This window comes from Tachysurus fulvidraco, chromosome 23, assembly GCF_022655615.1.
Source record: "Tachysurus fulvidraco isolate hzauxx_2018 chromosome 23, HZAU_PFXX_2.0, whole genome shotgun sequence".
Lineage (NCBI taxonomy): Eukaryota > Metazoa > Chordata > Actinopteri > Siluriformes > Bagridae > Tachysurus > Tachysurus fulvidraco.
This window is the reverse complement of record NC_062540.1, coordinates 8,987,505-9,048,452: the sequence shown is the minus strand read 5'-3', so window position 1 is coordinate 9,048,452 and position 60,948 is coordinate 8,987,505. Positions and strand designations below refer to the sequence as shown.

At 35.9% G+C, this 60,948-nt stretch overlaps 1 protein-coding gene across 7 annotated transcripts; it reads right to left on the bottom strand.

The window, feature by feature from the left end:
- Positions 1 to 1,408: 1,408 nt before the first annotated feature.
- chl1a (cell adhesion molecule L1-like a) lies at positions 1,409 to 41,820 on the bottom strand. Of its 7 annotated transcripts, XM_027145159.2 has the most exons (27): positions 41,658 to 41,807; positions 35,357 to 35,516; positions 30,308 to 30,416; positions 29,916 to 30,106; positions 29,694 to 29,816; positions 26,807 to 26,977; positions 26,511 to 26,540; positions 26,311 to 26,413; positions 26,003 to 26,184; positions 25,368 to 25,502; positions 22,239 to 22,379; positions 20,941 to 21,052; positions 20,635 to 20,801; positions 20,185 to 20,350; positions 19,749 to 19,873; positions 19,382 to 19,483; positions 19,044 to 19,241; positions 18,819 to 18,889; positions 18,429 to 18,651; positions 16,968 to 17,083; positions 16,363 to 16,567; positions 15,685 to 15,807; positions 15,115 to 15,294; positions 11,687 to 11,818; positions 5,948 to 6,020; positions 2,755 to 2,891; positions 1,409 to 1,509 (listed from the first exon to the last, which is right to left on the bottom strand). In XM_027145159.2, exons 2-27 carry the CDS (start codon positions 35,436 to 35,438, stop codon positions 1,493 to 1,495), a joined length of 3,414 nt encoding a protein of 1,137 aa, XP_027000960.1. In that variant the 5' UTR covers positions 35,439 to 35,516; positions 41,658 to 41,807; the 3' UTR covers positions 1,409 to 1,492. The 7 variants fall into 7 exon arrangements, with proteins under 7 accessions (XP_027000960.1, XP_047663368.1, XP_047663365.1 ...); XM_047807412.1 differs by having other exon boundaries at positions 1,409 to 2,891; positions 41,701 to 41,820; XM_047807409.1 differs by having other exon boundaries at positions 1,409 to 2,891; positions 41,658 to 41,813.
- Between the last annotated feature and the right edge of the window lie 19,128 nt (positions 41,821 to 60,948).

The window sequence follows — 60,948 nt, the reverse complement described above, 5'->3', positions numbered from 1 at the left end:
GGCCATAGATATAAAGCAGGAATTTTCAGAAAGTTTATGGCCAAAGTTTATATAGAACATTGTGCTCTGCCACACATACTGTAGTAATGGTTTAAACATATTGCTAGAACTTGAATTTTATATGGTGAACACAGACATTGAAACAGTGAAATCTGCCAGTGTTATACTACATATCTACATTTTTGGAACTTTGCCTGTCTGATGAAATCAGTGGACCAGAACTGTAAGTAATTAGAGAAAAGTCACTAATCTGATTTGAAGAGTGATGTTTAAAGTGTGCTTATATTTAGTACAACTGCACTGAGAAGTTTCACTGCTTATATTTCTCCATGTCCATGCACACCACATAACTTTTAAATAATAGAATCATTTTTCTGAAACCTTGACAATTGTAGACTTAGAAAAATCATCAGCAGATGTGTCAAAAATATGTTTTTATTCACATAACTTTTGGCTTAAAATATGAAAGCTCATGAGTTGTAGATGAAATGGAAGAAGGGAAGCCAATTTCACTGGCCTGCATCTTTAAAATGAATGAGTAATCAATATCTGTCCAACCAGCAGCAAACCAGCCAGCTAGCTGACAGACTACCATTTTTTTTTAGCCAACATTTACTTTTTATAAAAGGAAATAAAACTTTTGGCTTCATTGTGCCTGATAGTGTATAACTTTTGTATAAATGTAATATTGTACTCACACTGGTGCAGTCATTCTGAATATTGGCACTGCTGATTATCTGCAGCCATTTTTAACCATCTGATATTGCTTAACTATACCACAGCTAAGCCGTGTTAGCATAACAACACGCATAGTTGTAACATGAATAACATGAATGAATCTATTAATGTGTTCATTCTAATACATCATTGTTTCTATAGTAACAGCTCATATACATGTACTTGTATGGTGGACAATTTTCATTTGCTCAGTAAAATGACAAGGCTTTTGTGTGTGTGTGTGTGTGTGTGTGTGTGTGTGTGTGTGTGTGTGTGTGTGTGTGTGTGTGTGTGTGTGTGTGTGTGTGTGTGTGTGTGTGTGCGTGAGAGAGAGAGAGAGAGAGAGAGAGAGAGAGAGAGAGAGAGAGAGAGAGAGAGAGAGAGCCTGTCATGTGTTATTCTTTACATAATAAGTAAATATACATGGGTTATGGTTATTACTGTTAGATTGCACATCATGTAATAAAAGACAGCAGAGACTCAGTGAGAGTTAGTCAGAGAGACAGTAATTACTATAAAAGTAAGATGCATTATGTCATAGTTATACATATAAAACATAAGTGCTGTTTTTTGCAAGTTAGGAGCTACTTACCACAATAGATTTTGGTTGGCACACTGTTCACCATTTAGATGAAAGAATACGTAGAACCTCAAAAACATGAACAAGGAATAACTTTCCACGATAGAGATGTCAGTGACCATGTGTGTTTATATTTTATTAGGGTCTTTTTAAAAGGGTTTGGGCAGGCTGTCCAACTGTATAGTTACATTGCTGTTATATCAATGTTATATCTGTAAAAACAAAAAAGGAGCAAATTGTATGACAATACAGTACTGTACATACACACATAAAGCAAAATACATGATCAGGTTAGACCCACATCTCTCAAAAAAATTGCACAGGCTGACTAGTGATTCTTGCAGTGCTAATATGGCAGGAAATCACTGTATGAAGCTGGTTGCAAACAATAATGCAAATAATGCAATAATAATAATGCAGCATCTAAGCTTCCCTTTGTCTATGCATGTATACACTGTCTAATATTCTGAACAACATTCTGAGACTTCGGTATGGACGACAGTATTTACTGTACAAGTTAAAAAAAAACATACAATCTGCAAACAAACAATGTGCAAACATACAAAAATATATTTTCACTGAAAAGAAAAGAAAACTACATTATAACTCTTAAAGATCTTTTAAGAAATGAAATAGAGGTAGGCATAAACTGCGATACAAGATAAGTGCCAAGCATGTTTTAAATGTTTTTAATGAAAATCTTATGTATTGGAAAGGAATGGATTTTTCTGGAATGACAAAAATCTCTAGAAATTCTATACGCTTTAAGTATGTTCATTAATGGTGTAAAAAAAAGTGTTCGTTATGCTCTTTAAGTAATGATTGGCAAACTGCACCACTGTGTATCTGCATGCATAATTTATGTAAATAAGAAAATACTGCCATGCAAAAACAAAAGTATGGGTCATAACTTTTTTTAAACACTTTCAGATGGCAGTGTAAATGATTATTTTAATTGAGTACCTTACTAAAAAGACGTGGCACGTTTTCAGATTTACATTTCAAAACAATCAGAAATAATTATGTCAATCTTCTGCAACAACATAAAAAATTATACCTATAATACCTTATGACTTTCTGAAAGGACATTTATGTGCTCATGTGTACCATGTCAGTAACATCTAACAAAAAGTGTGGTGTCCTGACATGATGAATGATTTAACAGAACAGTTTTCTGAAAAAATAACGTCTAATCCTCCAAGGTGTTGAACACTGAAGCATAGCTAGTTTTTATGTAAAGAAGAAACATAGTTTGTCAAGATAATTACACTTGTATGTTCCAGTGTTTTTTACACTTTACAGAAAATCACCATTTAGAGACACACAGATCCTTAATATACATCCATTTGCATCTTTAAATTTCACACAGCCTCACTCATTTAATAGTCTCAAAGTAGAAACAACATGTCAAACTGTCAACTCCATGGATAACCTTTGTTTGTAGTCAACATATTCACCAATGAAAGATCCGTCCTCACTGAACTCACAGTCCTCGTTCCCGTAGTCATTGGAGCCGTCTATGCTGCTGCTGTCTTCTTTGATGTCTCCCACTAGTGTAGGCCGGCTGTTCTTTAGAGGCTTTTCATCACTGTCACTGTAATAAAAAACAAAACAAAATGACTAACTTTACCTGGGGAAACTGATGGAAAAGGTTAATAAGAAGGAGAAGGCCGAGGTCAGAATGGAGTCACTGTTTTTTCTCTAATTGTAAACATCAAATAGCAATGCTTCAAAGGACAATAGTTTATAGTCTGTCCTCGGAGACAGACTGCTAACCAATGAGAGAAACAGTGTGTGTAAACAAACAGCCTGTTCGGCTACTTTACCTCATTTAGGAACACACAGAGAAAATAAGTGGACAAGGAATCTGACTGATTGCTAGATTCAAATACTTGGTTGAACAGACAGTGTGTTTAAAACAGACACACAAAAAGAAGGCACACCATTTTAAACATTGCAGGAAAGTCTGGGACTAGAGAGGTGCATCGGCAGGGATCCAAAGGAATGCAACAAAATAAGTCTATTTTACTTCTATATTTTATACATTATTTGTAAGAGTTTAGGTGTGAGTATAAAGACCAAACAAAGAGAACATTCATTCGGAGATGTTAAGTTTATAGGTAAGAGGGCCTTTATTGTGATTGTAGACAATACAAGAAAGTTTAGTATAACAACTCTTAGACTGCAACCAGAACATTTAAACATACTACACTCTGAATTTAAAGTAGGTTGTCCTAAACAGAAAGCTCCAAAAGTGGTGGACAGAGTATTGAGATAGTTTACTTAAGTATGTAATAATAACACAATATGAAAATACTCCATTACAAGTAAAATTCCTGCATTCAAAACCTTACTTAACTTAAAGTATCATACTGTAGTATTATCAGCAAACCGTGAACCAGTGTTAATGTATTCATTATTAGAGACTGCAAAGCACTTTTGTACATCACTCTAGATAAAGGCTTCTGCCAAGTACTGTAAATGTCAATGTAAATGTACTTAAAGTCTCAAAAGCATATACATTATATACTCAATGTCCATTGAAATGATGAAACCCCTGTCAGTGTTTTACTATTACATATGATGCTTTTGGATTAATATTACTGCTGCAATAATATGTATGTGCCAAATTACTGGTAGAGTTTGAGCTGAATTGAACTTTTTTATACACTGTTGAGTAGTTTAATGTACAGCAATACATCATATTCTATAAGATCAAAATATGACATCATCACTGCTGTCCTGTGAAAACGAAATATCTGTCTGTGAGCTTTGTAAAAATTCATTTTCCAGCTAGTCTTGGTGGGGGGTGTGGGTGTTGGTGGTGTTTGTGTGTGTGTTGTTAAATAGATTATTTAGATTATTAAGAAATATGACAATTTTCTAAATCTGTGAAGAAATGCTAATTATATTTGTTTATACACAACATATAAAACCACCACATTATATACAGATATACATTATATACATATATACAGGAGATATACAGATTTCACTAGACATAAAAGATATGAAAAATTTTCAAATAAAATACAAGTATCTCTAATAATAGAGTACATATAATTGGTTACGTTCTATACAGTTATTCTCTGCAAAATGCTAATTGTTACTGTATTTTTGAATGAAAAATATTTTTCTTGGTGTTTCCTGGGACATACAGTAGTGGTACGGTCCACATTAAAAACACTTACAATATAGACCTTGCCCATTTAAATCTGAATACAGATACATGTATTTTGAACAGGAATGAAATATACAGTAGATAAAGATAGTGGCATTGTGTTAGACCCTAAATAAAACCATCATATAACAGCACTGTTGGTGCTGTAAGTAGAGGTCAAAATTCACCTTGAAACCTCACACCTGAAGCTAATTCAATTGCTAATACAGATTATTCCAAAGCTGAGGTAAAACTGTTGAGATGAAAACTGGTAGTGTTGCACAGCCATTTTCAAACAAAAAAACAATATAAACAAAATTGTTTAATTCATATTTTGTATATAACATGTTATCTATTATTATTGGTGTATTACACACAGAAAAACATATTTAATACTGACTAGTTTAATAGCTAACTTGACTGCTGCAGCCAGTTGAACCAGTTACTGTAGATTGGAATATGTTTAAACTAAATCAAACTGCTAAATTTCAGAAGAACTATTTTTAATAAACATGTACCTAAGAGTGGACATAAGAGAATGTCTCAATTTCAGATGTATGGTCTCAATAATCTTAATTTGTGTCATTGGCAACTTTAGCTGATGATTTTAGTTGCTTATAGATCAAATGCTGTCTGTAGCACAGACGGCAGTATGGGTCAGTATGAGTTCTGCCCCACTGGTCTTGATTAGCATTTGCGAGTATATTGAAATGTTAACTCTGTGGTGCTGAGTGGGGCAGTGAACATTGTGATTATACAACATCTAGAAAGGCTACCAAAAAAAGATTTTATTAAGATTAACATTGGTGGGGCTCTGCCTCACCCACTGCCACAAATGAGTCTGCCCTGATGGTCTGCACAATGAGCTGTGATTTAATAAGCAGATTTACAGATTTCCACCATGTTGAGAGTAACTGTCTGTGGCCACCACCTGTGGCTGGTGCCTCTACAGTACCTATCACTTTTATTTGCACCAAAACAGGTGAAACTGATTCACAATCACATATACTTCGTAACTGGATGATTCATACCCCACAAGTTTTACTGAAGTTAATGTTATACCAGGATGGCTATGATGGAGTGTTCCTTAGAGTAAAGTGAATGAAGTGCTGCATTTAAGCAACTAGAATTATCTCTGAGCTCAGTAGCTCACACAAATTTGTGAATACCCAACACAAAGAAAATTCATATTGCTGTATGCTTACTGTATTATTCTCTTAATTTCATTCAGCATATAATATTTTCCAAAAAGGCATAGAATCTTTCTAGATCTACAGTACAAACATGCGGGCGCGCACGCACACACACACACACAAGTTCACTGTTTTACACAACATACTGCTTCACTTGCAATGCTTTCTGTGTGGATCCAAATAAATTCCATGATTGTAAGATTTGCTTGCAGAAGAGAAAGACACGGCATTATGAACATCAATTTATATAAAAAGCCTCACATTAGCTTCCAACCATATCAGATTAGTTTAATTTACCTGTATTCACAAGAAGTCTCATCATTCATTCCTCTAGGCTCTAGATGTGGTCGCATGTCTTCCTTTTCTTTCACTGCAGAGTGGAAAAGTACAGTAAAAAAAGAATGAGTGAACCACTTTCATCAAAAAAGTCACCTTTAACACTGATGCTAATCTTTGAATTATATTTATATGTAACAGTTACAGCTACTGTTTTAAACTGTGAGATGAAATGTGAGAGATGGGTTTTCTGATTATTTTTTTCTGAGTATGATCCAAGGACATTGATTACCTTGAACATTGAATATGTAAGTGTAATGTAATGTTGCCGGTGTGCGGCCACCTACACACTCTTTTTTAGAGCCTCAGTGGCTGGCCAAGCCACAGCACTGGCAAATCATGGCCCTGGCAACCTTGTTTACTGAAGTCTGAGGAGTCTGGGCTAGGACAGTCTGGTAGCACAATCTGCCACAACCACCTCACAGCTGTTTCTTTCTCAAATGAACACCCCTGTGGTCTTCCAGTCTTTTATTAATGAGGCCCTCAATGAGACACTGAACCATTATGCATTTATCTACCTTCAAGACATTTACAGCATTTAGTAGACACCCTTATCCAGAGCGACTTACATGTTTATCTCTTTTTTTGACTGACTGTATATTACAATCACACACCCAGTGTCACCCATATGAGGATGGGTCCCTCTTGAGTCCGGTTCCTCTCAAGGTTTCTTCCTTTACCAATTTAAGGGAGTTTATTCTTGCCGCGGCTGCCTGAGTCACCTCAGACTTGCTCATAGGGGGATAAATACATACAGATTGTGAACTATATATATCTAATAATAATCTTTAATTTTTTATTCTGTTAATTCTTTTTCTTTTATTATTCGTTATTTCTTTTATCATTCCTTGTTTACCTACTGCTCTATGTTTATGTTCTCTAAAGCTGCTTTGAGACAATGTCTATTGTAAAAAGCGCTATACATATAAACTTGAATTGAATTGATTTTTTTTAATACAACTGTGCAATTGAGGGTTAAGGGCCTTGCTCAGGGGCCCAGCAGTAGCAGCTTGGTGGACGTAGGAATCAAACTCACAGCCTTCCGATTGGTAGCCCAACACCTTAACCAATTCAATTCAATTCAAGTTTATTTCTATAATGCTTTTTACAATGGGCTCAAAGCAGCTTTACAGAACATAAACATAGAACAGAAGGTAAACATAAGGAGAAATATAGAGAATTAATATAGTAAAAAATTCAAGATATATTGTATATAGTTCACAGTGTGTATGTATGTATGTATATGTATTTATCCCCAGTGAGCAAGTCTGAGGTGACTCAGGAAGCAGTGGCAAGGAAAAACCTCCCTTGAATCCGTAAGGAAGAAACCTTGAGAGGAACCAGACTCAAAGGGGAACCCATCATCATATGGGTGACATTAGAGGGTGTGATTACAAATATAGAGTCAAACAAATGTTGAATTGGTGTAAAGATCACATGGAGTTCAGATCTCCTCTTGATATCATAGAGTCCAACTGGAGCTGGTAGATCTGTAGATGTCTCAGGATTCTCATAGAGTCAGCCTCATCTCAGTGGAGGTCCAAAATCTTCATAGCACGGAAGACGATCAGAGCTTGTACAATGTCTGGATGCCTCGGGATGGGTGTGAAAGAGAAAGGCAGTGTAAACCACTAGGCTACCATATCCCATCCCAAGACATTTTAATCTTCAGTAGATCCCTAACAGAGAATGTGATACAAGTTTGTCAGATCATTCAGCTCCTCCTTCTGAATGGCCTATATGTCAAGCCAGAGAAGTTGCAGTTTTAAGGTGCTTTGTTAAGAATTTTAAATACCCTGGAGATCCCACTTTGTGCTCTGTCCAAGAAAACATGGCAAATTTATATGTACAGATGAGGAAGATGAGGTACCCAAAGCCCTAATTTGGAGGCTGAATTCTTCCCCTGGACATCACATACCTGACCCCAAATGCCAGTTCATTGTGGACTATCCCAACAGTCAGGGCCTAAAAAGAATCCTGTAGGCAAAGCAGCTAAATCTACGGCAGGCCAGGTCGTCCTTCTTCTTTGCCCAGCAGAGGACCACAACCCCCAACCAGCAGAGGACACCAACCCCAGCCTATTATTCCGCCTCCTAAAATAGTAGCGCCTCTGCACCGAGGTTTTGAAGATGTGGTCCTTTTGAAGATGCGGCACTCCAACACAAGCCAGATCAGGGTTGTGGCCCTTCTAGGTAAGCTGTATGTCCTAATGTCTGACTGACCACTGGTTTGCTCCTGGGGACTTACCTCACTATTTGCTCGGCACCCTGGTATGGTCAGAACTTTGACCATTGACTTGACTTGGCTTGACTTGAACTTTGGAGTTCTTGTGGCATCAATTCTGTTGGCCCACCATGGATCAAGACATCCGGACCTATGACTTTATACATGACTGCTAGACCTATGCCCATAAGATTGAACCTGCCTTGTCCATGGTAACACCTCTCCCTGGACTTTGTCACTGTCCTACCTCAGGCAAATCTGCAGCCAACTGCATGCTCTATAGACCTCAGTCCTGTGCAGGTAATCAGGGGTTGAGCGGTATCAGAGGAGTAATTTCTCTAAGAGGTAATTTTCCACTAGGGGTAATCTCCCCGATCTCTGAATACCCTACTGCACACCCCACCCCAATCTCTTCTCTTCCGGTTTCTCCCTTTGTAGGATTTTTGGATACTACACAGCAGTTAAGCTCTGAAAACGTGCATAAACAGGGAACTTGATGCAAAGCTAGTAAGTTTGCAAATGCTACACTCGGATCGCCGTGTGTTGTAACACAACAACATCTCTATACACAAAAAAACATTCACTTTCTACAGTATTTTATTACGTAACTGAACAACCTACCCAAATAGGAAGCATCTAACATTTAACACCCCTCAACACTTTTCAATATCTTTTTTCTAATTGAAAAATAAATCAAATCTTTACCTAATAACTAGCTTACAGCTAGAGGGATAGCATTAGCATTAATCTTGCACAGGGATTTTCTAGTTATAGCAATTCTAATTATGATTTTTTTTATTTTATTTGAATCTTCTTCTTATGGATTTATATTTTTTCACTTACTTTTTTCATCTTCCATTTCAAACCCAAAAGTGTTTTGTTTTTGCTCATGATCTCAAGCCTGCCACTACTGTAAATTCACATTTAAATGTCAAAGTCAATTTTCTTGGTGGCTTAGCTTTAATACTTGCTACAATGCTCACTGGATTTCATCCATTAAAATCTAGCTCCTTTCTGCAAAAATCACCATGTTTAGCTTTTTGCTTAATAACAAAGTATTAGAATGGGCCTCAGAAAGCGGTTGATCATTTACCAGAATGAAATGTGGACGGAGAAAGAGTCCTCATTGATAGCTGAATATGCTATTTGTTTCTACACCTTTGCTGCAGCCAATAGTTGGAATGACATAGCTCTGAATATGCATATATAATGCAGCTTTAATGTAGAGGTGAAATAGGAAGGTGCTATGATGACATGGCAGACATGAGCCTTGACTCTCGTGCCACAAATTGGATAGTATAATCCAAGACCATCCAAGACCATTTCCACACAAATCTTCAAGATAACTGTGGAGAGCATTCAATATCTAAGGAAGAATCTTGAGATGCCATTTAAAAGAAAAGCAAATTTAGACCAGGGTAATCTCTCATCCTTCTTCCATTGTCAAAAAGCAGATACTAGTGCTCATCACATTATATCAAATGAACCAGTTGCTCGCTCCATTCTATGCTCTCTTGATTGCAGCAGCTATCTTTATGGCAGAAGACCTCATCAGCTCATCAACTGCAGATTCTGACAGATTCACTTTAATGACTGTTTTGTCCATTCATGCATTCAATTTTAATGAAACAGGACACCAATCTTTGATCAAAATGTAGGACTGATCTCACCATCAATTCATTAGAAGTTAATACACCACCAAAATTTACCCTTTGTCATGGACGGAAAGTCAGTTGGGATTGGCCTCAATATCTACATTTATTTCATATACTTTAAATAACTATCATTTCTTTGCTGACTTCCCCTAAGTCTTCATACATGTGAGTGATTAATGGGAGACTGATTGATTTCCTTGTGTTCCTTCGTTTCAAGCATTCAATAATCATGCATTCTGTGGCATAGTAAGCAATAGTATATATTGATGGCACCTTGATACCTGAAGCTTCTCTGCCTAAATGTATCCAGCAGGTTCTAGGACTCTCACTTGATAATCACGTTTACATGAAAGCAGAAATGTATGGCTTAAACCATGTGCAGTCAAGCAACTGCAACATTTGCTTGGATCTCTGTTGCCACTTTAACAGGAACTTGACCTGTATGGGCTCCCCTAACATCTGTGCTCAAAGGAGGTAAAAGCCAATCTCAGATGGAATTCTCAGACCGCAGAGGCCTTCACTCAAAAAAGTTTTAGTTCAGCTCCAGTTCTCATGCATTCTGATGCTAAGATTTTTTGTGGTGAAAGTGAATGCCTCAAACATGGGAGTAGAATCCATTCTGTCTCAATAAGGTAATTTTTCTTCTTTTTAGGGTAATTCTTATGCAAACAAAAAATATGATCTAGGTAAGCAAGACCTTCTGACTCGCAAATGACCATGTAAAAGTGAAGAGATATTGCAGGTTTGAGGGCACTTTGCATATTTTTCTAGCCCTGATGGTTCCTCACTGGGTATATCCAGTCAAGAGCTTGACCCCTGTTAGGGCAAGTGGTATTAGTTCTTTTCACAGTTACATTTTACTATCTCCATATGCCCATGCTCCAAGGATGGGAAAGCTGGCAGCCTTTAAATAACTCATGAAAAGGAACCTGACAAAGTTGAGAGGGGTTTCATCATTCCAGAATGATGTATCCTAGTTTCCGTACTCCTGAGACCTCAACAAAGAAATTGGACATGCCCTGGAGACAGAGAATAATTGCCCAGAAGGTTAATGTATGTCACACAAGTCTTGGTTTGGGCTCACATGGTACTAGCTAGTCGATACCCATTATTTCTACCCACTATACCCACTATTTCTTTCACTATCCAAATAGTATGACAGAAGTTTGGTCACATTTTCTGACCCAAGATTTTATTATGTGAACTTTTGCAGCATATGTGCAACTGCGAAATTGATCTCAAAAACACAGGCTATTACCCATATCGCACCAGCCAAATTTTGTGTGCTTTTAGTCAAAGCAAACCAATAACTTGCAAAATAAGGATAAAAATTATTGATTCGTTCCATCTTTCATATAAACCTTTGACAAAGCTTTATAAATTTTTCCAGCAGTTCTTCATGGACATTAATTTGTCATAAAGATCCTAATGTATAAACATCCATATGAAGTGTAATCTTCCTACATTCTGTATAAATTAAATAACCTAACTAATATACAATTGAAATTATTAGTGCATTTCTGACTTAATTTCAGAATTATTAGTGTGTTTTTAGGAATTTAAAATATGATAAAAAAGTAAAACACTGGGGAAAAAAGTCACATTTTGTTGGCAGAGGAAACTCAACGGATGATGAAATATTTAATGTTTTGTGCACAGTATTGTGTGTGTTTGTGTGCACTGGAGATGAAAGTTGAGAGAAAGAGCCTTAGGCATGCAGCTTGGATGTAGAAAAGTACAAAGCTGTTTTATCTTATTTCGACTGACACTCCTTGTAATGCAAAAAGTGAGTGTAGTACTTCTGGAACCATCACCATCATACCTGAATACATTCCACCTTTGTTCTTGGTCACAAAGCAGGCAATTAGTGCTACCAGTGTGAGCAGTGCCACAGCACACATGATTCCAATAAACCAGCTGTTGGTAGAAATACTCCCATATGCACCTGTTGCACCTGCAAACACATAAATTAATCAGCATTATTCACAGATGAACAGATGTTTTCTTTAGTGTAGCCCATGTAGACAAACCTAATGATGAAATCGTCCCTAACACATGAGGATGAAACCTTGAGAGAAACTAGAATCAAAGGGAATCTATCCTTTTGTGGGTGACATTAGATAGTAAGCTTATATATCATTATTCATCTACAGTTATATACAGTAGTCTAAAAGACAAACACTATGAAGTGTATGGAAAGAATGTTCATGGTGAGTATCATAGTCTTCATCATAACAGAAACAGTTCTTTGGTACAAGAATGCAGTACCCAGGAAATATTATCCACTGCAGAAAGGGTATGACTTAAGACTGGTTTTGAAAGCATATTCTTTAGGGGACCATTCACAGCAGCAGACAGTCGGGTGTTGAATCTCCAAGCAGAAGAAGTATTAGGATGAATCAGGCATGACCAGATGGTGAAAAGAGTCTTAGCAGATGAAATGTGTCTGGACCAGGCAACAAGATTACACAAGAGATGTCATTTAAAATGGATTAACTTATTGGGCAAGTGAGAGGCAATAACCCACAGTGACAAAGTGATTTTGTTTTGAGAAATTTATCAAGAATAAAAAATTTAAATCTCTGAGTTAGACCTCATTTCTGTCTGAAGTTATGTGCCCTGTGGATCTCTCAGTATTTAGCTGCCCTTCATTACCGAACAGTCCTAATTTCCTGCCACTAAGAAGCACCTGATACTATGGCGCTGTTAGCAAAGTGCTTCACATTAAGCACGATGTTAAGGAGTTGATGAGCAGTACCTGGTTTGTGCCAGATGCAGTACTTAATGTTCAACCTTAACAGTTTTTTAAGTGGCTGCCATATGCCTTTTACTCAGGAGTGGCTTCTATCCATCCACTTAAAGACCTGAATGATGAACTTATTCTAGCATGATAGAGCCCAGTGTACTTCTTGGAAACTTTTAAAACATTACAAATACTTTAATACCAGATCTACACACGTGGACAAATTTGTTGTTACCCTTCGGCCAATGAAAGAAAAAAAGTAATAATAAATAAAAATTCTATGAATGTTAACCAATGAAAGTCAGACATTGCTTTTCAACCATGCTTTAACAGAATTATTTAAAAAAATAAACTCATGGAACAGGCCTAGACAAAAATTATGGTACCCCTAGAAAAGACTGAAAATAATGTAACCAAAAGGACATGTTAATTCAATGTGTGTCCACTAATTAGCATCACAGGTGTCTACAATCTTGTAATCAGTCAGTGGGCCTGTATATAGGGCTCCAGGTAGTCACTGTGTTGTCTGGTGACATGGGGTGTACCACACTCAACATGGACGTGGATTTTTTTTGTCCATGTGTGTACAAGTTACTTGGGCTTATAAAAATCATGAAATATGAATGGTGGTTCATTGTACATACCGATTTGTGCCCTTTTAAAACATGTCCAATCAACAGAATTGTCACTACACAAGTTTTAACATTACAAGATAATCAAAGCAAACAGGTGCTTGTGAGCTACATTTGGAGAGAAATAGACAAGGATCTTGATAATTAGCTAAATCAGATCTTTCAATTTCTGATTTGTGATAAATTTGTTAAACTAAAAACCTCTTTTTATTTTATCATTGTGTATTATTTTAAATAGATTAATGGCCAGTTAATTTAACATTAAACTTTAAGTTACTTTAAAATGTACTATTTTCAACATAATGCAAAAGGGTGTGAATACTTTCTGAAGTCACTGTAATACTTTGATACAAGTCATCAAAATAAGGCAAAACCCATAGATAGCATTCCTTTTTTGGATAATTAATAAAAGTGCACATCTGTGTCCAGATTTCAGTAACAGAGAAAATTGTTAAGTTATATATGAGTGTTTTTTAGCCATAGCCGGGATTTCGCTAATTATTCTTACTATCCTCTCTTATGTACTTAAATACTGTTAAGCTACTTTAAATCCTTAATCAGTTATAGTTTTATCTAAAATAAGCCTCAGATGTGAGGGAGCTAAAATTTATCAGATAAGATTAGAGTTCTTGCTTTATGCATTTTCACTAATGTTTAGCTCAGAGAACAGACACAGTCCCAGTAGAGTCAAATCTGGGTGATGCCTCAACTCAGCCAGCATATTAGAGTAAAGATTTCATCTTTTGTCTCGTTCCATCTCTGGATTGTCATTGAATATCTAGACCTGTCACAATGTGTTACAAGAAGTTACAGCACTTTCCCAAGTGTGATAAATAATGCTCTGCTGTAAAATGCAAGACTTGCCCTTAAATGTTACCCAATCTATAAACCCTCATTGGAACACCACATCTGGCAGGTCAGGGATTGGTCTAGAGCATATCACAGCAACAGACATTGCCTTCATGAATTGACACTTTTCTGCAGTCTTGCGGGTTATCACTTCTGAAAACCTGTGCTTCATTATATAAGGGTCTTAGACAATCTTTGGCATTTGTAGATTTTGGACTACTGTACTAGAATATTTTATTTGTAATGCATTCTCATAGCTATGTTTTAAAACTTTTATTTATGACAATTTGTGCAACAGACGGCCATTTAAGGACTATGGTGAAAGGAATATTTATGAAAACATTGGCCTTATTGATCAAACTTTAGTTCAGTCAGGACCACTTGGGTCAAAATAAAGACAATTATTTGCAAGCTTATAAAATTTACATTTGGCGGTATGGCTCTGTTCTGAATTCCCCATCCTTTTCATGAGCTCCATGAAAGCTAGTCAGGGAACAGCAGCAGCTTCGTGGGGGGATAATCTCCCATTCAACTGGGAAAGCAACCAGACAAACACCCCCCCCCCCCCCCATTTAGAACAGAGCCTGCATCAGTGACAACAGAATGGCACTGATTAAGTTAAACACACAGTTCCAAGGAGGAGCTAGGGGAGAAGGTAGGTTGCAGCAATACAGAGGAAACAGCCAAGCAGACAGACTGAAAAAAGCATTTAAATAGGGCGCCCTGTTTGATGGGCGGGGTTAGAAAATTGACATCAGCTGATAGCCGAGCTTGACTATGTGGCCTGCCTGAACTGACGCTGAACGCTATATTAATGTGTAATATTTTAATAATGTGTAAATGTTTGTGTAAGCTAAACTGTACTGTAGATACAAGTTTTGTGGATATACAAAAGTTTTGGGAATCTTTAAAAATAAGTTAAATAAAAAAGTTGTGTTTTTGCCCCATGCCTCCTGACACGCTCACATCTGGCCCAGACTACAGTTCAGTCTAATCATTATGTGTAACAATGCAGGGGAAACTTACGTGCTGAAGTAGCAGTGGAACTCTCTTCACTGATAGCTGGTCCACAGCCCACAAGTGTACAAGCACTCAGATTGAACTTGTAGTAGCTAGCTGTCTCCAGATCATGTAGAACCCATTGTGTTGTCTCTGGTCCACTGATGTTAACTCTGTATACTTCACCAGTATCCATTGTACCATTATCTAAAATAAATCAGATAATTTTTTCTTAATGTTTGTTTGTGCATATTTTCATTTAAACAAATCTACATCAACAATGTTCTAAAAGGTTTGTTTTGGAGGTCTTTTTATATAACCATAGTTTTCTCAGTAAAATCAGATAAAATTTCAAATAAATAGGTCTTTCTGCTTAACTTAATGCAACTTAACAAAATAATTCATCTTCAGTCTTCATGAAATAAGTATTTCACGCTTGATCTGTTAGGTCTATTTTCTAGACAATTATGTATGCATAAAATAAGAAATTTGCAATTTGTTCAAAATGCAGTTATTGATTAACCCCAACCGTCTAACTAACTGCTGCCAACCCATCAAAATGTTTGATGTATAAGAAACAGAATAATATTGACATACATATCTGGTACTGCAGCTTGTATCCTGTGAGAACACCATTGGCCTCAAGTGGTGGAGCCCACACCAGTGTGATGGAGTTATCCTGAGGGTTTGTGGCTCTGAGTATAGGAGGCATTTCAGGAACTGCATACAGTGAAACCTTACAGTTACTTTACTTTATAAGAGGAATGAGAACCCAACTACTCATTAGTTTGTTTAATAGCAATACAATTACTAAATTTAAAATGTAGGTATATGTATAAGATTTCATGTAACTAAAATGAAGTTATTTAACAAAGTTTCTATATATACATATAAAATATTGCTGAATTACTCTAACAAATGTAATACTATGCATGTAATTTTAATTATAATTGCCTTGTGAGATTTTCACAATGAATGAATTTTAAAACATTTCATGAAAACTATAAATATTTTTTCTTAAATCTTTTTGAACACAAATTCCTTTTTTCAGTGTGTGTATCATATTATATACACACACACACACACACACACACACACACACACACACACACACACACACACACACACACACACACACATATATATATATAATATGTTTGTTTTTTTTTTTATTTAAAATATGCCATTTTGAACAAAAAAGCAAAAAAGGTTAAAACCATTTGCAGCCCTATGTGAAGCTCTAGTTAAAATGTAAGTGATGCAACTAGTGCTTGCCTCCCTGCGGTGTTGTGAAGGTGATCGGCTTGCTGCTGGGACCATTGCCCTTCCTGTTAAAGACACTGACAATGAGGTGATATTGGGAGAAAGGTTTCAGCCCAGGCACTATGGTGCCCACGTGATAGCCTGGAAGGATCAGAAACTGCTTCTCAGCATGAATTTCTGTAGAAGTCAACAGGCTTTTTGTTCTCCACAAATGCACCTGAAAGAGAGAGACAAAGAAATGGGGAGAAGGGAATAAAAAATATAAAAAAGGAAATACAGGAAGGAATGGAGAGAAAGTTTAAGGGGGTGTATTTAAACATGTCTGGAACATGTCTGGAACATGTTTTAATCATTTGACACAACCTTAGAGTATTGCTAATCATATTGAAACATGATTTATGAAACATTACACCAATTTCCAGTAGCCTACTACACTTCAGTTAGATTTTTACACCTTACACATTTAGAAGGATATTTGATTACTTTTAATAGTGCAGAATGTAGTATAGCAATATTTCAAGACAGAACATAAAAGAATTGTCTCTATATCTACTGGGGGCTTCCTTGTAGCAAAATGGTGATTTTCACCAGACCTTATATAAAAGATGGACACTCACATTGTAACCTTCAAGATGGCCCCTGAGCTGGTCCTGTTGGACAGGAGACCAGCTGACATTCAGCAGCATGGAGTTAATCACCTGTAACGTTACATTCTCAGGAGCTGCAACTGGCACTGGTAAGGACAAGATGGCAATAACTTCTAGGTAAAACGTTCACTACAAACAAGGCAGTGGAAGTAAGCATACAGATGGTTGAGAGGGAAATACATCCAAAAATTCATTCCAAATACATTTATAGACTATAACTAACTTCTATTGATTATATGGGTCACAATACTATTTATTTATTTATTTATTTATTTATTTATTTATTTATTTATTTAGTTAGTTAGTTAGTTAGTTAGTTAGTTAGTTAGAATTAGGACAGTGCACATTAATCAATAAATCAGCAATGAGCATCAGTGTAAATATGCCGGAATTAGCACAATAGCTAATTTTCATCCGTTGTCCTAAGGCAGGTATCATAAAACACAAAATACTAATTACTTACAAACACAACATGCATGTAGACATGTTACACAGAACAAAAAAAACTACTGTAGGTACAATAAACAGCAGTCACATAGAAATTAAAAAGCCACTATGAACAGACATCCAATGAGAAAATGATTTACATATGGGTACATCGCTGGTTTGATTTCAGCCATTGTTTAAGGTTTTTTTAAAGGTTAAGTAATTGTCACAATTTCTAACTTGAGTTGGTAATGTGTTCCATGACAGACTGATAGACACCACTATTTCGCTAATTTTAGTTCTGCACCATTGTACATCGCAGTCTCCTCTGGTTAATGCTCTAGTGTTTACTTTAATGTTAGTTTTTTTTGTATAAAACCTCTTAATGGTGACGGGGCAAGCCCATTGAAAACTTTAAAAATGAGACAGTACAATTAAACTAAGCTAGTTACAAGGCAGTAACACACAAACACAGGTTTTATTTGTTTCTTGTAGTTTTCACCCTGTGCCGTGTTTATATAATCTTGGTCACTCTAAGCATATTGATGATGGAATGCCCCATATGGTATCAGTAAGCTCAGGCATAAGCCAGTCTTAATGTAGGATTAAAATAATCAGTAAAAAAATAACGACTTAACATTCCTTGCTGACAAAGTAATATGCTTTTCTGTAAATTTATCTTTAATCATTTTATTTCAGCCATCAGCATTGCTTCACTAATTACAACAGAGAAAAGAAATCTATAACTATGACTCAATTTTCAATGAGCTGACTTACTGCCTAAGCTGAATATTTTGCAAAAAATGTATATGATAAGATAAGAAGCAACACAGGATCTGCTATTGAAGTTTCATGGTTAGAAAATAGTCACTGAACTACAATTATGTCTGCAACAGTATTTTTTTTAACATTTTACAATTTCTGGCCTTGTGTCTTACCTTGATAAATGGCATTGGTCATTATGGAAACATTAAACATTTAAGAATATAGCAGTATTTTACTCACAGTCTTCTCCAGAAAATCCAGTCACCACATTGGGTTCCATTGCCGAACCATAATTATTGTAGGCCTGGATCTTAACCTCATAAGGAATATATGTCGGGGTGTCTTTCACAATAAAGGAATGCCTCTTGATTTTCTCCTCTGTCCAGCTTTCCTCAACACCCATCTTCCTGTAGCTAAGCTTGTACTCTAGGCCAGGTCCATTGTGTTCAATAGGCTTCAAAGGCTAAAATATAAAGACAGTGAAAGCAGCAGATATCAAAGTGGAGTTGTGGGGTGAAAAGTATGGTCTCATATAAAGCTTCTAAATTGACATCACAGGAAAGGATCAAGGTCAAGGTCAAGCAAAAAGCTGTTGATATAGGTATATCAACAGCAATGTGAGTTTGTTACCTCCCAAGTAATGTCCATCTGATGAGGTGAACGACCAATAATCGTTATATTTTCCGGATTCCTATCTGGGGCTGTTGAGGAAAAATTCTGTATTAATAAACCGTGCCTTGACTGTTAATAATATGTCATATATAATTGTCAAATCTGCTTAAAGAACTCTTCATGCACTTTCATGGTCACTTTCACTTTCATAAAATAAAGACTCAGTGGAAGGTATTTTCTTACCAGCAGGAGGAGTTTTATATCTCTCAGAAGGTTTGCTGGGACTACCTTTGCCAATGGCATTGACAGCACTGACTCTGAACTGGTAGTTAATATGTCCATATAATGAGAGTGGAGCAGAGTTCTTTTGGCCAGATACTCGCAGAAGTGGAATCCACTCTCCTGGCTCCCAGTGGTTCTCCTCAAATTCAATGATGTACTCTGCTCAATAACAAAACCGTCAGTAGCCATTAATTACATAGAGTACATAGAATATTTTACACACATTGTAAAACAGCTTGAGTAGCAGAACCTTTATTTTTATATATGAATTTAGTGTAAGCTCTCAACATATACATTACCTGTTATGGGACTGTTATTGTCCTCGGTAGGCATCCAATGAAGCTTCACACTACGAGGTCGCAGATCTGTTAATGTTAACTTTACTGTCGGGCCAGGGACATCTACAGTACATCATACATATAAAAAGTGTACATCATTGTGATCAAACTAAACAACAGTTTGATTTTTGTGACATTTGAAAAGCATGACAGAAGAAATTTTGAAGTCACCGTGTCTTCAGTGAATTGTTTTGTTGGATAATTTCTTTTATTGTTTTATTAACATCAAAAATCACAACAAATCACAACAAATACTACATTTTATATGGACAGTCAATAATTATATTTCAAAATGATCAATCATTAAAGATAATGATAAGTAACATACCTAGCACAGTTACATATGCAGATGCTGTATCTTGGTCAAGAGACGTCCTAGCAATACATGTGTACATCCCTTTGTCTGTGTGTCTCACATTGTTTATCTGCAATATTCCCTTATCTGTGTAGAATCTGTTGATATCACAAAATATTCTTCAGTACTATGACTGAAAACATTAAGTCTGCAGTCCTCATATCAGCTCAGTATTCTTCAAGTTTCAAAGATGTGCAATTTCAGTCATGATCCTTTGCTTACAGATATTGTATGTGAATGCAATTTTATCTTACTCTCTTATCTTATTTAATTTAGACAGGTTTTTATAATTATTTATTAAAGAAACATTTGCAGTTTCTAGACAAGGACAGCACTTCAACCGTACAAATATTACGAATGGTGTTGACTCGCAGTAATTATCTAACAATTTATAGTTTATGCTTCCCACCTTGAGACCTCAGTGTAGTTGGAATTTATCTCCTTTCCATCCTTCTGCCAGACAATTTCCAGCTCATCAGTGAATGACTGATCATATTGCACCTCGCACAGAAGCTCTGCCAATGTCCCTCTCTTGATTTTTATATCTTGAGGAGGGGTCACGATTTTGGTTGGGTCTATCGATCACAAAGAATTGCATATATTTCACTTACTATAATCTCATAATTCAATTCTATTTATTTGTATAGCTCTTTTAACGATTCACATTGTCTCAAAGCAGCTTTAGAAAAGTATAGAAAACATAGATTCTATAGGAGAAGAAAAATAAGAATAAAAATAAACAGATACCTACTAAATATTAATTTAAAATTTTAACTGTAACATCTATCCCATAACCTATGCCATAAATGAGAAAGTAAGCAGTTTAGTCAAATCAATTTATTTCAAGAACATCACTAACCTTTTATATGAAGTTTTGCATTAATGCTGGAGTTGCCCTCTGAGTTGTTAACAAAACAAATATATATTCCGGTGTCTTCTACCTCAGTTTTGTGAATCTGCAGGGAACCATTTTTATGAAGAAAGAAACGGTTTCCTACCACAGAACCTTCAAGGCCTTCTTTTCTCCTACAGAATAAACAATAGTGTTTGTAGTGACTGGTGAGTGTACATCATAAAGAAGTGTACAGTACGCTTAAAGCTTTGCTGGTCATTTTAGCACATAAACAGACAAAAGAATCATTTCCAAAAAGTTTCAAAAACTGACCAGTGGATATCAGAAGGTGGAGAACTAAACACTTTGCAGTCCAGGGTGACACTTTTCCCACACACGGCCCCATACTTTAGATCATTTTGTGTCAAGATCAGTGGAGGAAGATCTAGGAAGAAATCAGAGTAAATGAATAATTTATTAAATGTCAAAAACATTTTAAAGATAACTTAAGAAACAAACCAAAATAAGCATATATTAATATATTACATACTGTATACACAAATGCTTACATGCATGTACTGTAAGCACAGACATGAACACAAATTATGTTTTATGTCAATTACAATTAACAAAGACTTGCAAGAACAAGGATTTGTCAGATTTGTTTTATATTTGTATTATTTATTTGTTCTTCTGACCAAATTTGGGGGAAAAAATGATTTTAGCTAGTTCAGTTGTATTTAGACAATAAAATCACTGATTAAATTCATTCATCTTAGTTAAAATGAATAGAATTAGCCTATGAAATGGACCTTTAAAAAAGTTAGATGCTCAGTTTTTCCCTGTTCCACATAGTTTAGATGCTCTTGTTTTTGGTTTTGTTGTAGCTTGTTTATTTTGAAGTTTTGCTTGTACTTTTTCGTCCCTCATGTTTCCCTGTGTTTGCTCAGTCTAGTTTCCTTTAATAAAACCCTTGTTACCTGTCCTCCCTGCATTTGAGTCTGAGGCACCCGTTTTCTGACACATACTCATTTACACACTACAAAGAATTTAGAACCTGCCTACGACTGATTTGACCGAGGTAGGAACCTGGAGTAACTGGAGGAAAAACCCAAGGCACAGCATCAAAACCCCAACCATGGCTAACCACTAAGCTGCTCTGTTTAGATGTAAACTATAATTTTTCTTGAATTATATTTTTTTAATAATCATTTTAAAAATAGTTTTAAATTTTGCACACCTTTTTAGCAGTACCTCTTTATCTGCTTTCTTTTTGTTCTGTATTTATTTAGTGTTATATAAATTAAATATTAATATATAAATAATAAATAAATATTATATTGTGATTGTAATATGGTCTTTTAATATTGTATAAAATTTGTGACAGTGCACAAATTATTTTTTTCTGAATTAGGTTCTTAGTGAAAAATAAAAAAATTCATACTCTGATTCTGAATGTAAATAATCTGGCAGTGGAGCTTTGGCATTGGTTGTTATTGGTTGTGTAGATGTTTGGGTAGATTGTAAGCTTGGGAAAACGTTCTTGCTCTTAAACATCAGGTTTAATGCAGGGAGAGTTACAGAATTATAATACTGTTCTATGTACCACGATGGTAATAAAGATCACTTACTCATAACCATGATGTTTGCATTGTTCAGCAAAGTGCCATGTCTGTTGGAGGCCTGACACTGATACACCGCACTGTTATTTTCTTGGGTGTTGTACAGAATTAATCTGTTATGTAGCACGCTGATATTGGATGAGGGCAGTGCTGAAAATGAAAAAAAAAGATTGTTTTTCTCAGTTCTTAACAACAAAATGGTTTGCATAAAAAACTGAATGTACTTTAATATTCAAGAATTCTATGTAACTGTAAATCCCACAACATTTGCTTTAGTCAAACCCACATTCCACGTGAAAAGCTTGTCGGTTAACTCTGGGGAAAATCTGTAATTATGTACTAAATACTAAACTGTTTTGTCTATTATATATTATTCTCACTGGGCACATTTAAATTAACACAACTCTTTTTGTAGAAATAATCGGTTGTACATCATCAACCTCATTCACAGCAGGTACATGTATGCCATTTGGTTGCCTTTAAATGGTTGGCTAAGGAGGCTGTGATATCCCAGTGATGTTCCTGGTTATCCAATCCATCTGCCACATGAATCTCATACTTTGAATCCATGTTTTATCATCATTTCCATCTCTTCTACTACATTTTTCTCCTTATATTTAGTCCACAGCTCTGTGTGCTTTATTCATGGCCAACAGATACCATTTTGTGGATCAATACCTCATTGTGTTGGAGGGACCAGTGCACTACTAATGTGTACTTCAGTGCCTGAATTATCCCTCAGGGCTATGTCATGGGCAGCTTAATGCTCCCAGTAAACCCATTCTCAGTGAGCAGACCTGAGGGATGAGTTCAGACAAAGAGCCTTCCGAATGACCCTCATGAATTGCACCCCACCCAGCTTACGTTTATTTGTGGTGCTTTGTGATTAAATGTGATTAAAGAAATCAGAGTCATCAGAGAAATCAGGATTCTGCTACTTCAGGTATGATATCAAGAGCAAGGACACTCAAGTACACCCGAAATCACTGTTATTCTAACAACAAGGAGAACAATGAAGTGAAATGCTACTGAAAATGCTAACGAAATGCTAATGAAATTAGCAGGGTCTGAACTAGAATAAGATGACCATTAATGCCCTTTTATGTGTTATGGTCTATACAAACACAAAACTGTTTTTTGATCTGTCCCTGGCTAACAGTCCGGTTAAAATCTAGTGGCTTGGAGAGGCTTGACTCAGTTTGTGTGTCCACCGACACCGGGTTAGACTCTACCATCGTTGAGGCATGTAGTTTCTACCTCCAGATTGGAGTTGCTGTTGATCGCAGTGGATAAGACCTTCGATCCAGAAAGACACAGCTTACATTTGACTGAAAGGTTTTTGTCTTTATGCTCAACTGAAGTGAAATAATGAGCATATTTCCACTTTGAGAAACTCGTCATTACTGCCGCACATACTTGATTAAATGGAAACACGCCCACAGCGCGCCTTCTTTGTGTTTACTTCGTGTTTACAATGCGTTGCTGCTGTAAAAAGCAATGCGTTACAGTATTAGTTACTGTCAAAAGTAACTGCATTACAGTTACGTGTTACTAGTAACGCGTTACTGCCCAATGCTGTTCTAGAGGTAGCCATTATTAAATCGGTAAATACAGCAATACCATTTACAGAGATACAATAAATATATATGATGGCCATAAAGCTATGTAGTAAGCAACAATACTTATAGGTTACAGCATTCAAATGGTGCTCAACTTTTATTAAGCATTCTTAACTGTCCATGAATTTTGTGCTGCTGTCACCAAATTATGACCCAACTATCGCCATTTTGCTGCAAAGTTAAGATTTATCAAACCAGGCAATTCTTTTCCAATCTTCAACCGGTCCGGTCATCCTCTTCCTTGTATCCTCAGGTTCCTTTTTTTGACTGGCAGACATTGTTGTTGTAGCCTCCCTTGGAATGTGTATTCTGAGATGTTTTTTCCGCTCAGCATAGTAAAGAATGATTTTTTGAGCTATTGAAGCCTTCCTGTGAGTTTGACTAGGCTGGTCATTCTCTTCGGACTTCTCTCATCAACAAAAGATTTGCTGATGCACTCTGGGTGTTTTTTCCCCTAGATCATGCTGTGTAAACTCTACAGACTGTTGTGTGTGAAAATCAAAAGATACTGAAATACCCATCCTGTCCTGCACCGACAACAGTTAATATCACTAAGATCCTATTTTCCCCATTTTGATGTCTGATGTGAACACTATCTGAAACTCTTGGCATGTATCTGCAGGACATTATGCATTGTGCAGTCTGGTCATTCTACTTTAATAAAATATAAATGTTTCAGACAATTTTACATTAAGATTAAAATGGTATCGACTGAAGCAACAATTTGAAAATGCTTGCAGTCTGGAACAGCACATTATCCCCCTGAAAGCGGCCTCTGCTATCAAGGAATACATTTGTTCTTTGTGTGCAACAGCATTTAGATAGATGGTTCCTATCAAAGTAACAACTATGTGAAAACCAGAACCCAACATTTTACTAGACCTAGTTTGCCTAGAGCATCACACTGCCTCCTCCAGCTTAATTTTTTTGCCATAGCGCATTCTAATGTCAACACTCAAACACTTTCACACACACATGAGGCAGTACATATAATGTAAAACAAAACATGATTCATCAGCCCAGGCCACTTTCTTGCATTGCTCCATGGTCCAGTTGTGATGCTCTCATACACATTGTAGGCACTTTCAGCAGAAGACATGGGGTCAGCGTGGGTACTCTGGCTGGTTTTTAGCTTCCCAGCCCAATATGAAGCAAGCTGGGAGGCACTATGTTCTACTGTACTGTACTTCATTTGCTACAGTAGATGTTTTGTGAGATTTAACCAGACAGGCATGCCTTCACTCCCCACACGCATCAGTTATCTTTGGATTCCCATGTCCTTCCTTGGATCAAATTTGGTAGGTACTAACCACAGCATCCTGGGAACACTCCACAAGACCTGCAGCTTTGGATATGTACTAACCCATTTGTTTGGCCCAAATCAATGAGGCTCAGATCCTTATGCTTGCCCTTATAATTAACTTTGTGAGATAAATATCATTATAGTATACTACGAGTTATTTTGCATGCCTATTCTGTTTATATTTAGGTATGTTATAAGTTACCTTAGAGAACTTACCTTGGAGAGGTTCACCATTCCTCATCCAGGTGATTGTCGGTGGTGGCTTTCCGGAAGCATGGCATTTTATGTTTACTTCTGATCCAATTGCCACTACCATACTTTTTATTGGCTCTTGCACCCAATGTGGTGGCTCTAGGAAAACAGGATAATGATTATTAAAATGTCCAGACTTGAGCAATACTTTCCTTCTCGTGCAGTTCCATAGTTGTTCTTGTTTGGGCGTTCTAATGGTAGTTCAGTAAATTATACTAGAAACAACAGGTAATTGTAAATTATAGTTTATTGTTCATTATGGGGTCCATTTGAAATTTTGGAAACTGTCTAAAGTGGGTCAAATATCTAAACTTATTTATTTAGACTACTCATCACTACTGAACATTTTTAAATCAATGAAAATGCTATGAAATATCAGGGATTATATTTTATTTCTTCGCCCATCTTTTATCTGCACTCTTGTGTACACATGAGTATATGTTAATGTTTAAAGTGTATTGGCAAGACGGCTACTTCTACAGCTACTGTGTACTGTATGGTCAAGAAAATCCATGGAATATTCTTGTTAAGAAGCAGAAGAAATATCCTTAAACCATTAATTAACAAAACCATTAATAATCTAAAGAATAAATTCAAACCTTCTACTGTAATGTCAAAGGAATGAACTGCTTCACCAGCAGAATTTTTCGCCTTGCACTTATATCTTCCACTGTCTGCTTCAGTGACATTTGTTATAATCAACAGTTTTCCATGGTTCTTGATATTGGTGCGTTTTGGCAACTTTTCTCCCGTCTTGGTCCATTCTATTATTGGTGTGGGGCTAACAGAAAGAAAGTATTAAAATAATGCAGATCATACAGCATGCAGCTTAAGCAAATTAAGGACAACACTGTAAGAATGATGTGATAGATCTAAATAATATTTTACAACATGAACACAAACTTACAATCCCTGTGCAATGCACTCAATCTCAAGATCCTGTCCTTGCACCAGATATGTTTGGGACAGATCACCAGGGGGCACCAGAAGACTCGGTTTTCTCTCAGAAACTGAGAATGCAAATTCCAAAAGAAACAGTAACTCAAACGTAAACCACAGTCATCAGATAATCATTAACTTAACAAATTTGAAAGATGTTTTACTCACTTGCGACATCTGTTTCACCATTTGGGTTTGCTAGAAGGGAAAAATGAATATTTTCTTATACAGATGCACACAAACAAATGGATCAGTATCATAAGTGTGGGCCACATGTCTGAATACACTTTCCAAATTTGTTTTATATAAAATGGCTTGCCTGTTCGAAACCTGAATGTGAGATTTGTTGTTATAAAGTCAGATTTTTTTTTTAATGAAACAGATCTTGGTTGTGGTCTCAGACATGTGGGACAGTATACTGTATTTAGTGGTGGTTTAGTTGAAAGGGTGAGGGTGTGACATACATGATATGACCTCAATAGTCATGGCGGTTTTCTGTACGATGGTGCGAATACTTGGGAATGAAGCAAAACAGCAGTAGTCACTACGGCTGTCTTTACCCAATACGTTTGAAAAATACAGGTTCCCATTCGATCCCATGGACACTCGATCATCCTGTTCAATGTGTTCAAGACCTTCAAAAAGTAGCAAAGAAGTCAGTTATGTGGGAAACAGATGATTATGATTCAATACAGTGCCATTCAAAGGTTTTGGCACGCTTTAATTTTGTACCCATTAATTTTGGCATGAAAATGAGCGAAATTTAACATATAAAAACAGTAACACACGCAATTATGCAATTAATATTTTGAGTGGAGTTACAGAAAATTCTTCATCCTATCAAGATTGTGAGAATCTACACAAATCCAAGTGATGAAAATCGGCCTTGCTCTCTGGGTGAGCAGGATGGCATACTGTCTCTCCTTTATCAACCACAATGATGCTAGCCAATCAAGGACTGTGAGCTCAGTGGATGCAGTAGGGGGAGGATAGTGTGTTCTGAGTGTATTTTGCTGCTTCGTGACACTGCATGAGCAGCAATTTGAAAAGATGAGGTTGGCTTGCTCCAAATGGAGGAAGAAGAAGGAGGAAGCATATAAAAAGGAGGAAGCCTTTTACTCCTTGTTGGTACTGTAGCTTTCCTATGATAACGCTGGGTAGGATTTGGCCTTGGCAATTTTAGGGATAAAATCAGGAAAATAAATAAAGAAAATAATAAAAAAAAGAAAGACAGAATAAGTTATATTTATAGTTCAATTAATCATGGTCATTTTATAGTTATATTGAAATATCTTTTAGAGAAACCAAAATAATTGACATTAACATAATAAACGTTTTCATTTTTTCCATTTTCTCTAATTCAATTGCCTGTTCACACCAAGCGGGTCTCGCCAATCATACAGTGGCTATCAGCTGAGAAGGGTGAAGGCTATTAAGTGCAGCAAAATCAGTGGCAAACACATGGAGGAAAGCATAACACTCTTCCATATACATGAGCACACAGAGGCCCACTATAGGCTAGCATCCATTGTTAATGACAGGTCAGAGAGTGCAAGTGAACTCTAAGTGTAAGCAAGGCCAATTTTTCTCCCTTGGCTGCCATCCATAGATGGGTATGGCATTATTAGGATTCAAATTAATGTAAATGCTTTTATGCTCTCTCACAACGGAATCCCACCCCCTCTCTCCAACCTTAAAAAATGATTCTTATTTTATTTTCTAACTAAAAATCAGCCTTTTGGTAGTAATAACACATAATTATGATAATGATTAAATTATTTTTTAAATTAAGTCTGAAACACCTGAAAACAGCCGGAAAAGTCAACAAATAGCCTCAAAGAATCATTGTTTGGAAGAATTGGTCTGCTCATTGTGTATCTTCTCTAATATATTTATATCTGTGATATGGTTTTGTGCATGTCAACAACCACCGGTCATTTTCGTTTAAAATATATATATATATATATATATATTTTTTTTTCTTTTTCTTTTTCAATGGTAATGGCTAAAAACAGAATCTATATGTGTACACCTTATGTTTATACCACAAACAAAACAAGACATTTTCAAAGGAACAGTAGAGTTCCTGGGAAATGAAATAAGATTTGAAGTTTTGATAAGATGTTTTGACCAGGTATTTGCATTTATTCAAATTACTCCTTAGCTCTGCCATTAATTTTGAGACATATTTTTAGAAAGAACAATATTTAAAAAAAAAAAATCCTATTAAGAATATATTGGTTAAAACTATTATTAGATCAGCTATTGTTTGAGTAAAAAAATGTAATATTTGTTTATGTTTATATATTTGTTTATAGTTATATTGTATAATTATGTTTCTAACATTTTTATTTACATATACATAAACATTTTATTTACATACGCATACACATTATTTACATAAAAGGAACTAATAACTTTGGAGTACAGTCTAGATCATTTGGATAGCAAACAGACCGTCACAGAGAATAGCTAAACAATACAGTGCACTAATATGTAACTTAATTCTTATTTACATGTGAACTAATACTGAGTTTAGGCATTTGCTAATAACAAACAAATGAAGAACTAACCTTAACTACAATGTGAGTCTTATGAATTCATAATGAATTCATGTTTATATAGTTTATATAGTTTGCCATACTTAAACATCATTGGATGGCACTGAATTACTTTCTTTATTTACATTGTTCCTTCATATCAAATATAGAAAGATGCATTAAAACTAAAGACCAATAATTTAATCTCAACATGTTTTGTATCTATTTCTCTTCCATTCTCACTGTCTTACAAGTCATACCTGCTCTGCTCCTAGTTGGGACCTGGCGCTCTGCTCCTTTACCCACAATCGTGAAATGAATACAGCAACATTTATCATTTATCAGATATTATTATCAATTAACATTTAAAACCAGTGTTCCATAAGATTAGTTCCCAGAGTTTTAATCTTAGATGTCACTGTATTTGTGAATATTTTATATTGTAAATATTTTGACTTCTTTATTGTGTTTAAGTCAGTCCTTTCTCTTGGATTCAAAGTGTTATGAACAAATTTCTCTCAGATATTTCTTTCTTATAGAGCATGTTCACACACGCTAACTAGCACATTAACGAACAAACCTGCAGGTACTAACAGGTACTGATGTAGGTGGTCATTATTCATGAGTTAAGGTTAGATCTTCATTAGTTTGTTATTAGTACATGCCATAACTCATCATTAGGTCATATTAAAGTAGGTATTAATTCAGGTATTAGTGCACGATAGTCACTGAAAATGTTACCAAGTATACAGCACCAATGTGCTCAGTTATTACATTAGCAATGCCAAATGACTTACAAATAATGACTTACCCATAGTCATCCAGTAGAGATGGCGAGGTGGAATGCCTTGTGGTGGGTTGCATTCCAGGACCACTGGATCTCCTTCATTTACCACTAGTGCTTGTATATTTTCTTTTGGAAACTTTGGTGAAGCTTTACGACAAGAAGAAAAAACTTTTGATCAAGTCCTGTCATGAAGAAATAGCATTTAAAGAGCAACATCTGGAAAAACAAAAAACAAAAAAAACTTACAAGGTACAATAAAATTGATTTCCTCTGACATTGATACTCCCAGTTTATTGGATGCATAGCATCTGTATGTACCCTGATATTCTACAAGGTATTTGTTGTATGGAATGACAAAACTTCCACTGTTTTCAAAGGTTTTGAGTCGAACGTCATTATGTGGGTTAAAGTCAAGGCCATCTTTAGTCCAGTAAAACCTATAAAGTACAAAAATCAGAACAGACTTAGATTTCTCAACCATACTCATTTTTGTATATTGTGTGTACATAAATATTCCATATATAATGTTTCTTGACTTTATAGGTAAGAACAACATAAGTCTTTTTCAGTGTAAACCCATATCATATTTACTATTTGAAACAGAACAGATAAGAGATCACACCACCAGTTGTACTCACGCTGGTTTCGGATTCCCCGTAGCTTCACATGTCAATGTGAAATTAGCATCAAACACAAAAGCAACAACAGATCTTTCAGATTGAGCTGTGATTGTTGGCGGCTGCTCCACTGCATAAAAATATATATAAAACAATCCAAATGAGACAATTACATCTTGAAATTATTAACCCAAATAGTTCATATAATATGAGTGTTCACATAAATAATACACACCACTAACCCACTTTGAGAGAGAGAGAGAGAACGAGAGAGAGAGATGTTAATAAACCCCATAATAATAATTTTATAAATCACTGAAAAAATTAAGTAAAATAAAATTTGTATATTTTATATAAAATAAATAAAATACAAATTTTCTTACTTCATCACTACTACTGGAAGTCAAAACATAAACAGCTACATGGACAAACAATGCTACTCCATGCTTGCATCTGTCTTAAGGACATATTATATAAATACACATTATCACATATCACAAGTGTATAATCAGAGACCCTATGATTAGATTGTATGATTAGTGTGTTGAACGACTTCCTTCAGTAAAAAAAAAAGAGGCAACTGTTTTATACTGACACGTGCAAATATAAGGAGCTTTGTTTCAGTGGGTATGGGAAATGTATATACACAACCTGGACAAAAAAGTCACCACCTGAATTTAACAAAAATCAAACAGGTACTGTAATTGATGCCATGAGTAGCTTCTTATTTCTTACACAGTTACTCTGATTCAGAAGTGTCAAAATAGTGACGTACATCAAGCAAAGGAAACAGTTAAGGAGATTGCTGAAACTGCTACTGAAATTGGGTTAAGAACTGTTGCATTATTAATATCTGGATGTATAGTGTTGAAGCATCATCTTCAATTAAATAAGTTTTGGTCCTATTAAATCACTTAAAAGTTTGGTGAAATCAAACCGGAAATAAACAACAGCAGTAGAACACATGTTCGTTTAATAGTGAAAATAAAAGCATTTTAACATGCAAGGTGCAAGGTTTGAGACTAAACAGCTGCGAATGGCCTTAAAAAAATTAAATAATGGCCTTATGAAATAAAAGGGTTTATTCTACTTCTGAACAAATGGACTCTGGAGCAATGGAAAAAGGTCCTGTGGTCTGATCCACAGTCCAGATTTACCCTGTTCAAGGGTGATGGGCACATCAGGGGAAGAGTGGAAGATGAAGTGATGCACCCAACAAGCCTGTAGAGGCAGCGTAATGATCTGTGATTGTTTCAGTTGGTCAGGTCTCAGTTCAGTAATGTTATGTGCCCAAAAAATGAGGTCAGCTGACTACCTGAATATACTGACTGACCAGGTTTTTCCATCAGTGGATTTTTTTCTTCCCTGATGGTATGAGCCTAATTCAAGATGATGCCAGGATTCATCAGGCTCAAAATGTGATTCAGGGGGATGAGACACCATTTTCACACATAGATTGGCCACCACAGTGTCCAGACCTTAACCCCAGTGAGAATTTTTGAAGTGTGCTGGAGAAGACTTTATTCAGCAGTCCCATCTTCAATACAAGATCTTGGCAAGAAATTAATGTAACTCTGGGAGGAAATAAATGTTGTGACAGTGACACTGCACAAGGTTATTGAAACAATCCCATGGCAAATCTGTGCCATAATCAAAACAAAAGATGATTTTTGTATATACTGTATATATATATAAACTCTTGAAACCAGATCTTCTAGGAAGAAACTCAAGCCATTTTTAATCAGTTCTTGCATACATTTTGCATGCTGACATGGATTTAGTCCCAATTAAGTCCCAATTATTTAGTGTTTACAAATATATTTAAATAGTGAGTCTGTTTACTATCATATTTTGTCCCACATTTTCCGACATCCAATTACAGTTACAATAAATGTTTTGTAAAAGTAATTTGTTGCATTAATTATACTATATTATATAATTCAGAAGTTTTGAATTAATTTTCTTTAAAAATATGGTTCTGGTAGAAGTTCAAGCTGTAAGATAAATGACAGGTTTCTATTAATGTACTGTACTAATTCTAATATGTTATACTTCCTATACTAACAGCTCTCACATACAGTGGTGTGAATTTTTTTTTTTTTTTGCACATTTGTCACACTTTAACGTTTCAGATTATCAAACAAATTTCAATATTAGTCAAGGATAACACAAGTAAACACAACATGCAGTTTTAAATGAAGACAAAATTCAAACCCACATGGCCCAGTGTGAAAAAGTGTTTGCCCCCCTGTTAAAACATAACTGTGGTTTATCACACCTGAGTTCAATTTCTCCAGCCTCACCTGTTCGCAATCAAGAAATCACTTAAATAAGTGACAAAGTGAAGTAGACCAAAAGATCCTCAAAGATCCTGCCGAGATCCAAAGAAATTCAGGAACGAATGAGAAAGGAAGTAATTGAGATCTATCATTCTGAAAAAGGTTATAAAGCTATTTCTAAAGCTTTGGGACTCCAGCGAACCAGTGAGAGCCATTATCCACAAATGGCGAAAACATGGAACAGTGGCGAACCTTCCCAGGAGCGGCAGGCCGACCCAAATTACCCCAAGAGCGCAGCGATGACTCATCTACTATGTCACAAAAGCCCCCACAACAACATCCAAAGAACTGTAGGCCTCACTTGCCTTAGTTAAGGTCAGTATTCATGACTCCACCATATGAAAGAGACTGGGCAAAAATGGCCTGCATGGCAGACGAAGTTTAACTTTTTGGAAGGTGTGTCCCATTCCATCTGCATTTCAGAAAAAGAACATCATACCTACAGTAAAATATGGTGGTGGTAGTTTGATGGTCTGGGGCTGTTTTACTGCTTCAGGACCTGGAAGACTTGCTGTGATAAATGTAACCATGAATTCGACTGTCTACCAAAAAATCCTGAAGGACAATGTGTGGCAAATCACCTCTGAATGGCTGAAGAAAAACAAAATGAAACCCTCCACTGTGGCTGAATTACAACAATTTTGCAAAGATGAGTGGACTAAAATTCCTCCACAGTGCTGTAACAGACATTACAGTTATAGCAAACACTTGATTGCAGTTCTTGCTGCTAAGGGTGGACCAACCAGTTACTAGGTTTAGGGGGCAAGCACTTTTTCACATGGGGCAAGTGGGTTTGGATTTTGTTTTCCCTTAATAATAAAAAAACCTTTATTTAAAAACTGCATGTTGTGTTTACTTGTTATCTTTGGCTAATATTTAAACTTGTTTGATGATCTGAAACATTCTAGTGTGACAAACGTGCGAAAAAAAAAAAAAATCAGGAAGGGGGCCGACGCTTTTACACACTACCGTAAATTGGAGGAGACTCAAGTATCAAGAGCCAAAAGTATAATGAAATGAAATGGAATATTGTATTGTCATAATGAAGAACTACAGACTCCTTGCCATATGTTTTGTTTAAAATTTTACATTTCAGTTCTGCCCAGCCAGTCAAAGAGACAGTGGGACAGAGTTCAGGTAGACCGGTGTTATCCTGTTGAAATGTTAATGTTATTTATTTGTATGTTTGTTGCCATTATTTGGCTTGCCCTTTTTAATTATCAATTAAGAGCAAAAGACGTAGTTTCTTAAAAAAGAACAGAATAAAACAGGATATTGGTAGGATAAAGATGAACTCAAAAGATCAATTTAAGCATATGCACTATATGATAACAATTATTATACTTTTAATGAATGCATTTTTGTTTTCATGGCTACCGCCAACTATTGTAAGAATCTTCTTTTTTTCTCTAGAGGGTTTATTAGCATGAAGAATTATGCTAAACTGGGATAGTTATTGATGTTGGAATGACTGGTTGTTGTAGGGTTTGTGTTAGCATTTAGATTTGCTGTGGATTCTAACACACTGACACCTTGAACCTGGATGTGGATTTTCCTTCTGGTATAGCCTAAAGACAATGATTTCTAAAAACAGGATACATTCATGTCTCTATAACTGAACGGCCAATAACTGTAGAGTTTGATACAAGAAACCTAAAATTAATACTCTAATGATGTTCCTTTTAATACTTAACACTGCTTGACTTTATAGTATAGGAATTTTTCTTTCTGACTCTGTCTTTCTATTTAAATTAAACTTTAATATCCGTTGTTCATTATTAAAAGTGCCGTACAGTATAAATAACACTTTATTTGAATTACTTGTGATGAGGACATAGAAAAACATTGTGATTGAGTGATCATTTTAACGTTTCTATAAATCACCATTATGACACCTCTACTGAAATGATTGTAATAACATGTCATTATTGGGGAACAATATGCATAAATTATTATAACTCATGACCTTTTGTGCATCCGTGCCCTGGGGCCCATTGTCTCATAATCTATACCTGGTTATTTCTGCTACAGGGTTCTACAAGTTATTAGAAAGAAAAAAAAAACAATGTTTTTGCATGTTTTTAATTATGCATGATGCTAATTAGATCCTTCTTGAATGAAGATAGGTCATTTCCCATTAGCCCCATAAATACAGTCAGATCTCATGATTGCCCTTCTATTGCCCTCTTGATTACACTCACCTGTTTGTGTATTCAGCTACACTTGACTAGTGTAGCTGTTTATTTTCTGAGCTATCTTTGTTTTACTGATAAGTGTCAAGTTGCCTTGAGTGCTTTATGATTGTTTTATGAATCATGTTCAAGTATATTATTTGTTTAATTGCACAAGCAGACTCACAGACTCTGTTGCAACAGTTTGGCAAAGCCCAAAGAATCTAAGTCCTGGGAATCAATGAAAATACTTGACAACATTTTGCACCATGGTATAATATAGATGAAGTAATTAAGTCCCAAGACTTAACAGATGCACACAGATTAATAAAAGAAATAACCAAATCTGAAACAAAGGCATGTTTAGAACCAAGCTGTGTGTGAATGTACAGTTTCAAAATGTTTATATTGTTCGTATCATACTGTAGTTACAGAACAGCAACATGTATAATGTACAGTTAGTAAACATCCCTTACATAAATACTTTATATAAAAATGTTATCAGATAAGTCCAGTTTCAAAGAATAAAATAAAAATAAAGTAAAGACAAGCAAACTTACCTTCAGGAGGTACATGTAGGCTAAAGGCAATAGAAAAGAAGATAAACTGGAGCCCAGCTTCAAAGCCCCGGAGTCGCCTCATCCCATCAATCTGATGTGGGCTCTGATTCCAACCAACTTCTCAGTCAACACACTTCACAGACTTTTAGAGAAAAGAGATCTATAAAATGAGAAAGTAGTAAAAAAAGGCACATTGTAGCTTTCTTTTCTACAAAGGTGTCAAATTCCATTAAAATCAAATATGCTAAGAACTTACGTTTAACTTAGTGTTAAATATGCGCAACACTTTACAATACTGTTTAACTACTCAAATGTAACAATGCAGAAACTAAGCAGGAATAAACGAGCACTAACAAAGCATGTTAGTGAGAGTTCAGAATCACTCGCTAAATACTGTGTTATTAAAAACTGAATAATAACTGATTAGACAGTGTTAATTACCAATAGCAAAGCATTAGCTTTCTCCTAAAAATCTACGTCCTTAATATGCCTGATCCTATTGTAAATGTTTTTTTTTTTGCATTATTAAAGGTCTCTTCAGGAGATCTCAGGGTAGGATTGATATTTATAAACAGTCCAATGGAAATAATCGACAGAAACTACTTAACTACTGAAGAAGCTACAGTAGCACATCATCATTAGTAATGAGTTTCACTTATTTTTTGTTTCTATATATTTTAAGAACATGAAAACAACCTCTGACCTGAGGTATGAACCTTGTAGCTGTTCTGATACAAAACAGGGCTTATAAATGAATTCATATATTGCATTTTAATTACGGTTATTTTAAACAGATGAAAAATCAATAACATTAACTATTAACATAAACAAGCAACATGTTTCTTTTTTTAAAACAAAGAAAACTGTAAGAAGATAATGTCTTAATTTTATCATTTACTTTAGTTTTACTGTATTATTCTTATATATTATATATTATTATATATTAAATTGTATAGAATTGATTACCGATTGTTATAATTTAATAGAAAGTTATTTTCAAACAAGTGAATAAGATATTTAGATAGAAGAGAATATTTATAACTTATTGCTATATTACACCCTCATAAGTTTGTAGGTTATTGTTGTCCATTTCTTTCTTTAGAACCTGACTGACTAAATAAAAAAGAACCCTGGACTCCTATGAGGAGACCTATAATAACTCAAATAAACATTTTAGACACAGTAGTGGTGGAATAGTTTGAGGTTTATACACGTATAAGTGGTAGACCTCCATGGGGTGTTTTTGATCTTCTTAATGGAAATTTATACTGGTGTGATCAATAATTAATCAGTAATTATTAGAAAAGGTCCATAGTTATAGTAGTACTTACTGATTAATTAACTAGTAGTTCTTATTCATATTAGCAGTTCCTAATAGTAATAATGATAATAAAGAACCATTATTTATCTCCAAAGTGCTGGCTGTGGTAACTTAATAATTCTGTAACTACATAATATGATTGAATCATATCAACTGACAGCAGTATCATGGTTGCATGGTCGCAATAAACCATCCCTATCTGCAGTGAATATGCCAAAGGCTCATTCCAGACATACTAACTCACTGTGGCATGCAAAACAGGAGTAAAAGACATCACCCATCAGCCATGTCAAATAACAACAGCAACAAAAGGAAGAAAGAACATAACAATTATATATAGAACGCAACAACTGTAACACCCCAGAGACAAGAAACAGTAGAGTTTATTAATTTTATAAAGTGTAACCAAAGGCCTACAGGTTGAAACCATTATATTTTCCTTACCAAACGTTTCCCCAACAGAACCTACCCAAAACCTGTGTCAGCGAGGTCTCCTGCTACATACACTAACAAAAACACGCTGTGAACTACTGACATGCAAAGTAACTTCTCCATCTGAACATTTAGACCATGTTTCAGATATATAGTCATAGAAGCTGGTGTTAGTAAATAAATAGAAATAGGCTCAGCAAGTTATAAGCATTAATAAGCATTAAAAAGCTAAATGGAAGTCAGTAGTCATATAAATAAGTAGTTACATTAAGATGTAAAAACAAATTTCCAAACGCACTGCTAATCTAATACTACCAACAAATATAAAACATATTTTGGTGAGGATTGTGTCGACGTGCAAAATGCAAAGCCTGAGAGTGTCCTATATACATTAAACTTTTCACAAATTATTGCACTAAATCAAATGAAATGTCTTTACTTACTTACACAAGTCCCACTATGCAGTATTCTCAAAAATCAGCCTGACAATTTACTTTTATACCAAAACACAAGGCAGAAACTATATTAGATACAAGTCCAAGCGCTCAGCATGCTGCACTAAGCCACGCATTCTCCCTCTCCTTCTTTCTCTCTCTCTGTCTCTGTCTCTCTCTCACACACACACCCACCCACACACCCACACGTACTGAATATGCCACACCATTTCAGCAAAGCACTAAAGGAGAGTCACTTATATGTGTGTAAGCAAAGCCTCTCCCTAGGCTAGAAAGCTCACTATGCTGCGGACAAACATTCCAGCAAAGTCGGATCTTTTCAAAAGTCATTAAGGTACGGCACAGGAAGTGAGGACAGGAGTTCTCGACTGTTGTCTGTAGTAAATTCCAGTTATTATGAATGTAAAACAAATAAGAAGATAGAATTGCTAGAGTTACAGTGCTTTTGTCTTTTTTAGGATTAGAGTATAAATCCTCAGTAAAGTCTATCTAATGCTTTGTGATTTGCAGTAAACACTTTTAATCTGTTCGTTGGCTAATGATATTAATACTTTCTTAAAAAGCATTTCATAGGTATTATATGTGTTTTTCAGGTTTTTTGTTGTTTGTTTGTTTTTCTATCATGCCATTTGTCCCATCAATTTATATGGTGTACCAGATACAGCATGTCTGTTTATATTATGTATGTGGAAATTGACCATTTACAAAAAGTTAAGGAACACTTTTTATGACATATGGCTGTACATGTGGTATGACTTTACTGTGATTACTGTGTAAATCCTGTTCAGTTCCTTTTAAAACAATACACCGGATACAATGGACCTAAAAAGTCAACACACCTATAAGAAGGCGTTTTTATGCTGTAAAAATGAAACTAAGACAAACATCAGGTGAAATACAAAACATCACTTTTACCTTGAACACTGTGAACACTGAGAACAGAACATCCCTCCAAAATGTATTAAACAAAATGTAAATATGTCAGGGTGGATGATAACAGACCTACAATAATATTAAAAGTGCTGTAGAAATATTTGGCTTTCACCAATTACATCAACCAAGTCAAAACCAACAAACCATAAGTCAAATGTCATAGTAGGTTAATGTATGATGAGTCCATGGGAGAAATATTTGATTTTAAGTCTTAAAGTTTCTAGTTTGTCAGAAAACCTGACAGCTTATCACCCAAAGAACACCATGTAGATAAAGCACGGTGGTGGCAGCCTCATGCTATGGGGCTATTTCTCCTCAGATGGACCTGGGGATCTAATGAATATAGAGTGAATCATGGATAGCTGAGAATGCAAATAAATTTTGACACGGTCACTGCTAGATAATTTAAGGTGAAAAAAAAATCCAATCAGCAAAGGAACAGCTTCAGAAAAAGATCAACATTTTAGAATAGCCCAGATCAGAGATATCGATAATCTGTGGAATAAAAGAGGGCTGTGCATCAGAGAGCCATTTTGCAGGAAAGAGTAGAATAAAATTGCCAAATTAAACTGTGCTAAGTTGGCAGACTCTTTCCAAGAAAATGCTTTAATTAAGTATTAGTTAGAAGTGGGCCACTCCACTGTAGGTGCTATCTGTTATTTACCCCAAAATTATGTTTTTTCTTTTATTTTTGTTATATATATATATATATATATATATATATATATATATATATATATATATATATATATATATATATATATATAATACTAACACAGAGGTTGTGCTTGGATTGTTTAAATTAAAAGTAACTCTGAAGGTAATGTTGGGTTTTCCATGAGTACACAGAAATCTGGGCGTTCCCTTGCAATAGCATGATACATTAGAATAGCTATGTAAATACAGTGAACTTCAAATCTTTAGAAATCTAAATCTAGAACAAATTAAATACAATTAAATCAGTTGGCTAATTGGTGTGCTAGTGTCATTTAGCGAAGTCAGAATAAAATCTTTATCAGATATTAGAGTGCTAGTCCTTAACTTCTGATGGCTACTCAAAAATAAATAAATAAATAAATGAGTGACTGAATGAATGAACGAACAAACATATAGATAGATAAATAAATAGTTTAGGAAAGCTTGTAGTTTTCAGAACTATGTTGCGAAACTACTATGAAATTATAACTGTATTATTATCAAAATCCATAAGTCATGAATCATAGAGTATTTACGTAAATAATTGAAAGCATGTGAATTGGGGGGGGGGGGTTTCGGGTAAGCGGTAGAAAATGAGTGAGAGTGAGTGAATTTGGGTTTGCTCATGAGAACAGTCTGTTCTTTAGAACTCTTGAGGTGAGTCAGCTTCTTTATTAGAGAAGAAAATGTAATTGTTCTCACTGATAGGAGGTGCATTTTGAAGAAGAATAAGTGGTATAGGTGCCCTGACATGTCTAATAAACACTGAGGATTAACATGGGAATGTGGGTCTATCACTCCAACGTGTAAAAAACAAACAAGTCAAAGCTAGTGTGACAAAACCAGGCTGATTACATAGCAGTTGGAGCAATGGATGGTTTCAAGAGACCCTAGGATGTTTGTGGATTAAGGCCTACTAACAACCCTACTAATCATACAGTATATTAGAATACTGATACCAGAATAAACCATACAGAAAATTTGTAGCAAAAATAGGACAGTGGTAGACAAGGTCCTGTAAGGTGGCATGTTTGGTAAATTAATAAAACAAATGATTCAACAATAAAAAGCATTTGATATGAGTCATAGAGAAACTGAGGAGAGTTCAAACCAGAGACACTTTTATTTTAGCAGCTTTGAATGAACATTTTATGGGACGTTTCTTGGTAGCAGGCACGTATAGTAGGTGCCCCATCCATATACTGTACATAATATACCGCACTTGATGCTAACTTACAGACTATTGTTATTGAGGACGGTTTAAAATGCATTGCTGCACCTGCATTTCTCTCAGTGGAAGGTAGGCAACCTTCTAAGTTTATTATGGTGTGTACATTTAGAAATATCTTCTCATGTTGCCGTGGAACCGGTTTTTGTATTTGTTACGGAAATGTGTAAAAAATTAAAAAATAAAAAATAAAAAATCGGAGGTTTAGACAATTCTTACATGCTATAACAGTGTCATGACTACTTTTAATACTTCAAGCTGTGTTGTAATGTTACTGCTTGTATTGTGCAAGTCAGATTGTTGTTATAAAACAAACTCAGTAGTAAACCTCACTAGTAAAGACATACCAGTTATGAAGACTTTGTGTAAAACTTGTGATTCATTTGCTATGGATGCATGACATTTAAACCAGACTATCAATAATCATTTTACTGTACAGTATAAGCTATTTGAAAGAAAAATATGTATTATCTTTACAATAAAATGCATTCAAGACATCTACAAACACATAGGCAGTGCTAAAACATCCAAACAAGCTTGTTATTCTAATCATTAATTACACTCAAGTAAAAAGGAATAGAACCTTCTAAAAATGGCAGCCCATTTTACATACTACAAAACCATACTACATACAAACATATACTGCATAAAAGCAGACAGGGCATGGTCACAGTTGTCTAGGAAGCAGAAATGTAGCTGTTTTTCCCATATAAGCATTTAATCACAGACACACTTTCATAAAAAAACACACACCCACACACACACCCTTTTTGTTTCTTAACCTAAAGCAACAGTACAAACAGGAGCTGCATAATTTCAATGCATACATGAGTGTCACGCATGGAATATGCGCTGAGACTTAATAATTATCTGGTGCACAAACATCTTAGCCGGATGTTTGTCTGGAATAATGGCACGTGAGTGTATACTTTAAGAGCACACAAATACATTTGCACTTCAATGCACAAATGAACCTAAACTATGATCTAAACTTTAATATTATATGCCCCAAAATAACTATTATACACATCGCTATTTTTTAATATATACTGATACATCAAGTTGAATGTCAGTGGTTTTTCAACAGGATCAATATTAATCTTTGACATCTTTGAAAAATAGCATTTTAAAGTAACAAATACTCTATAAATAAAAACAACATAACAGAACAGATGACAATTTAGTCTTCCATTAGGGAGACACTTTCATTAAAGGAAGTTCATTAAATACTCTTACCTTTAGCAGCTTCTTTCTCCCTGACACCTGCGTAATCACTTACCGCTGTTTAATCCTGTGGTGAAAATAGACAAGCATGAACACAGCTATGAGAATTCGCAGAATTGAACGCAGCTACATCATAAAAAGCTGCGACAGTCTGGAACCTGTAAAACCAGTGAGCTTGCACAAGGCTTGTGGAGAGAAAAAAGGTATGTCAATTTACATTGTGTATGCCTCTGGCTCAAATTTCAAAACGATTGAAAGGAGATATGGTATATCTGATATCTGATTGGAAATATGGTATAGAATGTATACCATTCTCCAGATAAACACTTTAATTACTATATCTCTGGTTTGTCTAATGTTACTCTCATCAGATTAAAATGTAACACAGCTGCATTTTACTCTTTTACTGCATAAAACTTTCCATAACTGACAATTCACTGCCATAATTGAGAATTCAGAAATAATTATAAATAACACGTTCTAATGCAGAAAAAATAAGAATCCTTCTGAGACCAAATTATTTGGTGCAAATGTGTCTCGTAGGCAGTAGGAAACTATGCACACATTAAGTGGACAAAAGAGCAGCAGTTAAACAGATGCTTAATATGTTAAACATGCTGAAATCAATATACAGCATATAAACACACAAAAATCATTGATTGTGGCTACTGTGAGCTACTGCACCGTTCTCCTTACATATTTCTGGAACAGCACATTCCAGGTTATTCACATAATTTTTTTAAAACTCACTGCACTTTCTTAGAAATTGCATATCAGTTTGTAGCACATGGGGTACAGAGAGAGAGAGAGAGAGAGAGAGAGAGAGAGAGAGAGAGAGAGAGAGAGAGAGAGAGAGAGAGAGAGAGAGAGAGAGAGAATGTTAGCTTTTATGTGGATTCCTCCAATATTTGTAACATGTAAAAAAAGGACCTGAGGGCATCTTAAAATCCTCTAATGTGTCATTCAGAAAATCACTGGATGTCAGAACTCCTGCTTAATCACAGTAAGCCTGAGAGTATAAGCCAATTGCTACTTAAGCACTTCTCTCATACGTACAGAAAATAGTATTTTATTATTAAATATGCCACTTCTCAAACCTCGAATGTTACAATTAACATGACAGCGACATAAAGCAATGTAAATTGTCAAAGCATGGCTGACTAAGACCAAGACATTAAGTGAGCTTGACACATGTATCACTACTACAAGACAGAAATGTGTAAATATCTTCTTGTGATATGGTGTGAATTATGCCATTTTGGGGACTGTAACTGTAAATGAAATGTTGTGCCAGAAGCCCTGCCTTCTAATCAAATACATTGCATTCAGAAAAATCTTGGATAAGAAAACATCTCTTCAAATCAAGGATAAGAAATGAATAAATGAAAGATTAAGATGAGTCATGGGTAAGACTTTAGTCCAGCCCATACATGCTTGTAGATTAATATCTGCTTCCCATCGATTCACCTATTATACTCTCTTGCATGCTACAACAAAGACCCAAGCAGATGTGGAAGAATCATTATTGCAAATCCCATGTTCAGGTAAAAAAAATGTGAAAAAATTAAAGACATATTATATTGTCACTAAGTTATATACAGTATTTTTCAGTAGATATTAGACATAGTATGCTTGCGAGTTCTTACACAAAGCAGCAGGCCAATTCCCTTTATAATACATCTTATTTATATAAATTTCTTATTATATCATTCATTAATTATCGGAATCACATTCTGGTATAAACTTTGTATTTATTGCTACAGTATTTCATCATTTACTCTAAGATTGTATGTACATGAATTGCATCATGAATGTTTGAAGAGTTTGCCAAGCAAAAATAAACAGTTTCTGATTGTTGACACTGTGTTCATTTAGCCACAGGCTTAATAACACTGATACAGTTCTAATTTAACTAGTCATTTTTCCTGTTCTTGCCCAGTTTCTGGGACTTGGAAATGACCATGCTCGAATTAATGGCGATAGAGAAGCAGTACAGAGTGTGACAATTACAGTTGTGACACTGTTTTTTTCTGAGATACTCAAACCCACTTTAACACCATTTCTTACATTATGCAAGCAACAAGAAAACAAGACCTTTGAACAAAACAAAAATCTTTGTTCAAGTCCTTTCATTTCTACAACTAATGTATTGAAATTTGTACATAAATAAAATTGTCATTATAAAAATGCCACTGCTCTGCACTCCATATAAACCCAGTCAATAAAGAGGAGACAAGCTCATTTGATTGTGGAGTGCAGCAACACACCTATCCTCATCTTGTGATGTTATCTTCATTCACACCCCATTCTACAACCCTGAGGCTCGTAGGTCTGGGTCCCGCCTATACCAGTGTTGACCGAGAAACGTATTTTCCACACCCACCAAAAAAAATCTTTGCGTTTATATAATGATCACAAAAATAAATGACTGTTTATGAATTGGACATGTATGTAGTTTATGATCAGCTTGCAGGGTTTCCTCATAGTGAGGTATCATTTTTGCCGCGATTCTATAGTGCTAAATGCCTGATATATTTAATGTTCAGAACTTTTTTCATTAACACTTTATATACCGATGCTGAACAAAATGCTTGATACGAGAAGCTTAAAAGTTACAATAACTTGCGATCATGGAATTTATATTTTTCCAGTGCCACATGACTGTTCTTCATTGTTCAGCAACAAATTGTAATGACTTTCTATAAGGGGAATTAGACTGTGTAATCACAATGCTTGGTGAAAATGTGGTGTAGCTCAGCCACATTAGCATTTTGATGCATGATGCATGAATGAATGTGTTTGTTCTAGTCTGTGCGTCCCAGTGAAAGGCACCATTAACACCAGGTCTAAAGGACTGCAGAGTGTTAGGTCATGGCAAGAGTGAGGCATAGGGCACGAGGGTGATACGTTTTTTTTTTTTGTTTTTTTCTTTTTCACCAAAAATAGGAATCGGATAATAATGGTGTGTGTGTGTGTGTGTGTGTGTGTGTGTGTGTGTGTGTGTGTGTGTGTGTGTGTGTGTGTGTGTGTGTGTGTGTGTGTGTGAGTGAGTGTGTGCGCGAGTGAGTGTGTGTGAGTGAGTGTGTGCGAGTGAGTGTCTTTTAAAAAGACAAACATACAAACATATTCAACGTATTCAATAGCATCTAACCATTCACCTACTAAACTCCTTATGACTCATTCTAAGGACATGAAATTAAACCAACAACATGGCACTGCCTAACACTGACATCCAGCTGTACTGTGTGTTTGTATGAGTGAGTGAGTGACTGAGTGAGTGTAAAAGAGTAGTAGTGTATTAATGTATATAAGTGTATATAATGAATGCTAGGTTGTTTGGTGGGTAGGTAGCTAGCTTGGTGAGCGTGATCTTTAAACGTCTTATCACAGATCAGAGAGGCTTTATTCTCTATTATCTCTGTACAAAGGACAACATCAGTTACTGTTATAGTATTACATTCAAAAGGCATGTGCTCTATACACCTAGATACAGGTGGAAAAATTAACGTGTATGGTACAAGGCTTGGGCGATTGTTTGTGTGCGTGTGTGTGTGTGTGTATCTGTGTGTGTGTGTGTGTGTGTGTGTGTGTGTGTGTGTGTGTGTGAGAGAGAGAGAGAGAGAGAGAGAGAGAGAGAGAGAGAGAGAGAGAGAGAGAGAGAGAGAGAGAGAGAGAGAGAGAATGCCTGCATGTTTGTGCATGCATGTGTTTGTGTTAGCATGTTTCCAAAATCCCTAAAGGCTTTTCAGCAAAAATACTTTGATCATTCATATTACTTATCTGTAACTAATGGTAGAGAACACATGGCATTTGAAAGTCAAACCATAACAGTCAGTAGCAATAAATAACTATGGTTTTAATAACTTAAGTTTTCTGTACCTTCTTTTCTGATGTGTGACAAAGATTATGCTTATCATCATGGTGTTAGAAAGCCCAGATATACCGCAGTCATAATCATGACAATATACTGTACACCTTATTTTATTCTCAACCTAGCTGTATGTAATCATATCTATCAGGTCGTGACACAGTCTAAGATTTAAAGCCAGCTGACAAAAGCTTGCTTAATATTCCTTCAGTATCTTGTATATACTGTAACACAGCTACAGTATTCAGCAAAGTATGTTGATCAAGTTATATTTTATTATCTTTCCAACTTATTTGCATTTGCTATCCGCAATAAGGCATTAAGCTTTGTCTGTCCTTGGTTGTGCATAACCTTTTTAATCTTTTTAATTTAATAGCAGGGCTTTTTACATGATTCATTTCACTAATAATTCCTCAAACATGATTCACAGCAGATTCCCTGAAGACAGATTTTGCAATCTGCATAATAAAAATAAGAATTAAAAACCAGTCAAAGCATATTGCTTCCTATTTACACAGATGATACTTTTAAATGATATAAATTACATTAAATGACAAAACACTGCAGAGATATTGCATGTTTGGATATCGGGAGATTTGTGATTGTGGGGGATGTGGTAGCCTAGTGGTTAAGGTGTTGGGCTACCAATCAGAAGGTTGTGAGTTTGATTTCTACGTCCACCAATCTGCCACTGCTGGGCCCCTGAGCAAGGCCCTTAACCCTCAATTGCCTAAAAAATGAGATAAAATGTAAGTCGCTCTGGGCGTCTGCTAAATGCTGTAAATGTAATATTATTTTTTATGTGCTGAGCTGATTGTATTAAAGTGTATGAAAATAAAGAGGAATGATGCGTGGGCCTAATATTCTTCTGCTAATGCATAGCTAAGCCTCACCCTCCTGAAGATCTTGTACTTAATATACTTCAACATATTCAAATATCTTAAGGTCTTAATAGATGTGGCTATATTTATTACGGGTCTTCTCAGAGGAGCACAGAGGCAGTGGGTTGTTTTATTTTCACCCAGTCAAGGTCTAAAGAGAGACCTAATACAAATTACATGGTTGTAATATTGCAAGGTAAGAGTAACACATATTCTCAAAAGGTGCCTAACAAACAAAGAAGTAACAACGAAGTTTTAAAAAAAGATTGTAAATAGTGTCTGATTAGGTAGGTATGTACTTGTGTTATATATTGTACTTGTGTTATAAATTATGTAAGCCCCAAATATCTGATAACGTGGGTTTTTTTTTTTTTTTGCTTATCACAATATACCAATACTATATATATATACAAAACTATATATATAGATATATATATATATATATATATATATATATATATATATATATATATAGTGTTAAAGTGAAACCATGACTATTCTCAAGAACAGATCAGTTAAAAATCATGTACCAACCTGTTATAAAATGGCTCTGCTGGAATATCAGTTTACTTGAACTGTGACAGCCCTTTATTGTGCCACTGTAGGTATGTGTCAGATAACGTCTAGAATGGAAGTCCTCAGGATTATATTTGAACCAGTGCGTGACATTGTTTAATTGTTGGCCAGCAGACCCATGCAAAAGAAGAGATGGTAAAGGAGGGGCCAAGTATGTGACAAATATAAAGCTTGTTTACATCATGTACTAGAAACTGAAGAACATTGTTGAACAAAAGTATTTTGGGTCTTGGATGTGTGACAAGAAAGTGAGAAAGCAAAACAGAGTGACTTTAAACTGGCACAGAGAGAGCTCTGTTGAGCAGGGCAAGCATGGCTAAAAGAGTGATTTACACTTCATGCCCAAAACATGCCCATATTCAGTAGGTGAGATATGCACAACTGTTTCTTGTCAAAGCGAAAATAATGCATGAGAAGTACAAGAGGCAGGTAAACATTAACACGTGAAATACTTATTCGATTACTGTTTTTTATTTCTTTTTTCTGTTGGCTGCGCCGTTAGGGGTCGGCACAGAGGATCATGGAGTCCGAATATTAGATTTGGCACAGATGTTTTCGTCGGATGCCACCCCTGATGCGACCCTCCCATCTTACCCAGGCTTAGGCCTGGTACAGAGAGCTAACTCCTCAGTGGCTGGTTTAGCTCCCTGCATGGGAATCGAAATCGGGCCGTGACAATGACAGCGTGGAATCCTGTCACTGTTGCGTTATTCAAGCTACTGTACTGTTAAAACTAAAAAAATGTTTTTCCCCATGATAAAATTTTTGTGAATGCCTGTGAAGATTATTAAATCTGTGCTTTTATACTTTATTAGTAGAATTTTCTTTTTGTCACGAGTATAAAATAACCATGTCAAAAATGTAATCACTTTAGCTACAGCCACCAGGAGAAAACATGGCCTCCTTCTTTGTTTCCAGAGGATTTTCTGTTCTAATTTAGCCAAAATCTGAAAAAACATTAAAAGAGTAAGCTAATAATGTATTACAAATGGATTGTCAAGGATCATTATTTGAGCTTAATAAATAGTATGTATACAACATGATCCCTCAAGGTTACATTTCAAAGACAACAACTGTCTTGGTCACAGCGATATGATAAATTGTCATGGCTGTAGACTAGAAATTGTAAGATGACTGATGTTATACTATACTGTTACAGGGGCCCCAAAAAGTATTTTTTTACGCTTAAGCCACACTTACTGTACATCACACTTTTCACGGTAAAACGTTTAACACAAAAAAAAGATTATGTTTAGAAATAATATATACTGTTAAAGTCAGACAATGAGATAACTGGACACTAAATGGTGACCTCTTCACATCTTCATCACAGCTAAAGTTTTTTAGTTTATTATCTTTTTGACAACATTTGCGTATGAACTCAACCAGTTTCTGTAATAGGAGAAAACTTCAATCAACAAAACATTCAGGTCGTCCAAACTAGATCATTGAGAATCTGAAATTTCTTCATCATTGCATCCTTTGATGCTTTAAATGGTTAAACTCAGAGCTCTGGAAGAGACCAGTGAAGTCAGGGCTCTGGCAAAAAAAGGATGGCTTGTGTGCTTAAGATCATTATCCTGCTAAAAATCCACTTCTGTCACTTGAATCATTTCTTTTCATTCGCTATTTCTCTGTCTGCTTATTGTGAGTTCATGATGACAGCAGTTCATCAACACCACTGCAGGGAAAACGCTCCCAGACCTTGACATTTCCACCTCTGTGCAGTTTGGTTGGAATTCTTCATCTCCTGGCTTTCCACACAAACTGCTGTCTAGTCTGTGCAAGTGAAATCTGGATTCATCTGAAGATAAGACTCTTCTCCAGTAGCTCTTGTCTTTCTGTTCATGTTCTTTTGCAAATTTCTTATCATCTTCCTGAAGATGATAAATTGATGGATGATGTTATATTGTCATGTCATTTAGATTTAGTACATCTTTTGTACAACCCTGTAATAATGATTGATATTTTGGCTGTAGATCAGTGTCGAATTCCTCCCCGAGTGCTCCCTGAGGACAAAACCTACAGCTTTATGCATAGTGAGTTATGTGTCCTCATGTTTTAACAAATATCCACATGTAAAAACATGCCTTTTGCAGCAAAAAACTACAAAACATTTTATTTTTTAATTCTTTCAAACCCCGTTTTTAGTGTTTTTTGATATGAAAGGTAAGCTTTTTCTTCTGAGAGGATCCTTGTATATATATATGTGTGTTTATTTATTTTCACCTAGATACAGTATAGTTCAGTACCCCTGGTTCAGTACTAGATACCTTAGTTCAGTATGATTCTGGTTATATGACAAATTATAATGATGCAATTATTTGGAAGATGTTGACACTTTTTTATTGGCAAGATAAGCAAATGTGCTCACCCCCACAATCAATGGCTGTAATGTGAATACATCACCACTATTGTATTATGCGTTAAATTCCAGAGGGAACCAAGCCTCCTAAAATGCTAAATGCATAGTTCAAGGATGTTCACACAACCATGACCATACAGCATCCTTTTAAAAACATTACCTCATTAAGCACTTAGAAAAAGACTCGTTTAAAAAACATGGATAATCAGACTACAGTTAGGTTTTTAATAGATAACAATTTTTATGTCACGGAACCATTGTATTATCATTTACTAAGAAATAACGATGGAAGATATAACTTGTTTTATTTTGATGAAAGAAATCCATTGTAGCAATGCTGCACTTCCTCAAGTAAGTGTTCATTTGAATAGCCATAAACTGTCATGACATATTTCTTATTCAAATGTTGTCTTGTTAAATGAAGTATTGTTTGTTAATGCAGGAATGTGGTCTACTCTGGTTATCTTGAGCCTGGACCACTGCGGCTGCATGCCATCTGACCCTTGAAACTGTTCCAGAATGCAGTTTCATAATTGCAGTTTCCTCAAGTTCCCCCACACCATTCTGGTCCCCGGTTTTCTGTAGCTCCCTTATCAGTGATTTAAAACACTGATAATTGTTTAAAAAGCCAACAACAGACCAGCTCACACCTGCCTGATAACACTTACTGTATCACAACCTGGCATGCACCACATTCCCTTCAACCATCTAACTTTGATGAACTGAACTCCAGTTCACCATTTCAAGGAGAACAAGCACCAGGACTTCCTGGCGTGCAGGTTGTGAGATGAACTTCCCATGACTGTCCAAAAGTCAATGGCTGTCTTCAAACAAAGACCTGCCTCTTCAACAAGCACTTGAAATAAAAATCCTTTGAGTTGTGTGTCTTTTCATGCTGTTCTACCACACTCTTAACAGGGTTTAACTTGGAATTCTTACTTCCAGACCTAGACCTAGATGTTTTTTGACACAAATCCCTTTTGTAAATCACATTTTGTGTCTTTCTGATCTTGAGATATTCCTTCTAATGACGATATTAGTAAATCAAATTGTTCAGTGATTTTAAAATTTTGAATATATATACATATTTTTTAAAATTGAAATTCTTTTTAATGCACGTGTCACCCTAGGTCTGTCAGATAGTCTACTGGTCTAAAGTCTACTGACCGGATGCATCCAAAGGGTTTTTGATTCATGTTGCATTGAATGTTGTTTAAACTTAAAGCTAGGGTCTCCGATGTTTGAAAGCCAATGTTGACATATAAAATCACCAAAACAAACACGCCCCTGTATTGATAGCTCCGCCCACACATACATAATGGAAATAATGGAAAGAAATGTGTCTTTATCATAGCTGAAGGGAAGAACAATGCAAAGGGCATACATTAGTTCTGTGAAACAAAGCAAAACCAACGTTACTCACCTATCGAGAAGGAAAAAAGCGCCTCTTAATCTTGAGTTTCCCCGAGTCAATAACTTCTGAGCTAAACGCTGTTACTACACAACACGCGGTTGTAGCTGCCTCTCTACATTACTGCGGTTGTAGCTGCCTCTCTACATTACTACGATAGAAAAGAGGTGTTATTTGTGTAGTAACAGCGTTTAGCTCAGGAGTTATTGACTCGGGAAACTCTAATCTGTGAATATGCGCCAACTTCCTGCTCCTTCAGTTCTCTCCACCGCTGGAAAGCTGATCCTATATTAACATGGGTCCTACTTCTTGCCTTATCGTAAGTCTTTCTTCACTTTCTTTCTTTGTTTTCATCCTCCATGTCAATGTTAAAACTGCTTTCTGCTAATGTCACGCATGCGCACTGAACACTTTCTCTGCCGCATATTGACATGACCCGACCCTTTCTGCTCATTGGCTACACGTTTGTTTTGATTTTTGTTTTGGTTTTTAGCTTGTCGTCCCGACTCAGTTTTTTTAATGCTATTCCTATGAATGTTATAACAAACAGCTAATTTTATAGTGAAATATAATGCATTTTTGTTCCAGAAAATGTACACCTCTGCAGCACACATTAACCTAATATAGCAGCAGTTGTAATACATCTTAAAGCCATTATTGGTTCATATTAGTTTAGCGCACCTAAAATGCAGGTACACTAATATCCGTGGCCACCTGACCATCACATCCTTACTGTATGTGCTCTTTGAACAACCCATTACAATTTTATCCCCCCCTTTGCTGTTAAAATAACCTTCACTCTACTAAAAAGGCATTTTATGAAATTTTGAAGCATGACTGTGACTATTTTTCCCATTAGCCACAAGAGCATTAGTGAAGTCAGGCACTGATACCAGGTGGAAAAGCCTGGGGTGCAATCGATGTTCCAGTTCAGTGGGGTTGAGGTCAGGCATCTGTGCAGGTTACTTGAGTTCTTACACTCCAACCTTATGAACCATGTCTTAATGCATATCACTTTGTGAAAGGACACTGTCATGTCATGCTGGAACAGATTTGGATCTCTTAGTTCCAGTCAAAGGAAATTGTAAGCTGCAGCATACAGATATATCTAATACACTTGTGTGCATGCCCTTTTAGGTGTGATGATCAGGTGTCCGCAAACAAATTATCTGTATATTGTTTACAAGAAGAAGAAGAAGATGATGATGAATAAGAAGAAGAATTTTATGATTGATTACTAAGTTTTATATGAAAAAATACAAGTCATTGTAGACTTTTGCCTGGTGCAACACTAGAGACGTTTTAAGAATATGTGTTAATTGCCTATTGTGGTTCACTGGTGTTTGTAGAGCATCCAGTTTCTACTAATGCTATGGAAGACCAGAAAATTCCTCTGTGATCCTCTGTGATTGCTGAGGGATTCTCACAATCCTGAAACTACTTTGCAGAAAAGCAGACTAGAGAAAACAGGGAATTTTATTAAATTGATGGTCTCTCTTGCAGAGATAAAACTGGATATCAGTAGCATTTCCTCTTTCTGTGCCAAAAATGGTGGGTAAGCAGAGAGGTACTTATCAGTAATGCTGACAGTAATGCTGCCGTCTGTTCTATTTTCCCTGATTATTCAGCGTAAATGTTCTGGCTTGCTTGAATGCACTCTGTATTTTTTATGTATATGTGTGTACTGTTTTGCTCTGCATCTTATGAATTCTTGTGAATGTAATTTCCATAGAGACTGCAATATCTTTTTGTTAATAGTTGTGGAAAGAATAATAAAAATTAAGTAAGAACTAGTAAGAAGTAAGACCTTCTTCAAATAAAGACCTTCTTCAAATAAGGTTATATTTCATTGCTGAAATATAACCTTATAGCCTTGTTTTTATTTGACAGTGCTTTACAGGAGATTCATTTATTCATTCATTCATTCATTTAATTTCTACCACTTATCCAAACTACCTCGGGTCACGGGGAGCCTGTGCCTATCTCAGGCGTCATCAAGTATCAAGGCAGGATACACTCTGGACGGAGTGCCAACCCATCACAGGGCACACACACACTCTCATTCACTCACGCAATCACACACTATGGACAATTTTCCAGAGATGCCATTCAACCTACCATGAATGTCTTTGGACCGGGTGAGGAAACCGGAGTACCCGGAGGAAACCCCCGAGGAAACCCCCGAGGCACCGGGAGAACATGCAAACTCACACAAACAAAGCGGAGGCGGGAATTGAACCCCCAACCCTGGAGGTGTGATGCAAACGTGCTAACCACTAAGCCTCCGTGCCCCCTTGCTTTACAGGAGATCACTTTTGAATATCAAAATTCCATTTATAACTTTTATTCAGGCAGCATTCAAGATGATTTGAGCCATATTTCATGAAGGTTGAAGGAATAGCAAAAATGTCATTTAGATGTAAGCATTGTAAGCATTAGTCTTAGGTCATGGTCCTGAAGATGTCTGGCACATTTTGTGTCAGTGATTCAATTCAGATTTCTCACATCACTGCCTACATTTTACTTTATTTATGTCTTTTTTATCTTGTTGCTTTGCTTCGCTGTCATCATTTTGTTTCTTGCACTTTGCGTTTTGTGTGTTTCCATCTACAATAAATAGAATCTACACTTGCATCCAACTCCACTACCAAACTCTAAAACAGTTATGACAATTAGAACCTAGAATATACTGTAGATGTTAACCATTACAATTGAAAAAAAGAATAGCCTCCGTTTGTGACCCTTTGATGAATCAAATCAATTGAATAAAAGATGACTATCAGACATTATGACTGGACCCCCAAAGAAGACAAGCTAAATCTGGCTTTAATACTCACTGCATAAATAGCGATCCCATGCATACTTGCCTTTCTTGAAAGATGATGAAAAAAGATATAATACTATTATTATTGCATTTTATGTGATTAATGTAATTGATTTATAGGTGTCGCCCATTGCCCAGAATGTAGTTCTGCCTGTACCATGAATAATAGGTTACTATTAATGAGCTAAAACATTATTGTTTTTATAGCAACAGCTCATTCATGGGGATTTGTATGGAGAATGCGTCACACTATCTCAGACTAACAACAAAGTTAACAATGTAAAACCTTCAATCGTTGATATATAGATGTTTAATGTAGAAAACATTTGGTTATTATTATGGAAGGAGTCTCGGTTGCAATCTCTTTCTAATAGTTAAGTTCCTGGTTTCACAATAAAATGAGAATTGCATTTTTTTTATTGTGCTTTCTTTGTAGAGCTCGAGAGAGATAAGTGATGACCGTGATAGAATGATGCATGTTGATGTTTATCCTAGTTATTATATAATTGAGAACAGGAACTAACTTGTCTCTTTGATGGGTGAGATCATTAAAACTAAACATAACTCATTTAAAAAATATAGGATTTCTTTGTATTTATGAAATTAACATTCTTATCACTGATACATTGCTTTAGTATAAGTGAAATAACACACTTTATGACATGCTGTTCTACTAAAATAATTCATATCATTCTATTTCTATATTCTATATTATGCTTGTGCTTTGTGCCACATAACACAACTGCAGCATGCATACATATTGTATACAAAAAATATTTGTTATGATATTCCTTATGTATTATAGGCAATTACAGGGGACATCCCCTTATTCTTGCAAAAAGCTGAGCCCTGTAAAGTGTTAAAAGTCATGATGTTATTTCCATGTTAACAATTTTAGGTCTGGGACCACAGATTCACAGAGTTAAGTGACACACCCCAAGAGTGGTACTTCACTGTACAATCACAAGTCACAGCACAATCAGAACTTCTATTGGTCCTGCAATCAAATATATTGTCAATGACAACACAGTTGACTTTACCATGCTGATATAAGGGAAAGGGGGTCAGTAGACAAATTCTAGTGAAAAATGTTTGAGAATTCTTCATGAATCATCTAATATCACATTTCCTTTGTGTATTTGTCCTTCGGGTATTTATCTCAGTGAGAGATGTTCTAATAGAAAAGCAGTTGCTTGTCATTTTTTCTGCTCACAGATTGCAGGGTTAATAATGAATGGCGTCAAATGCTACAGAAAATATTGAGGACCTGTTTGTGGGGACCAATGACTTCTTGGGCCCCATGCCTTGTGCCCGGCAGGCCAGTTATGAACCAATCCTTGAAAACAAGTTCTAGGGCAAACCAGGAATGTACCAGTTATCATATAGCGGACAATATCAACTTAATTAGGGAGATTAATCAAGAGGAAAGACAAAAGGTCAAATTGATCTACATGACATGTCACAAGGTCATGTGATATTGCTGTAGTCTGTGTAGTTTAATGGGAGTCAAAAGCTGACAAGACAATGACATACAGTAATTATGGACATACAGTATATTACATATATCTGTAATATAAAACCATGTCAGCTGGAATAAAAAGAGTTTTAAAATACTTTGTTATATCTTATGACTTTTGTCATATCTCTTGCCCTGATTGGTTCTCTGGAATTTTCACACATAATTCCAAACAAGTCTCACTTTGTAGTGTCCACAATTTCCTTCATTCATTCATTCATTCATTCATTCATTTTCTACTGCTTATCCAAACTACCTCGGGTCACGGGGAGCCTGTGCCTATCTCACGTGTCATCAAGCATCAAGGCAGGATACACCCTGGACGGAGTGCCAACCCATCACAGGGCACACACACACTCTCATTCACTCACGCAATCACACATTACTGACAATTTTCCAGAGATACCAATCAACCTACCATGCATGTCTTTGGACTGGGGGAGGAAACCGGAGTACCCGGAGGAAAGCCACACACACACCCCCCCCCCCACCCCACCATATCTCCAGTAAAGGTAAATTGTAATGTTACAGAATACAAAGACAACATAGAAGTTACAGCATATAAAGAGACTCAGACATGATTGTGGACTTCAGGGGTCCATATATTGTGTCCATATATGGTTATATAGTGGATTTATTCATGTACATTGTAAGTGGTACATAGCTACTTATTAGGTATGTTGTAGAAATTATTTCATTGTTTCTCTCATGGAGAAGATACGTTTGTTTTTTTCAGGCACTAAACACAACACATCCCTGAACAAAAGCAGAAATAATTGAATGCCATTATATCAGTGTAAGAATATCATGCTTCTACAAGCACTTGTAATGTTTGAATGACAAACCCCTGCCTTGAGAACAAGTGCTCTGGGATAGACACTAGGCTCCTGGCAACACTGTAGGATCAGCAATACAGAGAATGGATGGATAAATGGATCTTGGGTGAAAAACCTTCCATATCAATCCATTGTATCATTTAATTGTGTTGGTATGTAATTGTTTACACTTAACAATCCATAAGAATTGTTAAGTGTAAACAATTACATACCAAAACAATTAAATGACGCAATATTTGCAACAGAAAATTCATTAAAATTGCATGGAGCTATTTTCAGGCCAAAGGTATAATTTGTAAATCAGTGAACACTGAATATTATGGATGATTTAAAAGTCATCATTGCCCACTAAATATTTCTGTTGTTTTTTGTTTTTTTAATTAAAAAATCAACAGCTAACTGTTATGTGATTCCAGAATTATTTATTCTGCACTGAGCTCTCTGTGGGTATTTAACTATCAGGATTAAGATGAAGTGAATGTAGTTAAGGCATCACACAAAATTCAATTGTGCACTGATGTCAAAAATGTACAAATTACTTTTAAAGGCTTACATTTAGTGCCTGATGGCTAAAGTTCTTCATCATTGGAAACTATTCAATTATGTAAATTTGTAGTGATGATGCATATATGGACTTGTTGTGTGCTGACCTCTAGTGTACTGCTTAAGAACAGCAACCAAAGATACACTCAAAACAATAGCAAAAGCACCACACCTTCGTTCTTGGACCTTTTCAGTTATAAACGATACGTAGAGCTTTACATTCACAGCATCCAGTCCCTGCCTTCTCTCTATGGTAAATGTATGCAATAAAAGGGTCATTCAGTCTGGAATGAGTGCTATAGGCAAAAAGAGAACAGAAACCCAACAGTCTACTGGGGATAGCCAGTGGTGCTTCTGTTCTCACTAAAAGCATGTCTTCAGCCACTGGTGCCTGAGTGCTTATGTTTGGTCTCTGGTGAGAATGGACCATTGAAGCCTGTAGCAGTGTGCTTCAAACAATGCTTCTGAACAGGTGTGTGTGTGTGTGTGTGTGTGTGTGTGTGTGTGTGAGAGTGTGTGTGTGAGTGAGAGAGAGAGAGAGAGAGAGAGAGAGAGAGAGGGCCTGTAATGTTAAATAAAGTCAATAATACTCAACATTTACTTTATATAATATAAATATGTTTACCAGTTTAAAATTTCAATACCATGTACTATAGTAATGCCAAAATTGATTACAAATACCTGTCAAAAAGATAAGATTGTATTGGCTCATTGACCTGACTGACCTTTATAGAATATGCTGGGATTTCTTTTATTTTTTCTTTTATTTTTTTTTTTCACCGTCTTAAATTTATTGCAAGCTTCAGAAACTTACAGACTGTCACGAGGGACACGGTGAGACAACAGGCGAGTGAGGATCCAAATGCAGTTTTTAGAGTTTTAATCGGCCAATACACGAAACAGAAAAACAGTCAGGCAGGCAACACAAGGCAGAACACAGAACGAACAGGCAATGGGAACATCGAACAGAAACACACTACATACCAACACCAACAACGACCAACAACATTGAAGTGAACAGACAGAGTATATATGGTGAACGAGAACCAATCACAAAACAGAGACAGACAAGGACTAAGACAAAACACCTGGGGAAGAGAATGAATGTAATTAGTGTCCATGGTAACAGATAGGTGGGCGGGGTCAACAATTAACATCAGGGAAAGACGGCAGACAGAAACAAGGGGAAAACACAGACAGACACATTACACAGACAGGGCTACACCACATGTTCAATACACATTTATGAAAATTAAAGGTGTTCCAAGTTAAATACTGCACTGTAGTTTGCTTAAATATAAGGACACCAAAGGTGTACTGACAAACTAGTTAGTGTGGTATTACACAGTTTGGGACACTATCCAATTATTCCTGACTCTGGGGATAAACAATTTGCTGCTACTATGGAATAAGAAAAATGGATTTGAGAATAAAACTTTATAGTGCATGTACTGTACATTTTAACTGTCGAATTTTCCTGGGTAAAAAAGCAAAAGACAAAATCTGTTATTTTTAACTATCATCAGCCAACCAGCTTTAAATGTGATTGCCTGATCAAGCAGCAGTGCCTGAGCTGCCATGGTGTAACTCTGCTAATTCTGCAGAATAAAAAATCTACATAACCTCCAGATTGATCTAGTTATGTAATGACAGCTAGTTAGTTTAAAAATATGTTCTGATTGACAGGACAGGGAAATTTTATATCAGTCTCAGCACTGGACTGCAGGCGTTGCACTTCTCCAAGGCCAATGGGAGAAGGTTAGCCACCTAACTCTAATTAGCTAGCTAAAGTACAGTATAGACAGAAAAAGTCTGGTCTCTAGAATATACAGAATGAATGAAATACCCATGCTGGTGGCAGGTCTGTAGCATAATAAAACCCCACACAGAAACACACTAAACAGAACTAAATATCAAACAGCACTAAAACCATATGAATCAACTTTGCTTGTATTAAAATTTTTCACTCTCACCCTGTCTCACCTAGACACCCTGTCTCACCTATATGAACTGGCGAATGTAGAGATGACTCATGTATGTTTAGATTGAACACAGCTTAAATGTAGTGGCTGCTTTCTTAACCTTTCTACTTCTTATCTAACAAATTCATACCCAAATTCTTCCCATATCCATGAATACAGTATATACAGTATGATATCTATATTTTTCAGTAGGTCTTTAAACAGATATTTTTGACACCTTACAGCTTCAGCATCTGGGGTTTGACCTTTAGCTCAGGCGACTGTCCACGCATTGTTTTACATGGAGTTTCAAGTTTTCTCTGGGTACATACAGGTGTATATAGCTACAATAGCTACAATAACACCTTTAAAGTATCTTCTGTCAGTGATAAGGCTACTTTAGTCCTCACTTGCAGTCTAATCACAGTCTACACCCTTCAAGACCATTGTAGGGTCAGAGCATGCCTAATAATCTTCTCTTTCTCCCTCTGTCACTGTATGTGCACTCGTACTGCCTGACGAGATGCCAGCGTCTGATCCTGACACACACATCGTCTGACACATCCTGATGCTCTACTTCTGCTTGAAGCTTTCCAAACTTCTCACCTTCTGATGATCTGGATGGAACAACAATGGAACAGCACATTCTGATGCTATGGATGGAACAGCGATGGAACAGGATGCTGTGGATTGAACTACATGGATACCCTAACGATTACTATTACATTAAACAGTTTTTGCTCAAGGAGATAATCTACCATCAATACTGTAGATTCATACACTGTAGAACTGCTCCTATAATCATGACTGTAAGACTATCCTCTGACCAGTTTTAGTCATAAAATTCTAATACTGAAAATGTATTCTCCACAAAAATTAGGGAGTACTCTTTGATGTTTTTGAGTAGTATTGTGTATAGAGGAGTTACAACTTATAATCCCACTATCTGGTGTCAACCAGAAGAGAAGGGGGTCCCTTTCAACGATTCTACCTTATATCAGACAGTTTTTTTCTTGCTAGCCCTGAGTACAAAGGTGTGTTTTTACCCAGTAGCAGCACTTGGTTTTTTTCAATCTTGGTTTTTAAATTGCCACAATTTCAAATCACCTTGACATAAGCTACATTTTGGCTGTGTTGTTAAGCAACAAAACACATGATTGACTATAATTGCTAGCTCTGTATGTAGCCCGACTTGTTACAAGCTTTAACTTGCGGAATACTCAGAAAATTCATTAACAGTGATCCAAAATATTTTTGTGCCAAGGATGGCGTGATTAGCAAACAAGCTGCATGTAGCATTGCTGAGAATTAATGTACACATGTTGTGCTGAGGTTAGCTTAATGTGTGTGTGTGTGTGTGTGTGTGTGTGTGTGTGTGTGTGTGTGTGTGTGTGTGTGTGTGTGTGTGTGTGTGTGTGTGTGTGTGTGTGTGTGTGTGTGTGTGTGTCCTAGCTGGATGCTTTTTCATCTCAAGGCTAAACAGCAAAAGAATTCCAATCAGATTTAGTTTTACAATACATAGTTACCTCCCAAGGACACCTGTTGTAAGCACTCAATAAAAATGATTTAAATAAATAAGTCATCACAGAAACTGTTTTATTTAACAGAAACAAAATAATTATCTGTGGTTGTCAGAGACTTGATATTGGGTGAGAGCTCACAGTATTCCATGTTAGATCGTGATCACTGCCCTAGTTTTTTTGTGACTATGTTTAAGATGCAGATGAAGATAAAGTTAAGAAGATAAGATGAAGATATTATACCACACACCTCAGTATTGTTCTATGAATATCCAGGAAGTGAGTGATTATAGCTGTCAGATTAGGAGGAGATAGATGTGACTTTAAATGTGATTTCAAAGCTCTACAGCCTACTCCCTGAACCATGGGAGCTGAAATCCTGCTTCATTTGTGTTACAATACAACAGAGCAATACAATCAGCACCCTGGAAAAGGGTTGGCCATCTTGGTGAAGTTTCATGTGTCTTTAACATATAACCTCATCAAGACATCAGTAAAAAAACACCATTTGCAAAAATCAGAAACAAGCTGAACATCTAATTAGCCAATTCATGGACCAAATGTAAAACTTGTTGCAAAACTAGCTTGCATCCAGCTCTAAGACTATGTACCTAAACTTCAATACCATTTCCTTCTCTGCGACATAGTCTGTGGATAATAATAGGGCACAACCAGATAACAATGGATGCTAGTATCATAGAAGTATAAACTTTACACAGAATATCTTTTTCGTTACTGTGCCTGGCTTCACAGAAACCTGTGGCTTTGCCAGTGACATATAGTTAATGTGTTATTATGTGTTATATGTAATTATTTCTATATGTAATATGTATTTCTATAAGTTGACCATACATATCCTGTTCCAAGTTTTCAAATGAATAAAAATGAATTCATGTGTTTATTACAGAAACACTAGAGATACATCAAGTAAATAAGATCCCCAGTTCAAACTTAACTCAGGTTGCTGTCTGTGCGGAGAACTTTTTTTTGGCTATGTTGGTT

Excerpts from the sequence above, each read along its gene's own strand:
- chl1a (XM_047807412.1), bottom strand. The coding sequence starts at position 35,438 with ATGAGGCGACTCCGGGGCTTTGAAGCTGGGCTCCAGTTTATCTTCTTT. Across the intron at positions 21,053-22,238 it reads TGCAAACATCATGGTTATGA|ATCTTCCTCCACTGATCTTG; the intron begins GTAAGTGATCTT and ends ATTTCTTCCTAG. Across the intron at positions 2,892-5,947 it reads GAGACTTCTTGTGAATACAG|TGACAGTGATGAAAAGCCTC; the intron begins GTAAATTAAACT and ends TTTTTATTACAG.